At 39.3% G+C, this 72,089-nt stretch overlaps 1 protein-coding gene across 3 annotated transcripts; it reads left to right on the forward strand.

Annotated features, from left to right (window-relative positions):
* On the forward strand, positions 7,747 to 51,090 carry RAB11FIP2 (RAB11 family interacting protein 2). 3 transcript variants are annotated; one of them, XM_018041426.1, is made up of 6 exons: positions 7,747 to 8,731; positions 14,256 to 14,698; positions 15,405 to 15,870; positions 30,263 to 30,376; positions 40,484 to 40,529; positions 46,722 to 51,090. In XM_018041426.1, exons 1-6 carry the CDS (start codon positions 8,379 to 8,381, stop codon positions 46,947 to 46,949), a joined length of 1,650 nt encoding a protein of 549 aa, XP_017896915.1. In that variant the 5' UTR covers positions 7,747 to 8,378; the 3' UTR covers positions 46,950 to 51,090. The 3 variants fall into 3 exon arrangements, with proteins under 3 accessions (XP_017896915.1, XP_005698580.1, XP_005698581.1); XM_005698523.3 differs by lacking the exon at positions 30,263 to 30,376 and having other exon boundaries at positions 8,084 to 8,731; positions 46,722 to 46,949; XM_005698524.3 differs by lacking the exons at positions 30,263 to 30,376; positions 40,484 to 40,529; positions 46,722 to 51,090 and adding an exon at positions 16,852 to 17,806 and having other exon boundaries at positions 8,084 to 8,731.

Genomic DNA, 72,089 nt, shown 5'->3' on the forward strand with positions numbered 1-72,089 from the left:
TCAATGCTACTTTCTCAATAAACGTCCTTAATTTTTATTAAGATCTCAGGTTACAAGAGCATAGTTATCGGTACAAGTTCCATAGTCTAAATACCTTATCCTTCTAGATAAGCCTGATCAACAACCACAGTAAAAGGTTGACGTGAGTCTATTGGGAAGCAGTTCTAGATAATCTGAGATCCAAGTTTGGAAGTAGAAGAAATTTACAGGCTGCTATTTTACTGAAGAAGAATTTAAGTTGCTTAAGGTCATACACACCATTGGTTGACTGAGCCAGGTGGCCCCTCTTCATTCAGTGCCGCTTCCATTATCACCTCACTTTCCGGAAGCAAGTATTGCTTTCAAGTCTACATTGCCAAACTAACCTTGTCCTGTGCTTGGTCGTGTCTGACTCTTTGCGAACCCATGGACTCTCCTCTGTCTATGGGGATTCCCCAGGCAAGAACACTGGAGTGGGTTGCTAAGCCCTCCTCCAGGGGGTCTTGGGGATCCAACTCAATTCTCCTGGATTGCAGGCAGATTCTCCGTCCTGGAGAAGGAAATGGCAACCCACTCCAGTATTCTTGCCTGGAGAATCCCATGGACGGAGGAGCCTGATAGGCTATAATCCATGGGGTCCCAAAGAGTCAGACATGACTGAGCAACTTCACTCACTTACTCTTTTTCATTTATTTATTTATTTATTTTTTTTACTCACTCACTCTTTACCGTCTGAGCCACCAGGGAAGCCCTGCCAAGCTAAGTCTGATGCTTAATTCTGGCTACATAGATCATCAGCGATCACTTCAATGATGAGAACATGATTATAATACAGGGTCAAAATCGTCTGTCCCTGAATCATAAACTGTAAGTGCTTGGAAGGTGACCTAATCCAGACTGTGTAAAAGATAAGCACCCGGTTCTAAGCCCAAACTACCTTTATTATCAGACATTCAGATGGACTAAAATACTGTTCAGGCTGATTGAAAACTGCTTAGCAGAAATAGTTTGAAATCTGACCTTGGGACAAGAAGCGTTGGGTCTGTGCCTCAAAATGCAATACTTTTCACCCGGTTTTATATCAAACACACAAAATATAACACTACTTTTAAAGTCCTCTATTTTGTTTTGTGTGGATTAAATAAGTAGAAAGGGAGAAAGGGCGCTAGGTATTATGCAGGGGGAGAAAATTATCCCACCAAATGCTTTCACCAGCTGCTCACCAGTTTAATGCTCTCCAAAGGAACATATATGTTAGTTTCAGAAATATTGTAATTCTAATCCTTTATTTGCTTTGTAAAATCCTCCATCTTTGATTTTAACTGGTCATGAAAAAATATCATCAGCTGTTTACAAAGTACAAGGATGATAAGTTTATGTTAGTCTGATAAACATTTCTTTCAGCAATAATCAGTATGATCCAGCCCTTGTTAACCTCCACATAAATCCAGAAAAGTAACCATGTTCTGGAAGAGTTCAGCAAGGCTCATGACAATGAGATAATCACAACTTGAAGACAAATACCTGTGTATTTGCAAAATCTTCCCAACTCATGCATCCAACCTGGGTCTCCTATGTTGCAGGCTGATTCTTAACCCTTTGAGCCACCAGGAAAACCTAAAGGTGTCAGTCACTCAGTTGACTTTGTTAAGGGAACAAAAATTGCATAACATAATAGTATGATACTATGAAGGGGAAATTTTTTTTTTAAATCTATATAAAACATTTTTACATACAAATATGTATCCTGGTCCACAAATTCTTACCCTTCTCAACACGTTATGAATAAAAGTTATGTTTATTATTATAAATGAAGAAAAGTTTAAGGCTTTTCAAAATCCCTTACACCTTTATGTAATTTCTTTCAAATCTTGAGTTGTTAGTGTCAATTTCGTCATGCAGGATCTATAAACACAAGTTATATTTACTTCCTTTCTGTAATGATCATTTTCATTTGGAAGAGAGAGATCTTTTTCAGCTGAATTAGAAGATCCTTTATTAATAAATTACATTAAAAAGGGAATCTGCTTTAGTATACCAAGCAAATTCAATTAGACAATGATAATGCAATTTGCTTCTTTGTGTTCTGGATGGACTACTTAGAATTATTAAATGACAGAGACTGCTTTAAGTGGTTCCTGTTAAAGACTCTTACTTTACAAATGAATAAATAGAGGTCCAAAGAAGGAAAATGACTTCCCTACAGATATGAAACTTGTAATAGGCAGCCCAGTTTTCAATCAGGCTGTTGACTAGAGCACTTTCAACTACACACCACACTGCTTCTCCTGCATCACAAACTGTCCTACCCTGCCCAATCCCAGAGACAAATTAATCAGTGATGAAAACAAGACAATCACCAAAAACTCCAATACTAGTTTATAGCAATTATAATTTCAAATCAGTTTTGCAAATTACTTTTCAACTGATTATGTGGAGATTACCTACATACGAATCTCTAACATAAATCTGAGTTTTACTGTATTGTGTGTGTGTACAAGGGTTTCCCAGGTGGCACTCAGTTCAGTTCAGTTCAGTCGCTCAGTCATGTCCAACTCTTCGCAACCCCATGAATTGCAGCATGCCAGGCGCCCCCTGTCCATCACCAACTCCCAGAGTTCACCCAAACTCATGTCCATTGAGTTGGTGATGACATCCAGCCATCCCATCCTCTGTCGTCCCCTTCTCCTCCTGCCCCCAATCCCTCCCAGCATCAGAGTCTTTTCCAATGAGTCAGCTCTGCACATGAAGTGGCCAAAGTACTGGAGTTTCAGCTTCAGCATTCAGCATCAGTTCTTCCAATGAACACCCAGGACTGTTTTCCTTTAGAATGGACTGGTTGGATCTCCTTGCAGTCCAAGGGACTCTCAAGGGTCTTCTCCAACACCACAGTTCAAAAGCATCAATTCTTCGGCACTCAGCTTTCTTCACAGTCCAACTCTCACATCCATACATGACCACTGGAAAAACCACAGCCTTGGCTAGACTTTGTGGGCAAAGTAAAGTCTGGCACTAGTGGTAAAGAACCCGCTCTCCAATGCAGGAGACATGAGAGAAGTGGGTTCAAACCCTGGGTCAGGAAGATCCCTTGGAGAAGGGCATGGCAACCCACTCTAGTGTTCTTGCCTGGAGAATCCCATGGACAGAGGAACCTGGCAGGCTACAGTCCAAAGGGTCACAAAGAGTGGGATACAACTGAAGCGACCTAGCATGCACCTGTATGTGTATAAATTTTATATATATTTGAGTTGAATATATATTTGCAGCATGCGTGTGTGTGCATATATCTGAAGACTATAATGATACATCAGGAAAGCTTCTTGTGGCCCTGTGTCTCTGAACCTCCACATGAAAAACAGTATCTGTTACATAATGTATATGTTATTTAATGTATATGTGGGCTATTTAAAAACTAAGAGCACTATTATTGTCCTACAATAGATATTTAAGTCTCAATTTTAAAGATGTTGATGCTGAAAGAAGGGGTAGGGATTGTTTATGATGAAGTTTAGCATAAGTCTCCTTGAGGGATTTTATTAAAGCTGCAGCATTAGTAAATATTTTCATCTGTGAAATTCTCCACTACTGGAGAGTATTATTTGTACTTTCTGAACAAATAGTTCTTATTCATTGCAGCAGTATTGTTAACAGTTAGAAATTTCAGCATTTTCCTTTTTTATGTTATGTTATTTTCCCAAACCCTTAAGTTTGGAATTTTACCAAACATTTCAGGACATATCATTTGTCACAGGATAACTTTAAAAAGGGACTCTCGTCCATTCGTAAGGTATGTTGTTCTTACAGCATATGCAAACCTTTTTCCCTGTCTAAACTTTGGTTCATGTATATCTTTCAATTAGTAAAAAGAACCTTTAAACTGTAAGACAATAAACATTTTTGTAGAACCACTTTCATCTCAGATCTTGCATAATTACCATTATATTTCACAATGAGCCAACCATATATTTGACCTGACTGACATGTTTTTACTCTTAATACAAATAATCAAAAAGGAAAAAAATCTTTCTTATGGGAAACCACTTTTACAAATGCAATTAAAGACTCTTTTTAGTTCATTTTGATTTGCTTGTTTATTTGCTTCCTCTGGGGCAAAAGTAAACTATTTTCTTATTATGGTTCAGGACATTAAGTCATAATTTGTGAACTTGCCAGACAGTAAAACTGAACAATTTTGGCTCCGGCCAAGTTTTGGGAAAACTCAAAAGAAACTTAGGTGTAACAGGAAGAGATGTTAGTAATTCCAGTTGTTCAGCTGTTGCCTTTAGAGTATTCCCTGAATTGTGTTAGAGTGTGTTACTGCTTTGCTGTGAACCATAACTGCCAACTTCCACCCTAGAGATGGCTATATTTCAGATGAATGAAATGATATTTGTAAACAAGTTTGTAATCATTCATAAAGCTTACCAAACAATTTAAGCTCTTCAGAAACACACATTCACTATTATAATCAGTTGCCTATTGCTTACTTAATTAGAGCTTTTAATAGAGAGGAAGACTTTTTAAAACGCAATTTACAACAATTCTAAATTTAAATTTATTTTTATGATGTTTGTTTTGCTTTTGTAAGTTTCAGGTGTCAATTGATTTCTCCCTGGACAACCTGGTTGAAATTCCACCCTTGATTATTCCAACGCACTCTTTACAAATTCCTCAGAATATTTTTCTTTAACGCTAACAACTGCCCACTCTGGAGTCCAGAGGCAATGTTTACAGTATGATGATTTTCTTCTGCTTCCCACACTTGGCTTTTTCATAGACTGTCTCTCAGAGATGAAAAATTCTGCCTCTTTTTTAGATTTTAACTTTCATCAGAATGACCTGAAACCAAGTCTTTTCATCCTAGATGACTCGAGATGATTCAAGATTTATCTGTAGTTTGGGTCCCTGAATATCTTGGTGGTAAATTAATCTAGGGCTGCTCTGGTGGCTCAGCGGTAAAGAATTCGCGTGCCAGTGCAGGAGACAAGGGTTTGATCCCTAGGTCAGGAAGATCCCCTTGAGAAGGAAATGGCAAGCCAATCAAGTATTCTTGCCTGGAAAATCCCACAGGCAGAGCCTGGCAGCCCACAGGTCATGAGTTTGCAAAGAGTCAGACAAAACTTAGCGACTAAACACCAACAAATTAATCTAATATCTCTTTTTAGATTGCCTACTTCATGGAGAACTCACACCAGTCACTGCACGTAAGCAGTACCAAAAAAACCCCATGGTTTCCAATAAATGAAATCTATAGATGTCAGCAAGTGTCAGTGGGTCCCTGAAAGAATGTGCTGGAACATGAGTAGGTTTTGAGATTTGTGGTGTTCTTTAGGCTCAGGGCTTCCCTGGTGGCTCAGTTGGTAAAGAATCCACCCGCAATGCGGGAGACCTGGGTTCAGTCCCTGGGTTGGGAAGATCCCCTGGAGAAGGGAAAGGCTAACCACTCTAGTATTCTGACCTGGAGAATTCCATGGACTGAAAAGTCCATGGGGTCACCAAGTCGGACATGACTGAGTGACTTTCACTTCACTTTCACTTTCTTTAAGCTCAAGTGAGTACCTTCTTTCTGCAAGATTTAAATAATATATAATGTTATCCCCTCTCCCTGCAAGGTTTTTCAACTGTATGATTGTTCTTCTGACACAAATGTATCAGACTCTCCCAAATCTCCACTCAAAAAGTATTTAATGAAAAGACCTTGTTTCTTAAAGAGTTTTAAGTTCTGCAGCTATTATCCATGGGGTCACTGAGGGGGGAAAAAAAAAACCATGGAGAATACAATGTTCTCAAGTGGGAATGTTTTAAACCTCACCTGAAAATGATAAACATAATACTTTACATTTTTGTAGTCATTTAGAGTTGGAAATATGTATGCACCTCTAGCATACTGTTTTACTCTCCAAATTAGTTTTGTAAATAGAGAAAGGCACTGGATTATTCAACAACTGTCCATTGCCTGCTAAGTGCTCTGAAGGGATGATCCACAATACACAGGGCAATCCAAAGAGATTCGACTTTCCTTGGGAAGATAAGACATAAATAGAAGTAAATACAATAAATTGTAGCCTGCCAGGCTCCTCTGTCCACAGAATTCTCTAGGCAAGAATATTGGAGTGGGTAGCCATTCCTTTCTCCAGAGGCTCTTCTTGACTCAGGGACCAAACCCAGGTCTCTTGCATTGCAGGCAGATTCTTTACTGTTTGAGCCACCAGGGAAGAATACAATAAACGTAGTATATAAATATCTCCTGTAATAGAGAAATAGAGGGACAAAGGCAAGCTGAGAATTATGTTCCATACTATGCCAGGAAATGTCCATGAATTATCTCTTAATACCCTCCTAACTCTATAGTAGCAATCTTCTAGACAATTTATGGACAAGGAAATCCAGGCTCCCAGAATCTAAGTTCTTTGTCTCAGGAAGCTAAGTGCTCATCATGAGCTCTGGACAAGAAACTTCTGGCAGTCAGGACATCAAACAAGGCTCCTGACTCATCAGTCATTACCTGCCCTTCTCCTGCTAGGTCAGAATGGTTTTGGAAAAAATGCAGTATTAGCACATCTCCTTTTTTTTTTTTTTCCTCTTAACACTGTACTGGTGTCCATCAGGCCTTGCCCTCAGGGCAGGTAAGGAACTTGTCATCCCCCCCCTTGGTGAAGGAGGTTGTTTGCTTTTCTTAGCTGACTTCGTTGAATACGAGAATCACCTCTGGGTTTGGCTTCTGAAGTTAGACTACCAGACTGAGTGCCAGGAGGTTCTTGGACGTTGAGTCCACAGAGTCTCAGGGATGATGGAGACGTTTCGCTTGTGAAGAAACCAAGGTTCAGGCAGCGGAAATGACCTGACCAGGGTCATACAGTCTGATGTTGGTAGACACGGTACTAGAACCAGGTCTCCGGACTCCAGCCCAGTGCCTCTCAGGATATAATTAATTAACCCCCGTGTTACTTTGGAATCTTTTATCTGCTTGCCTCTACCGTCATTTGAGTTGGGGATGTCATTCCAATCAACAGCCTTCTCTCTTCAAAAACACAAAAGTGGATAAGGGGAGGGGGGGTGAGAAAAAGTATGTTTTCGGCCTATGAAGGTGACTGATTCATTTCACCATCATTCATCCGATGCCCGCTCGGTGCCAGATACTGGGCATCCAGGGTACAGCAAAGACGGCTTCCAAAGATCGAAAATGGGTCTCTCCCAAGACCGGGCAGGCTCCGGGCCTTGGCTGCCTCCTCTCGGATTGGTCTCCCGGAGGCCCGCCAACCACCCCTCACCGCCCCCCCCCCAGCCTCCCCGCCCCGCAACTGCCAGCTCCTGCAGGTTCCCACGTCCCAGCACCCAGCGCAATGCCAAGCCCCAAGCTGGCGCGAACCAGCAGGACGAACACTCAATATACCGGCTCGGAGCTCTCCCGGGCTCCCGCGAGGCACGCCCCCAGTAACCAAGGCAACCGGGGTGGTGCTGACCCTTGACCCCGGGGCCCCGCCCGGCCCCGCCCGGCCCCGCCCCGTCGCATTCTCGAGACCGACATGGAGAAGGCGAACCCGGAAGTGCCGGTGCCGGCGCCGCCCGCTCGGTGCTAGGAGCCGCCGGCCCGGCGAGGTCGAGCCGCGCGCCCACCGCCCTGCAGCCCGCCGCCCGCCGCCCCGCGGTCCTCTCGCGCCGAGGCAGCCGGGGCCCCCCTCCCCAGGTCTCACTCCACTCCCGCCCCCCCACCACACCCCGCCCCGGGCGATCGGCCCCCGCCCCCACGCCCGCCCGAGAGGAGGAGCCGAGGCGCGGGGGAGGAGGAGGGAGAGGTTTGCTAGAGGGAGCGAGGCCGCGCGAGCCGGCGGCGGTTCGTATTACCGGGGTCGGGAGGAGGAGCCCGGCTGGGCCCGCGCGGACTCGCGCAGGGCGAGCGGGAGGCGCGGAGGAGGCGGGAGGCCGGCGGCCCGGTTGCGAGGAGGCCGGCGGGAGGCCGGGGGCTGAGAATTAGGGCGTGGGGGCGCACTCCTTTCCTCCGCCGCCCTCCGCCGCGGCCTTGGCGGCCGGGCCTCCGGTGCCCGGCAGGCCGGGGAGCCGCCCGCCGCTGCCGAGGGCCCGTCCCGGGGCGAGGCGGCGGGGCGGCGGAGCGTGGAGGTGCGGACGCGAGGCCTGGACGGCGCGGCCGGGTGATGCTGGGCCCCTGTGCTTCTCCAGAGGAAAGGGGACCCCTTCCCACCACCAGCACCGCAGAACAGCCGTGCCCCCGGGCTGCCCCAGCCAGGCGTTTGGACCTCAGCCCTAGAGGGAGTCGGGCAGCTGTGAGTTTGCCTGCCTCCGTTAAGTGCCCTTAGGATGCAGTGATCTAGGCATCAGGCTCTCCCTGCGGGAGGGGCTCTTCCTGCGCTGGTGAACTCGGTGCAGAGAAAAAGGACAGAATGATGCTCTCCGAGCAAGCCCAAAAGTGGTTTCCGACCCATGTGCAGGTCACCGTGCTCCAAGCCAAAGATCTTAAGCCAAAAGGCAAAAGTGGCACCAATGACACATACACTATAATTCAGCTGGGAAAGGAAAAGTACTCCACCTCTGTAGCTGAGAAAACCCTTGAGCCAGTCTGGAAGGAAGAGGCCTCTTTTGAGCTACCTGGGCTGCTAATGCAGGGGAATCCAGAGAAATACATCCTTTTCCTCATAGTTATGCACAGGTCCCTGGTGGGTCTGGATAAGTTTTTAGGGCAGGTGGCCATCAATCTCAATGACATCTTTGAGGACAAACAAAGAAGGAAAACAGAGTAAGTTATGTAATTTATTTTGAATTGGGGGGGGGGAGCTTAGCTATTATCTGAATGGATTTTCTGTTCTTGGAAATTATTTGTCTACTTGGGGCATTGGTTTTTGGACTGAAATATGACCCAGTTTTAAGCACCATATTTGCATAAATTTGAAGTAAAAATAGCCCCTGTGAAGACACATTTTTTTTTTAGGTGGAGTCTTTAATGATCATTACTCTCGTTTGAGGTAAACCTCTTCAATAATTGAATATATTGCGCAGGATTTTAAGTAAATTAACATGGTTTCACTACTTATAAGAGGACTGGGCCGCAGTGTTGTTGATAAATTTAAATTATTACAATCTTTAAATATTACAATTTTCAGAAAATGGAACATCAGAAAAGTAAATCTGCCAATATGCCCTCTTCTATATATATATATATATTTTTTTAATTTATTTTGTAGTTGAACTCTGAAGCTGTCAAGTGGTGAATTACCAAATTTAGAACTCAATATTTTATTTCAGCATTGTAAACAGAGTTGGCTTTTATTTTAGCTCAGATTTCAGGGTCAGTACATCGTGGTGGAGTTTAAAGATATTAAAAGAAAAAAGTTTAAAAGTATGTATAGACATCCTCATTCTTGAACATAGTTACTTCAAAGTTCTGCAAAGCCAGTGTGTTTAGACTGTATTAAATGCTATCAGATTGGAAACTGATTAAATTCTTATGATGAAATGACATATTCAGTAAAAACATGGGCTTTTTAATATGACTTCCAAACTTGGGTTAGATATATTCTAACTTAAAAAAACCATAATATAAGTTAAAACTAGGATATTATTGCTTAAATTGAAAAACAGTATGTTTTCTGAGAGAGTGATACCCCTTTCTTAAACTTATAATTACTCTAGTCTGAAAGAATGTTTGAAGTGGATGGAAGTAATGGTAGAAAAATATAGGTTGAATTTATAAGGGGATGTCACATTTCAAAAATAGCTTTGCTGTTACAACTGATATTTATTTATGCTTTTAAAAAGTTTCTTGAAGATCATGTTATTTTCTTATATTTTAAAACAACCATGTCATGTTTTTTTTGTACCTACCTTCCTGCAAACTTATCTTGATTGAAATTTTTACTTTCATTGAGGAAATGTTTTTTAATCAGGTCTTTACCTAAGGACCTAAAGATTTAATATATGTAAGGTAAAGGGTAGAGAGATAAGTAATACTAGGAATGCCAGAGGAAACTGAAGAGATGAAAATATTTTAGAAGGAGAGAAAATGGTTTAAATAAAGTGTAAAGTTGAATATATATCAGTGATTTTAATAATACTGGTTGATACCTATGAAGTAGCATTCAATTACCTCTGAGGAGTTCTTCATCAAATTTAAACTGAAAAATGGATAATCACTGACTAATTTATTGCAAATTGCCAATTTTGGATGACCTTACTAAATAATATTTAGAAGTGTTTTGAATGTAAACTTTTTAAGTTTATTGCATCTTCAAATTTGATACTGCATTTACAGTACTTTTAACGTTAATGAATGATATACTGCAGGCCTTCTCTGAAATATAAATGTTCCAAATGAAAGTAGGCCCGACTGTGAACCCAGGGATTCTGAAGATGGAATACACTTTTAAAGTTTCTTCTTGTTTTACTCATCTTTGGCAGCATCACAGTTACAATAAATTTGGCTGTAAGCAATACTCTTAATATCGTTGTCTCCCTACAGAAATTCTCTATTGGCTACTAAAAAAAAACGGATTAGGACTTTTGGGGAGGAAAATGCGTTTAAATGTTATCAACAGCGCTTGTGATGTTATTGCATTCAAAGTGATTTTCAGGTTATTAAGTCCCTAATATTTTCTTTGTGGATAAATGGAGACCACATATTTGATGAGATCTCTTTATTTGTAATATTTCTAGTTTTTAATATAGTTAATAGCTTCCTTTTGCAGCACAACTATACATATGGCCCAGTAAGAGACAGACTTGAGCTACCGGTGTATTGCAAGAAAGATATTTAATATTCTGCACATTGCTGAGCCTTGTCAGCAGATTCCCAAGTGCTTTTTAGAAAATGGGTATGGGTGATGAAGGCGACCAGCTGATTTGGAAGTCCCATGGAACTGCTGGGTGTGACACTTTCTGCTCTTGACACTAAAGACAAGGATTTACAGCTTGTCTTCCATGATAAGCAAAGAAGTGTGGTGGCTAAAAGTATCATTTGATTTATTTTTATACCTTGAAATTAAAAGCTTTTTTCCTTCTTTCAAGGAGAGGGATAAAGGGCCTGAGCCAGAACACTTTGATGAGTGGGACCTGGAAAGAGAACTTTTCTGTATCTCCCGTTTTAATGGGCACCTGGGCTGGTTCGGGCACAAGATTTAAGAAAACAGTACAGTACTTAATAATAGAATGGTAAATTGTTTATGCTGTTATGTTGTATTGATTGATTTTTTTTTTTAACAGCAGAAGTGGGCGATGTTGATTTTTTTGTTTGTTTTTAATGCTCATGAACAGTAATAACCATCCGAGCCCCTAAGTTAGGTATGACTCAAACATATGCAGGTTTTAGGACTTGTGTGTGCGGCTGTGTGGTGCACCTGCGTCCTGGCCTTTGGCACCCTTCCTGCCAATCTTGTCCCATTTCTGACCACACAGCACCAATTGCTTGGGAATAGTTCCCACATGTGTGGTGGTTTTTGAACATGGACCTGTGCCCACTCAAAAATTGAACAGAGGCCATATACAGTTTAAATCTAGCACTCCAGAGGTGAAAAAATAAAATCAGCATTAATCCACTAAACCTCAAATGCTGTGTCTTCCTTTTATCTTTTTAGAAGCCAGGGAAAACAAGTGCTCTCTCTGGAATGATTCTTGAAGGTCTCATTAAGACTTCCCTGTTATATCACTTTCCAAACAAAGCAGCTAGAGTTATTTGTCATGCCTATATTTTAAGTTGGTATGTTTGTTAAAGTTCTATGCTGTTGGGTCTTGGGGCTTTTTTTGTGTGTGTTTTACTTTTTTTGGTCAAGAAGGATGGAAAACACTGTAGTTAAGAGTTTATATTCGAACACTGACTTGCTTTTATCCACTAAAGCTTACCTAAATCTTCAGCTTTTCTTAACCAGAGAACGAAACGGTGCAGCATACACACAGACATCCGCAGAGTTGTAGTGGTGTCGCTTTAAGAATATGAAATATGAGATATGTCACTCTAGAAGTGAAAATTCAGTGGGCATTTCTTTAGTGCAGGGAAAATTGCCTTCAAGAAGCTTACACTCCGGCAAGACAAAACCTATGTTGCCCTTGTGATTGAGTCTCCTGATTAAATACAGTGTCCTGTGATGTACAACCTGGTATGCGTTTAACCTTATTAACATAGATGTGGTTCATTGAATACAAAAGAACTACTATTTTCATGCAGCTGTTACTGGTCAGCTTTAGTCTGTTTTCCTTGTTGACTCCAGTCTGACATTAAGAAGCTACTTAGCCTCTGTGCCTGAGTTTCCTGTTTTGTGAAATAAGGATTTTGGACTAAAATTCTGTTATTGATTTTTTTCCCCTCAGATTTGTTATGCTTTGTTACATACACAGATCTGACATACTTGGTGGTGGTGTTTGGTTCTGTTTTGTTTGGGGAGGGGGCACATTTTCTTGCAAAGTGGACTCTCCTATTTTCTGAATAACCTGCAATATTAGCAGAGCATCTCTTATGGGTTGTCCATCAGAAGGATTCGTGACCCACCCCCCACCGCCCTGCCTCCGAAAATGCTCTGTTTTCCAAAACTGTGAGTTAATAATTGGGTATATAACCTTGCTTTGCTTTCAGGCTTTGTGAGTGTTCAACTTTGTGTTGTTGAAGGTTCTCTGTTCCACAGAGTTTATTGCTGTCACTTTTTATTTCTAGTCTCTGAGTCTTCACATTTCACCATTTGCCTCAGATAAAGGGTTTTCTCTATTTAGGGTCTCAGGTTAAGGCTTTCTGTTAAAAGACTTTCTGTTTTTTAAAAGTTGCTTGTTTTGATGCAGCTAGATCTTAACTGATTAAATTGAAAATATTTCACTTGCATGTTACCTTCTAAGATGTAGCTGGTATATACACGCACGCACACACACACACACATACATACATACATACATATTATGTGCCAGTTTTCTTTTGCCTGGAAAGATCTTTGAAACTATAGTGTCTCACTTGATAGTAAATGTAGCTTCTTCTGGTGTCTTCTGTAAAATTAGATCTGAGTTATTTAAGAAAATTTAACACATGCAGAGCTGTATTTAAATAATGACCTGTCTGCAGAAATGGATATTATTCTTCATTGTTTAAGTAATGTGAAAACATTGTAGGGACTCTTATCTCTGCTGGAGTTTGTAGTTTTTTGGCTGTTTGCCCTGTAGAATGACCGTTTATGACACCAACAACTGGAGAAGTTTTCATGGGTAAAAATACTGTAAATAAACCAAAATAAATTTTGCATTTTACACATCATTTGAAAATGGGCAGTGTAATTCACTCAGGTGACTAAAAGCATAACTTTTGGGTCCAGTTAAAATAAGTTTTATTTGGCATAGTCACAGTAGCAAGTTATTGAAACAGAGATTCTAAGAGGAAGCACTTAAGCTTTCTTTTTTTCTTTAAAAATGCTTTACAAGATTTATTACCATTTGTCACTTCTTGCATTTTACTTATTTTGCATATTTTATTCAGGAAGAGGCTTTGACCCATTTTATATAAATCTAAATTACACTTTGGGCTTCCCCGTTGGCTCAGCAGTAAAGAATCCACCTGCCATGCAGAAGCTGCAGGAAACACAGCTTCGATCCCTGAGTGGGGAAGATCCTCTGGAGGAGGGCATGGCAAGCCACTCCAGTATTCTTGCCTGGAGAATTCCGTGGACAGAGGAGCCTGTCGGGCAACAGTCCATGGCGTGGCAGAGTCAGACACGACAGAAGTGACTTAGTGCACACGCACACAATTTACATCGTAAGCAATTTTCATGATGAGCAAACTGTATGGAGTAGTCTCCCATGTTAACAAAATTCTTTTAATAGCTTTTACAGAACTATTTTGGCTCAGAGGCTGAATATTATTTTATTATTTATTTATTATTTTATGGTGCTCAAAAATAGTATGTATTGATGAATTATTTCAGGGTTTCTACCTCAGTGTCTTAATGCTAAAAAATATTCTTCAGCCATGAGCCACATTTGGACTAGAAGGAAACATAATAGCTATTATTGGTAAGAAATTTTGACGCGTGATTTTCAGATCATGAAAGAAAAAGTTGTCTAAATAGCTTTGCAAAAAAGACTGGTTCCTTCTGCATGTGATACATGGCAGAGACCTCCGTGTTTTTTTAAATGAAGCCATGAATCAAACCAGAAACACTCTGGCCGACAGTTTCTCCTTCAGTGCTTGGACTGCCTTGATGTAGAGTAACTTTACCTAAAAAGCAATTTGTGTACAACAGAGCTCGATAATCCTCTCTTCATTACATATTACAACCCAGTTTTTCCTTCTCTTTAAGGTGGTTTAGATTAGAATCCAAACAAGGAAAAAGAGCCAAAAACAGGGGTGAGATAAAGGTCAATATTCAATTTATGAGGAACAATATGACAGCAAGTATGTTTGACTTATCAATGAAGGACAAAACAAGATCTCCTTTTGCAAAATTAAAAGATAAGATGAAAGGTAGAAAAAATGATGGGACATTTTCTGATACATCTTCTGCAATCATTCCAAGTTCTCACATGCCTGATGCCCATACTGAATTTTCAAGTAGTGAAATACAGATGAAATCTAAACCAAAAAAGCCTTTCCTTTTGGGTCCTCAGCGACTCTCTTCAGCACATTCAATGTCTGATTTAACTGGGGCCCACATATGCTCGGAGAAGCTGAAGTCTGGCACCGTTGCTCAAACGCATCTTCTTGGCCGCCAGATAGATTCCTTTGGAGCAGTTCCGGAAAGTGGTAAGTGATGTATGCGTTCTTTCTGGTTGATCCTGTGTGATCGTGATCTGAACTACCTTCCTAATTTTTAAAGTTTGACTTCTAAAATTAGTAAAAAATTGAGGTTTCTTGCTAGCATTTTCTAAATTAGTCATCAGATATTTATTGAGTACCTACTATACTGAAAATTGTTAAGTTTAAAGACAGAGCTGGTCTGAATTCAATACTGTATTTATAGAATTAGATGAGCCTTGGTCTCTTTTCATGGCCTGGTTTGTTTTTTTTTTTTAAACTGTCATTTCTTCTGTCTCAGAAGCCTGAAACATAAATGAATATTCCATTTCATCAGAATTTTCCTAAAAAAGAATCTTATTGTTCAGAAGTAAGAAAGTAAACTTAATACTACTGATGAAAAAACAGTGAGAATTTCTATAGCACTATAATGCTGAGCAGAACCTTTAGTTTTGGCATTATAATTTGTTTATGTGATTGTTTCGTTCTGAGCTGAGTAAGTTACTAATAGTCCAGCAATATACTAATTGTTATTAGCCTACATACTGCTGTACCTTAGCATTTTAAGATTGTTTTCCTTGCTTATTTTAAAAGGTTAATATCTTTAAATAGCTAATTGCTCTCATTCTAAAACCAGCAGTATGCACACAGGATGTGTCAAATAGTGTGATATAATGTGTCACTGATTATGTACTAACTACAAAATTGTTTGCAGGAAGTCTCAAATCTCCACACAGAAGAACATTAAGCTTTGATACTTCTAAAATGAACCAGCCTGACAGCAGTGTGGATGAAGGTGAATCGTCTTTCGGAAGACAAAATGACCCATTTACAAATGTGACTGCTTCATTACCCCAAAAATTTGCAACACTGCCAAGGAAGAAAAATCCATTTGAAGAAAGCAGTGAATCATGGGACAGCAGCGTGAATTTATTTTCAAAATCAATTGAAGTAAGAAAAGAAAACAAGAGAGAAAAAAGGGAGAAAGTCAGCCTCTTTGAAAGAGTGACTGGAAAAAAAGACAGACGATCTGATAAACTTAACAACGGGGGAGCCGATAGCCCTTGTGACTTGAAATCACCTAATGCGTTTAGTGAACATCGGCAGGACTATTTTGATTATGAGTCAACTAATCCGTTTACAACAAAATTCAGGGCTTCAAATATTATGCCATCTTCAAGGTAAGCTTAAATGTGGGGAAGTTGTGCTATTTTGGAAAATATTCTACTTGAAAGTATCAAATATCCTTTTTAAATTCCTTTCACTTCATTTGAGAAAAATGCTAATCTTGTTTTCATAATTAATTTTGGAGCCAGGCGGTGTGTACATCTTTGGAACTGAACTTTTTATCTTAGAAGGATAAAAGATTCTTAATCCCCACCGCATTATATTTCTTTCTACTTAACGCTGGCCAGAAACTCTCAGAAACTTATGGAGAAAACTACGTAGCTTTTGATGAGGTGTGGTGAGAAGGAATCACCAGTGGGTGCTAATTCAAGCCAGAAATCTTAAGTGATGAGTTGGGTTTCTAGATGTTATTTTTCATTGATTGGTTGTGCACCAGTAGCAGCCTATGGACTATTCTTTAAGAAATACTGGCTTAAGTTAAGTATTAATGGTTTTTGTGAAAATGTTAGTTGCTCAATCTTGTCTAACTGTTTGTGACCCCATGGACTTGAAGCCTGTCATGTTTCTGTATCCTCGGAAGCCCGTGGGTTTCTTTGTAGGTGATGACTGTCCTTATTAAGGGCTTCCCAGGGGCAAGGATGTGGTAAAGGATGCTCCTGCCAGTGCAGGAGACTGAAGAGATGTGGGTTCAGTCCCTGGGTCTGGAAGATACCCTGGAGGAGGGCGTGGCAGCCCACTCAACGCTTTTTGGCCTGGAAAATTCTGTGAACAGAGGAGCCTGGCAGGCTACTGCCAGTAGGGTCACAAAGAGTTGAACATGACTGAAGCGACTTAGCATGCACATGCATCCTTCTTAAATGGCTATTTGGAGTAATGTTTATTGGAATCCAGTGAACCTTGGGGGTACTATAAATACATCACAGAGTATCTGTAATGATGACTTATAGAAATAATCTATCATGATAAGGTTTAGACTGTCAGAGTCCTTGAGTTTTTAGTTATGTTAATAGTGCTTTTCTAATTCCTTAGTACAGATTGGAACTGTATGGCTTAAGTAAGATGATGCATTTTGCAGAAGTGAATGGTGGAATAGCTGACTAAGGAAACCTCAAGCAAAAAATAAGATGGATCTATTGGAATCTTGTGCAGCTATCATGGAGGAGCATGGTAGACTGTTTGCCGTAAAACATAGACGTTCCTGAGGCAAGAACATATGGTGGTCAGACTCCAGTGAGAAACCTCTTCAGTGGCTCTGTGACCTCTCTCAACTTCCACATCTCTGTCTTTGAAATAAGGAAAATGAGACGTTCTCAGTAGGATTGGGGGACGATAAATGATAAAGTACGTGGCATAAAGCCAGGCCCCAAATAGGGAACCCATAAACAGTGGTTGCTGTTATGTTTTATATAGTGCCGTGTCATATTTTGTTCAAGAATGTTGCTTTGTTTTGTCCCACTGTAAACAGAAAATAGTGCTAATAATCGCCCTTTTAGGCTTGTGATCTCCTGCCTGTCTTCTGATCTCTTAAAACATGCATTTAGAGTTTTCCAGGGAAAGCTAGTATTTCTTTTGTCTTCTTTTATCAAAATAAATGGGTATTCACTGTAGCTTTGGAAAGTATTGTTCAGTTTTTTCTTTATAGACTATACTTCAAAGAAATATGTTTTTATCATATGGTATTAATATTTTATTGAGAAGTCCATGGTTTTGATATGCTGTTCTCAAACATTTCATTTTTTTATTTTACATGCTGTACTTCACATATTGCGTTAGAAACTACAGAGGTAAATAGAAATGTAGTTCCTTTTTTCTCCCTCAACTGAACTTTTTTTGGACAAAGTTATTGCCAAGAACTATCTGAGATAACTTAGAGACTGGGTAATTTACATAATTTTAGAGTCAAATAAAAGTGAAAACAATGGGACATGGTAGGAAAATGATTTTTAAATTATGGCAGTATGTGGAAAAATAGGTGTCCTCAAATTTTTAATTGCCTTATACTTGTCTATTTACATGAACTTAAAAATCAATGTTTTAAAAGTGAGTGTGGCGTTTTGCTTTGTTTTGGGTTACTTCAGTATTAATGCGGTGTCTATCAAAATTAGAGTTGTAATCCTAAAGGAAATCAACCCTGAATATTCACTGGAAGGACTCGTGCTGAAGCTCCAGTACTTTGGCCACCTGATGTGAAGAGCTGTCTCTTTGGAAAAGACTCAGATGCTGGGAAAGACTGAGGGCAGGAGGAGAAGGGACAGTAGAGGTTGAGATGGTTGAATGGCATCACCGACTCAATGGACAAACTCTTGAGAGATAGTTAAGGACAGGGAAGCCTGTTATGCTGCAGTCCATGGGATTGCAAGAGTCAGACACAACTGGTGACTGAACAACAGCAAGATGATACATGTGTAAAATGATTGCAAGTAGTGAAAAAACAATAGGTTTTTTTCATTTAAAAATTTTCTCTTCTTCATACTCATAAGATGCCAACTATGAAGACAGAAACGTGTAGATTCCTTCAAAGTTACTCTTTTTATGTCACAAACCATCTTTGTGGTAAATGGAAAACATTTGCGGTAAAGGGGTTTGTTGTTGTTTCGTCACTAAGTCATGTCCAATTCTTTGTGACCCCGTGGACTGTAGCCCACCACGTTCCTCTGTCCTCTGCTAACTCCTGTAGCTTCCTCAAATTCATGTCCTTTGGGTCAGTGATGCCATCTACTCATCTCACCCTCTGCCGCCCCCTTCTTTTGCTTCAGTCTTTCTCAGTATCAGGGTCTTTTCCAATGAGTCAGCTCTTTGCATCATGTGGCCAAAGTATTGGAGCTTCAGCTTCAGCATCAATCCTTCCAATGAATATTCAGGACTGATTTCCTTTAGGATGGACTGGTTTGATCTCCTTGCAGTTCAAGGGACTCTAAAGACTCTTCTCCAGCACCATAATTCAAAAGCATCAATTCTTCAGCACTCAGCCATCTTTATGGACCAACTGTCACGTTGTACATGACTACTGGAAAAATCAGTTTTGACTGTACGGACCTTTGTCAGCAAAGTGATGTCTCTTTTTAATACACTGTCTAGGTTTGTCATAGCTTCTCTTCCAAGGAGCAAGCGTCTTTTAGAGGTAAATTAGTAGAAGGATTGACTATAAATAGATCTAGGAAGATAGTGCAGTTCTAATTGTTGGAAAGCAACTTTGTCTCAAGTGGAGTCAGGAAGGATATAGTTAAGATAGTTTGGTCTGTTCATGTTTTTCCTTCCAGTAGCATTCCTCAGTTATATGGGACATTTTCGATTTCTTACCTTAACATCTAAACCAAATGCACTTTTGAAACTATAGACTCGCATCACTACGACACATGCCGTGAATTATTTTTTTCCCAGTAACGCTAAATAGATCTCTTTACAGAGTCTTCGGGATGCCTGTGACTGATGTCTGTGAGAAAGCCAAACAAAGTGAAGATTGAAATACATAGGTGTGGAACTGAATTTTGTTCTTTGAGTAAACTGGTTCCCTGTAATCTCAGATACGTGGGAACCATATTGTTACCCTCTGGCTGGATAATGTGTGTGATCACAACTGGAGAATTTTCCTTATGCCAAAAAAATTGTACTAAGTACTAAGGAACACTTTCTTGAAAGTTAGAGTTTTTATTTGTTTGTAAGTAAAGTCGAGCTGAAGAAATCAGCTGGTAATCACAAAAGTTACTGCATTTTGCTTCTGTTCTTGGAATAGATTCCATAGTCGTAGGTAAAACAGAGAGGAAGTGAGCTAGCTTTGTTGGGTTACTTCAACAAAGAGTAGGGCTCTTTGAAATCCCTTTCCCTGCAATTGCTAATTCTCAGTCTCTTTCCTCTTACCTACGCCCACTTCTCTGAACAGAAGTAACTGTTCTTATGCTGCAGCCTGGTCTTCCCTAGGCCTGCCTTCCTGTGGGCATCCCCCTGTTCACTAATCCGACCACTCTGCCCCTTTCAACTCCATGAACAACATGATGACAGAGCCTCCTTTTCATTCATCTTTTAACCCTTAATCTCCAGCGTAATAGTAGGTGGCAGGTATTGGAAAGCAGGTTTTGAATAAATGAATATGGTATAGCAGATGCATTTCCTAAAATGCTAGTATCATCCCCTCATCCCCTTAGCCCCCTGCTTCCAGCTCAGTGTGGCCTGTGAAGGTCTTTCTGATAGACCAGCAACAGATCCATAAATGGAGATGTGTGTATTTTTATTTACAACTAAACATGATTCCACTCCAGTATTCTTGCTTGGGAAATCCCATGGACATAGCAGCCTGGTGGGCTACAGTCCACGGGGATGCAAAAGAATCAGACAACAACAAGAGATGATTAGAAATCCAAATGAGTCTTAAAGGACTATTAAAATGTAATATTCATATTCTGACTGGCACATTTCTGAAGTTTGTTAAGAATTCTGTATTACAATAGTTAGGATAGATTACCAGCTGCAATAAACAACCTTAGATCTCATTGGCTTGTTCCAGTAAAAGTTTATCCCTCCTTATCGTGACACGTGAATGCTTTGTTCCATCCTGTTTCTTGGCTCCACACGGTTGCTCAGGAACCAGGCTCCTTCCTTTGTAATACTGCTGTTTAATGTGCATCCCCCAAGGCTGTGCAGCAGAGAAAAAGAGTGGAGGATCACGTGGATGTCTTCATGTGCCAGGCCTGGCAGTGGTGCCCATTACTTGTTCCGCTGGTGTTCCATTGGGCAGTGTTCAGTCATGGCCTAGCCTGAGTGCAGCCAGTTAAGAAACATGGCTTAGCTGCAGACCCAGAGAAGAGTACTGGGCTTGAGTGCACGGTGGTGTGTGTGTCCTGGATGCCAGCTCTAGGAAATCTGGATAACAGTCTGATTAACACTTGATGTGCTGTAGAAGTCCTGCTAGACGTGTATGTGAAAATGTAGCTGGAATTCTTATCGCTTCCAGAAGAACGTTTTATCAGTTAACTATTGGTGGTGTTTGTGTTTTAAAATTGCTGCTGCTCCTGTTTTTAATTACAAATCACAGGTGGTTTAGCAGCATCAGTATCAGCTAATGTTACGTGATTAACCCTACAGTTAAATAATTTAAAAAAAAATAGTGATATTTTTGTATCAGCAGTATTTAACTTTACAAAAACCAATATTCCTGAGTGTTTGTTATACCATTTTCAATAATTTGTTCATGACTAATTCTTCAACACTGGGCTATTTTCCCCCTGGAAAGTGGAAATAGGTAGGTATGTTCACCAAAGCAGATTTTGCCTTTTTTTTTTTTTTTTTAAAGAAGAGAGTCACAGCTAGACTGTTCTCTTAGATGGGGACAGGTGACCAAATTCTGGCTTACTGAAGGCTTAGTGGAAAAGAAGAATGGTCTGTCCTCCATATCCCTGGGTTTGCATCCATGGAATCGAGCAATCTCGGGTCAAAAATATTTGGGGGAAAAAATTCTAGAAAGTTCCAGAAAGTAAAACTTGAACTTGCTGCTTGCTGGCAGCCATTTACACAGTATTTACAACTATTCACATAGCACTTAACATTGTGTTGAGTGTTATAAGTAATCTAGAGATAATTTAAACTATACAGGAAGGATGTGTGTAGGTTACATGCAAATACTGGGCATTTTTATATAAGAGGTTTGAACATCTAGAGAGTGGAATAATCTGGAGTCTTAGAACCAATACCCTACAGATACCAGGGGGGTGGTTGTATACCAGTTTTAGGGCTAGTCCATGAAAACCTCCTATACAGCCCTCCATATTCCTTGCTTCCACCATACCCTGGACAGAAGGTTGGCAAACTAGGCTTGTGAGCTAAATCTGGCTTGCTGCCTGTTTTTTGGAAATAAGGTCTTATTGGACTGCAGCTTGCGCATTTGTTTATGGATGCTTTTGTGCTGTAATAGTAGAGTTGAGTAGTTATGACAGAGACTGTATGACCCACAAAGTCAAAAATATTTATTACTTGACCTTTTACACAGATAATCTGCTGAACCTGTACTAACTAGATGGAGGTCTTTGGAGAGCCATAGATAGGGTCCCTGAATGCATGTAGAAGGCCACCTCATAAACAACAACAACTGCTGAACCTCATTGTGAATAATAAATTTTCAGAATATTAAATTACTGTGATGTTTGCATTTATGTATTACAGCAAGTAGCATCATTATTTAGAATTTAGGTCATAATGCTTCTTCTGTTTACTACTGTTACTACTAAGTCGCTTCAGTCGTGTCCGACTCTGTGCGACCCCATAGACGGCAGCCCACCAGGCTCCCCCCGTCCCTGGGATTCTCCAGGCAAGAACACTGGAGTGGGTTGCCATTTCCTTCTCTACTTGTTCTGTTTAAGGAAGCCTAATTCAAAACACTTTCAGCGTCACTGGTTTGCAACACCAGATCCAAACTTCTGTTTCTGATAGTCAAGAATTACTGTGTTTTAGGCTTTTCTTAACTATTGAGCTTTTCTTTTACTGTACTTCACCTTTCTGTTCCAGGTGGGTTCATTTCTTTATTGCACCTCTCTACCCTGAGGTCTCTAAGCCTGCCCGTTCTGTTCCTTGGCTCAGCTGTGGAATGCACTCTTCACTCGTCTCTGAGTGTCCTCAGACTATCCTTGATGTTGAAAACTGTTTAATCCTATCTTGATTGATAACATAGTGTTCCCTTCTGTGGAATTCTGATATAGAATGTAATTGCCGAACACTGTTTATTCTGTCTCGGTTTTAGTTTTCCCGACTAACCTGTGTAAACTACTGAACAGTTGTGCTGTATCTTCTTTTGGGGGTGCCTGCAGCACCCAGGGGCTTTCCAGATGGCTCAGTGGTAAAGAATCCGCCTGCCAGTGCAGGAGAGGCAGGTTAGATCCCTGGATCGGGAAGATGCCCTGGAGAAGGAAATGGTAACCCACTCCAGTATTCTTGCCTGGAAAACCCCAGGGACGGAGAAGCCCGCGGGCAGCAGTCCGTGGGGTCACAGAGAGTCAGACACGACTGAGCACGTGCGCGCAGCACCGAGATCACTGCTCGTCCTCAGTGCTGACCGTCAGGAGCACCTGGGGTGTTTTTGTTTTGTTCTGCTTAAATCTTAGTTGGAGTCCTACTGCAAGGCTAAATTAGAATCTTCAGTGGGTAAGCCCAGAAATAAAAGTCAGTGTTAGAAAAAAAGACTTCCTGCTGATTCTCAGGCTTAAAAATTGTTGATCTGAATTACATCGTCTATTGCATAAAAGTTCAGTAAATACTTACATATGAACAGGAATCAGGAGTTGTGCTGGTGAACTCATAGTTGAAGAGACAGTTTAGTCATGTTAGCTTTGTCTGCAGGGCCCTAAGTAAGTAGAGGGATCAGTGAGGAGATCAGCTTAACTGAAACAGGGATGTGGAGAGGAGTATATATTTGGTTGAATGGCTAAGAAACAACTAAATTGTAGTAGGCATTGAAGAGCAAGCAGAAAGGTCTGACTGTTGAGTATTTATGGCATCTGTGGATGGATTGATTTTTAGGATTCAGGTGACACCTAGGCATCAGTCGTGATGAACAACATTTAAAAAACATGCTTGTGTTTGTACGCTACCTGTAAGAAATTGAAGAGAACCTCGATTTGTGATGTGTATTCTTCTGAGGTTCCAGTTTAGGACTGAAGAATTCCTCCTGGTTAAGGGAAGTCATTCATACAAGGAAAAAATTTGTAGTGTATGTCTTATTCTGAAATTAAAGAAATATATAGTCAAGAACATAAGCCTACTCTGTAGGATGAGCTAGTGCTGTTTGAGGTTAGAGGTAGCTCATTGACGAGCAAGACCTTATGGGAGATATTTTTACCAGAGAATTTTGTTTTGGGAACATCCTCTTTAAGACCTGCACAACGAACCTGCTTTCCCTTCATTATTTTCTGCCTTACTGTAGTTGTGAAAACCATGTAAACAGACTCTTAGTTGTGCTCTGACAACTGAGTGGTGTACTGTATAATGCCATTCCTAGTATCCTTGTGTGTGTGCCTGTTTCCCTTTGCAGTATTTGCTGTGGAAGAATCTGTCCACTTCTTAGCTCTGAACTTAAGCCAGTTATTTTTTAGGGCAGTGCATAATGTCTGAGATCAAGATGTCATATTTATCATACGAACTTTACAGTTTTGCATAATAGTATCAGTTCAGTTCAGTCGCTCAGTCGTGTCCAACTCTTTACGACCCCATGGACTGCAGCACGCCAGGCCTCCTTGTCCATCACCGACTCCTGGAGTTTGCTCAAATTTATGTCCATTGAGTCGATGATGCCATCCACCCATCTCATCCTCTGTCGTCCCCTTCCCCTTCAGTCTTTCCCAGCATCAGGGTCTTCTCCAGTATCTTTGATGATTATAACACGCCTTTCTTAGAAGCTGCAAAAAAAAAAAAAAAAAAGTTACCTAGAGTACATATTTAAATATGTTTCTAATTTTCACAGCAAAAATCACCACAGGCTTTTGAGCATGTAATGATTATTATGAAGTTGTATAATATGCCCATTAAAAAATAGACATGTATTTATTTTTCAAAGTTATAGTAAGCAAATCATCCTAAAGAAAAGACCTTATTCATAGCTTTAAAGCCATCATTTTTATAATTTTCCTTACATTTTTTTTTCCTATTTAAATTTAAAGCACAGTCTTTGGTTTAATAAACCTCACCCCACATAAGGTTTGTTTTAATAGCAGTGTTTACTCTTTGTCCATATTTGTCTAATGTTAAAGATAATCTGCCTGTTATTCATGGCAGCCTATAAATCTTTTTTACACAGCTGACAATTTGTAGCTTCATTTATGAGACAGAAAACAAAAACTTTTGAGATGATTTTTAGAGCCATTAATCCATTAGTGCCCAGGGATTTACAGAATGTAACTAATGAAGGGATGACTGGGAGCCTGAAATATGTGATGTGATTAGTTCCCTTAACACTAACTAGAACTTTTATGCTTAACTCCCCAGATACGACTTGAAACTTTTTTACCCTTTGTCATCCTAATACTCATTATAATAGCTCTCATTAATTGGTACATCTCCCAATGGGTTAATTTGAAGATACCAACCATGCTGTCCTTTTGCTAACTTACTAATGCAAATTGATATTTATAGACTTCAAAATTGAAAACAAAAAAAGCCCTGACAGAAAAGGACAAACTTTGCTAAGTTATTATTATTTTGAGCTGAGAGATTGAGATACACAGAGAATCTGTTGAGAAAAGAAAACAAGCCAAAAGAAAAAAAAAATCCATAAAAACTACTGTAGGCTAATAAACTGATGTGAAAATTTCTCAATTTACAGCACTTGACAGGTGCTAAAAGAAAAGCATCTTTAATTTTAATGTGTTGTTAGGACCTCTTTAGAGAGACTGTGCAAGTTATTAACAAGGTCCTCTGAGACAGGAGACGGGTAATTAACAAGACCTATGGAGATATAGTTTAGGTAATTAACGAGCTCTTAGGCACTGGACACAGGATAACACATAGCGAGTCCAATAGTTAAAGAGAACAGGTTGTTATGATATGATCAAATACAAGATGTAGAATGTAAGTCTTGAAGTTTCTGATAGGAAAATATTAAGATTATATTCTAGTGACCTTAATGCACTAATTTTTATAAATCAATATATAAATATTTTGCTTTAAGATAGAATTTGAGATAATTATTTCTTTGTAAAATCAACAAGCAAGGAAGCTTGTTACATATAGATTAATAATTTCATTAATTGCCGTTAATGAACTTTGAGAACAATACGTTGGAAGGACATAACTTCTATGATTCGTACTTTGCGCTGTGTATAGTCGCTTATACGTGTCCGGCTTTTTGCGATCCCATGGACTGTAGCCCCCCAGGCTCTAAATTTAGACTATATTATGTTTATTTTTCACCTAAGGGCTGTTGACTAAAACTGCCTGTTCCAAATGGGCAGTCCACTTTCTTTGACCACTTTAAAGCAGTCAGGATCTAGGGCAGAGAGGACTGTCCTTCATCAGTTCAGTTTTTACATAATACGCAAGGGTCCATCCCATCATGCTCTTAGGGTACCTTTAAGTCTGAGATTAGATGGTCTCAATTTCAGATACTTGGTCTAATTATTTCCTATGTAAATTTGAAATTGTTGGGGTTTGAGTTGAGATCTGGTTCAGAAAACCCCCAGTCTGTAAGCCTTTATTGAAACATGCTATACTCTAAAGATTAAGAATATGAAGAAAGTCCTTGCAGGTCTTCTGATTCATTCCATTGCTTCCTCTGTGTTGTCTGCTCAAGTCCATCAGGATGACTTTTTCCGAATTTCAGATCTCATAATCAAATGATGTTTTCAGTTTTCATTATATTTGGATGAATAAGCTAGAACTATGTCTCGTCCTGGGATATAGGAGGAGCCTGGTGGGCTACAGTCCATGGGGTTGCAAAGAGTCGGACATGACTGAGCAACTACACTTTCATTTTCATATTTGCTGTATATAAGGATAGCAGAGGTTATTAAGATACAAATCCTGCTCTAAGAGCTCATCAAAACAGGCACGTAAAAATTAGCTCTAAATTCCATGCTAAGGACTGGACATTGTATCAGCATTGGGGTGCTATGAAAGATTTTTAAATTGGGTTGTGATACCATCAGAGTAATATCTTCGGTATTCTGTAGCATGGGGATTTCCTGGGGCCAGGAGTCGCAGCAGGGAGGAGGCCTTGGAGCAAGAGAACAAATTAGGAAGTTACCATGATTGTTGAGGTGAGAGTTTGATAAAGGTCACTGGCAGTGAAGATGGAAAGAAGGGGACATCTCTGAGATACATTTCTGGACTAACATAGATGGGATTTGACCATTCTGCCTGTGTGTGTGTAGGGGAGGAATGTTGGGGAACTGGAACTGGTAAAGGAGAAAAGACGAGGAGGATCATTTCAGTGATGTGTCTTTAATCAATGTCTTAAATTTGATGAATCACAGTACTGTAAAACCTGTATGGTAGCAATGTCAGATCTTTAGTCTTGGAATCAAACTTGGCATTCCAGTCTTGATGAAGAGGTTTGAGTTTTTTGTGTTTTTGATGCGATGCTGTTTATTTTAGAATTTTGGTTTTAGAGAATACGAATTACATATTTTGAGTTATTGGAGACAAGGAAGTTAGTATCAACCTAATAACAGTTCATGAGAGTTTGTTTTTGAAACCTGGAAAATACTTTGGCTTCTTTGAACTCAGGAATGCACATTTCCATAACTGCTTATGGACTCGATGCATTTGAAGTCTGTTCACCTTAACACTGTTATTACTACATGCATTTCTCTCCAGTGGCTTTGGCTGTACCAGTCTTGCCCCCTTGGGATCCCTTTGTCAGTTTCTCACTAAGAGAACAACTTTTCTTTCTTTTATGCTTTTCCCTTCTTTGGGCACCACTTTTGTAGGCCTCCTGCTTCGATGTTTAGAGCATTTCTTTTTGGACTACTGTGTCCACATCACCTGTGGTTACCCTTCATAATAATAAAGCTTTAATTTTTTAAATACAGGTGCTGTTTCTATATATTTAACATGTGGTGGTAGTGTTACTTGTGGCCAGAGTGTTTTAAATAGCTGCTGGTGATAGAAATTAATTAATTTGATTTGGAATTGATAGAAAGCAATTAATTTGATTTGGAAATCATCTTCTTTATATGCATTTAGCTAATTTCTAAGAATATTAGGATTCAGACATTTGACATTTGTCTCCTTGAACTTACATTTTAAAGATAAATTATTTATCTTTGCTTGGATATGCTAAATACAGTTCAGTATTATGTAACAGAGGCTTCCCAGGTGGCTGAGTGGAAAAGACTCTGCCTGACAGTGCAGGAGATGCAGGCGATGCGGGTTCGATCCTGGGTGAGGAAGATCCCCTGGAGGAGGAAATGGCAGCCAACTGCAGTATTCTCGCCTGGACAATTGCATGGACAGAGGAGCTTGGCGGGCTGCAGTCCATGGGATCGCAGACAGTCCAGCTTGACTTAGTGGACTGAGTGTGCACACACACATCATATAACAGATAATAATTATAACGTAAATGTATACAAATCAATAGAAATATTAAAGTACAGTGTTATGTAACTACTTTAAATATAGTATACAGCAAATAAAAATGTTTTATGTATTTTATATATTTATTTTAAGCTTAGATATCTTTCTGACAAAAACGCTAATACTACTTAATAGCAATTACATGGGTCAGTTTACCCAGAATAAAACTTTATTCAAATTGCCAATTTTTAAAGGTCATTTCAAACTCATTTGTAAAACTCTACGGGGGCTGGAGGTGGATAAGTGAAGAAGAGATTCATAGGTTACAAGTAGCCTCCTAAGCTAGGGAGAGGGACGTGTAAGCAGTGACCAGTAATCCAGGCCGAGTGAACTGTGTTGAATACGGTTTGTTGTGAGAAGGGAGAGGAAGAGCTTGCTAGAGATTCGCAAATGCTTCTTCAAGGAAGAGGCCTTTGAACTTTTGTTCTTGACCATTGAACGAGATTTTTCACCTCGGGGAATGAGTAGACAGAGTAGTTTTTAGTACATAGCAAGGAAGCTAATTTTAAAAATTATGAGATGCGTTTTGAAAGAATGTTTGATAACAGTGACCATATACTGTTTTATCTTTAATTATCTGCTAACTACTCAGTAATTTTACCATTGCTTTTCCAGTTGGAGTCGTAGTCTCAGTCTGTCATTCCCTGCCTGGTAGGTTCCTGAGGAAGTGCGTTTGCTCCTTTAGGCTTCCAGGAGCCAATTAGTGAGTGCCCTGCAGCAGCTCTGCGTTAAGGATAACAGCCTCTTTGTTATGGAGACTGGTGTGGGAATGGGGATATTCAGGTTAATCACATGTTTTGTTTACTTGAAGTGTACAATATATTGTTTCATGTAGATTTTTTCACTTTCAAAGAAATTAAATTCCCCAAATAAATTAAAAGTGGAGATCATACCAGATATAACTTCATGTTTGATTCAGAAGATACATTTGATTAACTACTTCTACCAGAGGACTTTTCAGTGTTATGTAAAAGTATAAATATAGTCATAGTAGAATATCCTAAAGCGAGTATAGGATAGGTATCAAGAAGTCAGATTTAGGTCTCGGGTCTGGATTTGAGTCTGTTGAATAGTGTCTGACCGTACTTAGCTTTTCTAAGCCTCATTGTAAAATGGGATAACAGCCTTGGTGGTGTAGAAGAAATTACATGATGTAAGGCACCATAAAGTGCTAAAGGTAGGTTTGCCACATGGTAAAGCTGGAAATGGTAGCTCTTGCTATGGTCTTACTACAAAGCATCTATAGAATCAGTAATAATTGCTCTAAATAAGTTAAATTATTTACAAGTAACTATATTCTCAGCTTTAAAAATCATAAATCATAAATAAAAAAAACTTAGGAGCTCATGTTTTTCACTGACTGATAAAGAACATACATTTGGTAAAAAGAAATAGACATAAAAATTCTTTGCAATGTGTATGTTCAGTAATAATCTTTGATGAAATAAACGGTATACCACATTGAAATTAAGTAAAAGTATTCCCTATTTAAGTAGAAAACTTATGACTTTGAAGGCAGTGTATAATCCTGTGTTCAGAAATTATTACATAACACTAATAACAGTGCAGGATAAATATCTAAGCTGTGGCTTTACCTTAAAGCTTGATGAGTTTTTCTAAACTCACATGACTGAGTTCAAATTAAATTGTTCAAAGCTATCACAGTAAGAAGGATAACTGCTGCTCCTCAAAGTTTGAGTCTGCTTTGGGAAAAGGGTCTCTGCCTTAGGAAATTCACACAGGTAGTATTGTATCCCTTCTAACTAAATAAGTGGGTACTTGTCTTACAAATGTTATTTCCTTTTAAAAGTTCTTGTTTGGAAGAAGAGGCTAGAAAGTGTATTTTTACATGGAACAATAATTTTTTTTTCTGGCAAAATTGCACAATGTTAGAATCCTAGAAAACCACCTCTTAACTTGCCAAGACTCCTTAAGGCTGGGCTTTTCAGTCTAAGGTGTAGCATAGCCAGAAATCTCCCAGTTACCCTAGCAGCTCTGCTTCCAAGGAGGATGCATACACCGAGCCTGGGGTTTGTGTCACCCTGTGGAGGGGCCTCAGGAAGTCTGGTGGCCTCGCGTACCTCGTCTTGAAAGCTCTGCAGAGATGATGGTTTAAGGAAGCAGGTGCTTTCTGGCCACAGCCTCTTTCAGGATGTTCTTGAACTTTGGAGGCCGTCTTTTCAGAACTTGGGCTTTCTGGTGGCTTAGACGGTCAAGAATCTGCCTGTAATGCAGGAGACCCCAGGTTTGATCCCTGGAGAAGGAAATGGCAACCCACTCTTGCCTAAGTGATCCCATAGACAGAGGATCCTGGTGGGCTACAGTCCATAGAGTTGAAGAGTCAGATGCAGCTGAGCAGCTAATACTTTCACTTTGTTTTTGGCTTTGTCCTAGGTGCACGGCCAGCTTGTGGTACTTTTGGCCAAGGGTACTGTGGGCCAACTTGCTTTTGTCCCCTCCTTCATGGAAGAGTTACCTCTGCCTAGATTGTCTTCAGCCTGTCAGAGGGTAAGGCTGATCAAGGCTGGGTTGGTCTTGATCACAGAGAGAGCCTGTGCTGGGTCTGGCCTTGTGAAGGGCCCTGGTGCCTTGTTCCATCACTCCTGCCCAGTTTCACTATTGGGCTTCCAGAGTAAACAGAACTTGCTTCCTACCCGTTCCCCATACCCTCAAAGAGACTCCAGTGAATATATGACTGACAGTGGGCCACAGTCTATTCAGAGCAACAGGATAATCACAACACAACTTCCCAGAATGACAAGGTTCCTAAAAACTTAAGGAGAAAAGATTTTTTTGTATTAAGACAAACATGATTATGGTATGGAATAAAATGTAAAAATCTACCTGAATTTTTAAGTTAAATTTGAGCTGTCAAGGCAATTCTATGCTCGTTGTCAGATTTATTCTCGTGCATCAGGCAGAGTACTAACGAGAAGAAAGTTTGAGAAGCTTAGTTTTAAAGAAATGGCAAACTCTCAGAATTCATAGGGCTTGTGTTTGGAAATTTGTAAATTGATTAACTATTTTTTAATTTTGTTTTCTGCTATTCAGTTTAACTACATTTTATTTATAACTAATTCTTTTTTCACCAGGAAAAAACAGTAAGTTAAACTTGATCAAACATAATATTCTTGATGAAACATACCTTACTTTCATGGATATCCTTCAGTCCTCAATGTTTTAGAACTTCATCAGTAACATAGTGATTACCATATCACGATAGAGAAGCAGCTAGGTCTGAGGTTGCTGTCCATGATCTGTGGTGTCACTGACCACAGTTTCTTAATTATCTTGCCTATGAGATCTCATAAAAGATACCCTGTGAGAATAATAATAAGTAAATTACTGTTAATCCCCACGGACACTTATGTGCTAGGTTCTGTTTTGCCATCCAGGTATCAGTGTGCATGCCCAGTCCCGGAAGAGAGAATGGAGTATGTTAATCTCTAGTAACATTAATTTGATTTGGTACTCACTTCCCCCAACTCCCCCTTCAAAAGAAAGGAAAAAAGCAGTATTGAGTTGCACCTTGACTCTTAAGCCCTGTTTGCATGTGTAATAGACATAATTGAAATGTGCCAAAGGTTTTGTTTTTTAGTGGAACCTCTCTACCAGCACTTCATTTGTAAAGGCTTTTATAAAAGGAATTGTTAACATTTCTTTGAACTGCTTTAACATTGAACCTCTATAAATTGTTTTCAGGATTTTACCAGAGAATTTTCAATTTAATCTGTATTGGGATCAAATACCCAAAGCGGTAGACCTGGTTGGTAAACTGGCTAGTGGAATGGATTTTATTAGAAGTCACCAGTTTGAAACTTATTTCAATTCATATTGGCAGTTTTAAGTATCAGAGTCATTCTGTCTTAAAAAGGATGACCCCCCACGCCCCGATCCCCCCCAGTAATAGGCTGTCAGGTCTAGATCAAAGTGATCTTCATTATTGAGAAAATTGATTTCCTCTTCTCTTTGGGGACTTTATTATTTCCTGTCGAAGCCTTTATTGATCAACTATTTATTCAGTCAATTATTAGCTCAATTTTTATTAAGCACTGGCTGTTAATTAATTCAACATACGTTTGTTAAGCATCTGCCATACCCTAGGTACTGTGTCAGATGTTTGGACTGAAAAGATTGAGATCTTGTTCCTTTCTTCAAGCAGCCTGTAGTAGAAAGGAGTAGAGAGTTCAGGGATTAAGATAGATACCCAAAATGCAGACTTAAAAAACAATTATTTATAGAGCAGCTTGAGATCACAGCAGAATTGAGCATTAGGTACAGAGATTTCCCATATACATCCTACAGATGTATACACAGATGCAGCTTCTTCCTTTTATCAGCATTCCCCACTAGAGTGGTAAACGTTTGTTAAAATTGAGGGACCTACATTGACACATCAGAACTATACATAGTCCATGATTTACATTAGGGTTCATTCTTGGTGTGGTTTATTCTGTGGCTTTTGACAAACGTGTAATGATATGCCTCCATCCTTATAGTATCATATAGAGTGTTATGCGTCCATCTTTATAGTATCATATGGAGTGTTTCCACTGCTGTAAAAATCTTTTGTGCTCTACCTATTGACTGGTCCCTCCTCCCAGACCCCTGGAAACTACTGATCTTTTTGCTGTTTCTGTAGTTTTTGCCTTTTCTATAAGGTCACATAGTCAGAATCATACAGTCTGTAGACTTTCCAAATTGCCTGCTTTGACTTAGTGACATGCATTTAAGGTTTCTCCACCTTCTTTTCCTGACTTGAGAGTTCATTTACTTATTTATTTATTTTAGCACCAAATAATATTCCATTGTCTGGATGCACCAGTTTATCCACTTAGCTACTGGAGGATATCTTGAGTGCCTCCAAGTTTTGGCAATTAGGAATAAAGTTTCTGTAAGCATTTGTGTGCAGGTTTTTGTGTGGGCATGATTTTCAGCTTCTCTGGGTAGACACCGTGGAGCGCAGTGCCTGGACTGTATGGTAAATGTTCCTGTTGCTCCACACCTTTGTCCGCCTTAGGTGGTGTCAGCGTTGCAGATTTTGGCCGTTCCAGTAGGTGTGTGATGGTATCTCATTGTTTTCATTTGTTTTTCCTCAGTAGCATATGTCAAACATCTTTTTATGCCTAATGCCATCTGTATGTCTTCTTTGATGAGATCTGTTGGAATCTTTGGCCTATTTTTAAATTGGATTATTGTTGTTGACTTTTAAGAGTTCTTTGTATATTTTGATAACAGTCCTTTTTCAAATATCTTTTTCATATATCTTCTCTCAGTCTGTGACTTGACTTTTCATTCTATTAACTGTGTTTTGTGGGCTTTTTTTGTACAGCAGAAGTTTTTAATTTTAATTAAGTTCAACTTGTAAAATTTTTCTTTCTTCATGGGTCATGCCTTTGGTGTAGTATCTGAAAAATGATTACCATACCCAAAATCATCTACATTTTCTCTGTGTTATCTTTTAGGAGTTTTGTAATTTTGTGCTTTATATTTGGGTCTGTGATTGATTTTGAGTTAATTTTTATGAAGGATGTAAGGTCTGTGTCTAGGTTCATACACTTTACATTGGATTTAGCACTTTGTCATTAAAAAAAATGTTCCATTTTAAATCTCTTTTAATCCTAATTTTTTGAAATAGGTAGTGAAATTTTTGTTTCCTAATTAAAAATAAAATACAAAATGTAGAGCAATGTAATAGGTTGTACCTGGGTGCTGAGTGGTGGGCAGTAAGTTTGAAAAGATATAATTAAGCACAATAGGCTTTGAAAGCCAGGCTAAGAAATTTTGTTATTGTCCTGGAGGAGGTGGGAGGCCAGTGTTTACAAAGAAGGATGATGAGGTTAGACTTGAGCTTTAGAATATCCTACCCACGCCTGTTGCATAGCTAGATGGGATGGAGGGAAGGTGGTAGAGCCTGAGAGGAGGCTGTTACTGTGGTCCAGGCTGTTTTAGTGTAGGTCGTCATGTGGTCCCATGAGTAACCAGCATTGGAAATGAGTAGCAAGGAAACAATGAGATATCCACGTCCAGAACCTGAGTGGGGAGAAGCTGGCTACTTACTGATGAGGCATGCAAGCTGAAGGCTGGAGTCAAGGGTGCCTCTGAGGCTTCACCTTTTTGTACTAGAAGAGGAAAGTCAGACAGAACTGATAGAAGAGTCAAGGTGATGATTGGCTAGGGACAACTTTGAGGTGCAAGTAATATACCCAGTCTGAGACTGAACAGACTTTTGTAAAGGAGGAGGTATTGTTACAAAGGATAAAGCAGTTGTGGTTGAAGATTAAAGATGTAGCCATCATCAGTCCATATAGTGGTGGCAGCTGAAGTAGTGGGAAGATAAGAAATCACCAGGGTAGAGTGGAAAAAGAAGTTTGAAAGCAGAACCTTTAGAAATAGCTAGTGTCTTCCACCTAGGGCAGAATGAGGAAGATGACAGGTAATCAGAAACATAGAAGTAAATTTACGCAATCACAGATCACAGATCTTAGAAAGAGAGAATACTCTTCATAGAGAACTGAGAGGTTAAAGAGAATGAGGCTCTTGCCGTAAATAAAAATGATTTGTTGTTAACCTTCATAAAAGCGGTGGTGAGGATGGGTGGTGACGATGTGTTTCAGGTTAGTTATAAGGGTGAGTCAGTAAAGTAACAAAGACAGCAGGAGGGGCTTGGGAGGAGTTAGAAATTGGCAAAATAAAAGTGGGGGAACATATGCAGGATGACGGGCTATGAGTATGCTCTGGTGAGGGGGGTAAGTAAATACAGACGGATTAGGAAACAATTGGGATGTTAGTGGGGGTCCACAAAGCAGGTCCGATAGGAGCAAGGGAGTGGGAGAATCCGAAGGTGCGGTGGATCAGACAGGATTTCGACTATGAGATCTTACTGTGGGAGACTGTATTCCAGTGTGTTGATTCCTGTTCCTTGGGAAACATGTTTAAAGGAATTCTGTTTGTGAAAATGTGCTATAAATTGGAAGGCCCCATAATAAAGTATAGTAGTAGTATTCAAATCCCAGTCACTTCAGTTATACCATTTCAGAACTGCAGTTTGGTTTTCTTTCTTTCTCTCCTATTTTAAATTATTGAGTGAACAGTGTATGGCATTTATTGTGTATTCTTACATCAGTTAAATTCCTAGCAGGAAACAGATGACACACTCAAAGTGAATAATTGACAAAAGTTGAATGAGGAGACCACATATGGAGGGCTGGCCGGGGTTAGGACACCAAGGAAGGGGTATTATAGCGCTAGGGACCTGCCGTGTCTGGAAGTGACTGCCACACAGAGGTGTGAAGGAACAGCTGTGGCTGTTTGTACAGAAGCTTCTGGCAAAGCTGTAGTGCCATGGGGCTGAGAAGGTGGTAGGCTGGGACTGGAGCGCTGAAGTAAATACTGTCTCCCCTTCTTTCTGTCCTCCAGTCTCTTGCAAGTATCTCCCAGTGATCAAGCACAACTGGAAACCAGTGGGCAAGGAGGCCCTGGTGATCAGCCATCTTGGGTGCAGAGATGGGCAGGATGGAGCAGGGGAGTTCAGAGGGGACAAAGAAGTTCAGTACCTGTTAATGTTCAGCCTTTGTTCTGTCTGTAAGAATGTCTGGGTCGTGCACTTTTCTCAGTCATTCTGATTGGAAGAATGCTCAGGAATTGTGTTGGCTGCCTTGAGACCCGCCTCTCTGAGCTCCCAGTGGAACCCTGAGTGGGAGGTGCAGTTTGTGACTAAGAGCTTGGATGGTGACCTTTGGCTGTTTTTCTCTGAATCCTGACTTTGCTCCTCAGTAACCGTGTTACCTTGAGCATTGTTGTTACCTTGACTTTGCTGTGCCTGTTTCCTCTTCTGTAATGTTCAGGATTAAGTGCGGTAGCATGTAAAGTGCCCACCAAGATACCTGGTATCGTGGTTAAAGTCCAGTAATATCAGTTGTGGCTTGACCAGTGTCATTACTGCCTGCCCTTGCTTCTCTGTAAAGGGCATATTTTACTTTTCTTCTTTTCACACTCATTCAAGGTTTTGTATTATAATTCTCAGTTTACACCTCTCCCTCAGAACTACATCTCTCCTGCAAATGAAGCTTCAGGTCTGCAGAGCCCCCTCTCTCAACTAGACAAGAAGATCAATATTAGGGTTCCCTCCCTTGAAGAGAATTCATGTCAGGGGTTCTGCAATAGTTAAAGTGGTACTTACTTCCTGTACACCGTAAGGAATTAAATGGTGTTTTTAAGAAGGTTACTCTACTCCTGTTCCTCTCTTTGACCCTGCCTCCCAGACAAGCAGGACACCTCCTGAATTTTGCAGATAACTTGAATTCACTTCTTAAATACAAAATGGGTCAAGTTGTAGGCTAAAATGGACTTAGCTTTATAATTCCAGGATAACAGATCTTGGAAAGATGTATCGTGAAAGATGTAATAATACATGTTTTTTTAAATGCCTTCAAAAGAGCGTCAAGTGTTGTTATATGACTTCTCCTTGAAAGATATAAAATCCTAGAGCCAGGAATTTCCACAGTTTGTATTGTCTTATACTGACAAGGCAGCTAGTTAATCAGTTTTAATAGATCTTTGGTCTTCTGTGGGGTTTTTTTTGTTTTTTTTTTTTTTGTCTTGATAAACTTTTTCACTGTTAACTGTATCTGCCCTTTCTTAGGTATTCTCACTCCAAAAGAGAACAAAAGGAGTTTTAAAAAGACAAAAGGAATGACAAAGAAAAAAACTAGGTCACTGCCAAATGCCTTAGTGATTTCTGTAGTTTCATCACTTTATAAATGTTGGTTTGCTTTTCTGGCTTATCTGTGGGAAGCTAGTCCATAGCAGAAATTGAAGGACAGTTTTAAGTTTCACTAATTTACTTACTCCGTATTTATCCTAACTTCAAAGTAAATTTTTGTGACGTTCTTGAAGAGACACTAATGATCCCTTGAAATATATTTGAGTACTGTTAATTAAAAATTCTTTAAAATTTGGGAATACCACAAGATTAAAAAAAAAAGCTTTTATTAAACTTAAAAACCTCAGAATGTTAACTCAAAGCATTTTATTAGTTTAAAATATTTTTAAAAATATGAATAAAAAAATGTTTTTATCAGTCTAAAGGTACTTTAAAATCTCCTGCTGCCACCTTACTCTTTTAGTCCTGATTTTGAAAAATAATTTTTTTTGAATTGTGAAGTTCAAAGTTGTGTAAGACCTTTTCAGTATGAGCATGTCTGTTTTTTTTACACCTGATTTTCCTTAACCTGTCAACAACTCAGTGGAGCAGTCAGCCTATATTCCTCAGTGTCTTATCTGGCACGAGGACAGCAGTGCAGGGGAAAGGCATCACGAATCAGCGCCACACGTCGATAAATGGAGACATGTTATTTCTCCCCAAGCTAATTCAGTCCAGTTCAGTTAACTCTTTTTCCCCACTTAAGGACAGATCAAAAAAGGCAGCTGTGAATGACTGGGTTGGTCGTGTGTTTGACACGTCAGTTTGTGAATATAAAGCCGACCACAGGGGATGGGTTCTGCCTTTGGATTTCAGACAATGGCCAGTCCCAGAGCTTTGGCCTCAAGTCCCAGAGCTCTGGCCTCGGATGGCTGCCTGGGCTGCGAGTGTGGGCACCCTCAGGTTACACGCAGGTACAGTGGCGAAGACCAGGGCTCTCTGTGCTCCACACCTCCTTCCCTTCCAGTTGTGACCATTCTTGACGATTCACACACCATTTGCAGATTGTCTATGAGTTTCACTTTCAAATGCCAGTGGATTGTACCTACTGTTAGCTTTGTGATTTTGGTAAAATTTTTGTCCTAAATGTCTTGTTCCTTTAAAACTCTTCTTAAAATAAGTATAATATGAGCATTTCTATTTCTTAGTATAATAATGCATTCCTGAGACATGTAATGAGATCTATACAGCTGTAATACTGTTTATTCTGTAAGGATGTGATGGGATCGATGTATTCTGCCAGGCTCCTCTCTCCGTGGAATTCTCCAGGCGAGAATACTGGAGTGGGTTGCCGTTCTCTTCTCCAGGGGATCTTCCTGACCCAGGGATCGAATCCTGGTCTCCTGCATTGTAGGCAGACTGTTTACCATCTTAGCTGCCAGGGAAGCCCCTGTGAAACATCTAGTAGCGTTTATGAAAGATGAAATTAGCAGAAGTGGCCTACTGCTCTGTGGATCGGCTCCAGGGGCCTCATGACTACCCTTCAAGGGCTCCCTCCCACCCTGCTGCCTGTGCGCCGGTCTCCTTGATGTCTTGCAGTAGCAGACGATATAGGGCCTCCCTGTGCTCGTTCTCTGGCCTGCCAAGCCTATCTTTCATGCAGTGTTAAGTCCTACTTCTTCCTGGACTTGGACTCTCCTTGGCTAATTTGCTGCGCTAGAATGCCTCCTTCCTGTAGGTGGTCTAAGAATTTAACTCGGGAGTGCTCTCTTCCGCCTGCAAGGGCACATCTCCTGAGTGCTTCCTCAGAACCTTGTGTGTCTCATGCCTCATGCCCTGTGTGTTCAGGGCTCAGCGGTGTAGCCGGTGCTCACTAAGTGGATCCATGAGCAGAAAACAGGGCTAGGCCTGTGTCGCTTCCACCACTCACCTCCTGTACCACCTCCCAGAAGCTGCCTAACCTCTCTGTGACTCATTTCCTTCTTTGGAAAATGAAGATCATGCCTACCTTAAGGGTTATGAAGATGAAATGAGTTAATTTTGGTTAAAGGGCTTATTAGCACAGTGTCTGGCACAGTATAAGCGATATGCAAATATTCATTCAATAAATTAATTTACTGAACATGTGCTGTCTGCTAGCCACAGTGCTGTTTTACCTGGGATCATCTCATTTGATCTTCCCAGGAGTCCTACATGGGACTGTTAGCATTCCTCCTGTTAGCATTCCCGTTTCACAGATGAGGGAACCCAGACACACTCAAAGGCAGGTGTGTAGAGGGAAGAAGCAGGATTTGAGTTCACACCACCACCTCTCTGCCTGCAACCACTGCGGTGTGCTGTCAGCCCATCAGTTATGTCCTCGAGAGTATCACAGTCGAATGGAGAAAGCCACCGTAGAATGTGTTTCTTGACCTGTTAGAGAACAGCACACTGAGATAATGGGCAAGGAGGAAGAGTCCTATAGTCCCTGATGTTGACCTCCTTGGACCAAAAGCCAGGAGGATGGGAATCGCGCATGGTATCAGCTGCTCCCGAGGCACTGTAGGCCTAGGGGTACCCCATGATGATGCATTTTGGATTTGTTTTTGTTTTCTTCTAAGCCACTTTTTTGTCAGACTTTTGCGGCTTTGCCAGTACAGTGACTAGTCTGGGACCACACAGAACACCATAAAGACAGTGAGGTACCGGGAATGAGAAAATGTGTCAGCCAAACTGGCCTGTAGATGGTGCATCGTTGGTATTTAAAATATGTCTCAATCTTTCCTACCATGTCACCAGGCTCTACTGAGATGCCAGATTTATCCACAGGAGTTCTAGGCGGAATAGTTCAACAACCAGTTCTGGTAGCTACTACCACAAACCTTTAGTCATAACAAATGAAACCTTGGATGTATGAGAAACTCTCTCAAGGTGGTCATACGTGCACACATGCCCTGTGGATTTACAGCTTGGGACATACACTTGTGAAAATAGGTATTTTTCAGCGTCCAGACTTTTCATGCATGCAGTCAAAAGTTTTCAAAGTGAATTTCTTCAAAGGATTCCAGTTACTTGCACAGATAACAAAAAAAATATATATATATATATATATATATATATATATCTTTTACAGTGAAGTCTTTTTGAGGGGGCTGTGGGGATTAAAAAGGTTCCTAGGACATTAATGCTTTGTAGAGGTTCTGATGGCTAATAGTCGTTAAGTGCTGGGTAAAAATTAAACTTGAATAGCAACGATGAAATATTTACTCAGCAGATGGCTTTGAAGTTTAGCTTCTTTTTGGTTGCAGTCCGTTTCCTAATGGACATGTGTTAAAGAGGAAAATGATTATAACATTCAGCTGTGATGTTTTTGTCCTCTGCATGGAAGAAATCCATTTTGTTTTGGTCCATTTGGGTATTTAAATTTTGAAGACCAGCTACTTAGAAATCCATTAATGACAGAAATGGTTCACACAGCTCTGAATTCATTCTCCTTGATAGGAAAATGTTTAAAGGTTAATTTTTCTAACACCTATAGGAATAATTGTTTTACAAGATGGCTTCAACTCTTTCATTCTACACACTTCCCACCCTAAATTTATTTAATCCTCCTTAGTTTTATCTCAGAAGGCCTAAGGGGTGTGTGTGTGTGTGTGTGTTAAATGAACAATAATATTACAAACTTTAATTTTATAAAGTAGCTGACTAGGTAAATTTGCTTATATTTAAACATATTTAGAAACTACGTATTTAAAGATACAATTCTTTAATTCTAGTATTAACTGAAGGGTTTTCCCTCAGAGTTTAAAAGTATAGAATGTTGCATAAATCTTGTTTTTCTTTTACATCCTGGATTAAATGTCAGTCAGCCAGGTGGTGTAGGAGTTTAGAAATTGTTGTTGCGGTGCTGGTTGAAATGTTCTGCTTTTATGTTTCCTCCCACGTGGACTGTGATAAGCTTTTAACATTTATGCTTGTCTTTTATTGCTCAGTTTTCATGTGAATCCGACAAGTCATGAGGACCTCAGGAAGATTCCGGTAAGTTGTATCGACAGTTCGAGAATTACCAAAAACCAAGCCGCACGCTGTCTGTCTGCGGCACATTCTTAAAAAGGCCTCCATCTCCGTGAATCCCTCCGTTCCCTACAGGTTATGGTCTAGTGTAGTAATCTGCAGAGAAAGAAGAAATACAAAATACACCATAGGGTATGACTTAAGTATGATCTATGGAAGTATAAGCAAACAGTTTTAGTTAGAATTGAAGTTCATTTAGAATATACAGATTTTGTTTGCAGGTTCTTTAAATATGAATAAGAAAGCTGTATGTCAAAGTCAACATTATAATAGGAAATAAGAGCATGTGGAGAAAACTAGCATTTTGTTGTTGTTGTTGTTGTTGTTGTGACGAAGATTGAAGGAAAAATAAAACTGCTTGTTAATATTTAACAATAGGAAACACTTCCTGGCAAGAGATCCATTTAACCAGGAAAGTGTGTTTGAAAGAATCTGTAGGACATTTACCTTCTAAGTCAGAATGAAACCAAATATGTTAACAAACTTGGTAGCAACCTGCTAAATTAACTCGCATATTTTGCAAGGATTATTCAGATATTTTAACTTCATTTCATTGTTATTTCAAGTTCAGTTTTCTGTCTCTGTTCAGAGGTTCAGTAACATCTTCAATCAATTCTAAATACCATATTAAACCTAGAGAATAAGTTACTTTATAAAATATGAGCACATGTCTTGGTAGGAAACTACATTCTCACTGAGTAACAGAAATAGAGCCTTTATTCCTAGAGGCTGGTGGTTGCTGTTTGAACCATCTGTCCTTAATGTGTGTGATCCAGATGTATAATAAGAATTTTTCAAAGCAGTAACGTATCACAATTTTCTGTGATGTGATAGGCCTAGAAGAAACCATGGTGTTGTGTAAACCACTCTAAACAGAGTTGTCTTTAAAATGGTAGGAAACATTATAGAAGCAGAGGACTTTGTACTGTGTTTTCACTGTTTTATGTAAATGATTTGTACGTTTTGATGTTTCATAAATACTCAAGTCTTTATATTATGGCACTCTGGCAAGAAACGTCAGAATATGTGAAGTCAGCCTTTGATCAGATAGTAAAATGAATTCTATCAGGCAGTTACTTAATCTCAAACAAAATGCAACATCAAAAAATCGATTTAATGTGCAGCTATTGTTTATTAAGTAACCTTAATTACAACTTCTGTGTGCTTGTAAATGTACTTTTCCAAATCTTGTAATTTATTGCTGCAAAAGCATCCTTAGAATTCTTTAAAGAAATAAAATGTGAAAATTGTTTTAGTTAAGGGATTTAAAGGTGATAAAAGAATCCTTGATGTGTGATTATTTTTCTCTGGAATACTAACTATTCTAAATGACAGTTAAAGGATTACTATGTGTTGTTAATTTACTGCAAGATACAATTAAGAGGAGAAAGCTCATCCTCCTACTGATCGTTATTGAAAAAAAGTATTTGAACAAGTTTTATGTTGAAGATTATAAGATGTTTGAAGTAATTTACATTAAGTTCTCCAATAATAGCCAAGCACTAAGTTATTTTCTCCCCCTTCTGGACGTAGTATTTTGTAATTAAGTTTGTATGTCTTATATGCTAGTGCCAACACCTGTCTGTGAAAGCACAGTGTTTAAACAGGAGCAGTAGCCAGTTGAAAGGGCAGTGTGAGCTCTTTAAGGCCTAATTAAGAACTGAAAGGGAGATGAAGAGAGTAGGACAAAAGATGTGAAAGTAGCTGAGATGATATTCCCAGAGCAAAGTTGCTCATTAGAACAATAATGAGATGATCAGAGAATGCCAAGCCTTCATCTTATCTCTCTCTCTCTCCTCTGGTTGCTTTGGATGTCAGTTAGTACCCCACCAATATTTGGTTACCAGGACAACCTTTCTTTAAATCTTCAGTTATTTTGAGTCTTGATAATTTGCTTTTGTTGAAATTTAAATATTGTAAAAAATATACATTTCCTAGTTTAAAAGGCTAGACTATGAGTAAAGTAAAAATAAATCACTAGTAATTCTCAAAGTCGTTTGCACAACAGTTATTTAAAATTCCAGTTAGAAAGCTTCGTGTAGTGATTCTTTTCTCTCACCCAATACTTATTTTCTTATCTCTGTGTATGGAAATTTTTAACAGAGGTCGGGTAGTAATAAAAAAGATTGGTTATGAAAGAGGAATAGAGGAGAAAAATTTACATTAAATTTCAATAAGAAGACATCTTAAAAACATATGTGGCATCTATATGGAGTGCTAGAGGAAAAATATTGAGTACTTAGGAGGTCTGTGTTTAGTTATTTGACTCTTTACCAGTTTGGAGATTTCTCAATTTTAGCTTTTCCAAAAATAGTATTGAAAATGTCTTTTGAAAAAATAATTCATTTTTATATTTGCCTGAGAGTTATTAAGCAAAATAATTTTTGAAACTAGAAAATATTTTTTATTTCCTGTCGTATGTATTAATCTTTAATTTGGAATTGTATAAAAAACATAGTTGTATTTATTAAGTATAGTCAGTTAAGAATCTTACGCTTAAAATTAGGTTTACATGATTTTCAAATACGAGATAAATCAGGAGCTAGGCATAAGACTGTTTTTAATTATTTTTTATTATTTTCCAGAACATAGTTTATAGTATGTGTGTTTCTAAGATTTTTCTTTTTTTGGCATAGAAACTTGATAAAGAAATTTGGGGTAACATTTTCACATAAAAGGACAAATGGAAAATTTATTGAAAAGCTCAGAAGTGTATTTCCAAGAAATCTATTTCCCCATAATTATTAGATGATTGTGAAGAGAAAAATATGCCAGTTAGTGGATTTGTATATTCTAGATTATGGCTATAAAGTATTGAACAATATTGTGGGATAATAATTGATTATTTTGAGAGGTTAAATTTTAGATTGACTTGTATCGTGGCATGATTTAAGCTACTTATGTCAAAATAAAAGAATTTTCTGATATTTTTAATCCCCATTTTAGAGAAATGTTAAAAATTAAGCTACATTCTCTGGTAGTGCTGGTATAGTGTTAAATGTAACAATATAAATGATTTTCTAAGTGTATATTATCACTTAATTAATTCGGAGAAATCAGTTCATAAATGTATAATTTCATTAAGAGAGTCTCAATCTAACACTATTATTATGTTAAATTAAGAAAAAAAGTAAAACAATCAATTGATAATGAATCTCATTTAGTTTAATTTCATTAATCCCTGCAGTTCTCAGAAGAACTGCTATTTTTCAGTAAATGTTGTATTAGAAAAATGAAATCACATTAGTTGAACATTATTATTTTTTTTTAATGCAGTTTAGAAAAATCACTTTGTAGACCAGGAGATATTAGAGTTGAAAGGGAAGTTGGAGAACATCTCATTTATGAGAGAAGCAAAAGTGAGACCTATGTGGGTTTCTGTCTCAAATTTGTACAGAGTTATTTTGGTTAAAGTAAGAGAGTAGCTTATTTTCAATTAATGTTTTAAATATACTTACCTATACGGTAGGTAATAAATGTCAATAAGAATGTGTTTAGAAAATTATAACTTTTATATCTCTAGACTACTTACGAGCAATTAGATAAACTTATAAGTATGTGTGTGTACTTACTCTAACAAAAGGTTAATTGCTCTGAAAGAGAGGAAACTGCAAAGTAGACCAGCATATCTCCAGAATTGTCCTTTAGTTGTAGTAAAACAGTATTTTGAAATGTTTGTGGGACAAAGATAGCACAGCTCATAAAGTTGTATCTGTGCCAGATTCTAATGGCAAAATACATTATTTTTAATATGTCTAACAATTTAAATTTACTTCCTCTTAGCATCCTTTCTATTCTGTTAACCTAGTAGAGGCTCTTATTAACTTTGTCTGTACTATTAAGTGGGGGCTTCTTAGGTGGCGCAGTGTTATCCACCTGACAATGCAGGAGACTCGAGTTCGATCCCTGGCTTGGGAAGATCCCCTAGGTTAGGAAAATGGCAACCCACTCCAGTATTCTTGCCTGGAATATTCCGTGGACAGAGGAGCCTGGCGGGCTACAATCCATGGGGTCACAAAGAATCAGACACAACTGAGGATGTGGGTACCACATACTATTAAATAACTTTGTAACTAATATTGGTTCCTCCAAATGGTCTTACCCACTGCTATACCATTTTGCTAGAACTTAGCTTTACTTACCTTTCCTCTCTTCCAAAACCTTCAGTAGGCTCTGTTTCCCATAGCACTAAGTCTGATAGCATTAGACATCCTTGATGGCCTGTTTGGAACCCACCGTTTCAGCCTCTCTCTCTCTGTGCCCTGTCCTGAACCTTCTTTCCCAGCCGTACTCTGTTGATCACCTTTATTGACCACTGGGCCTTGAACTTTGTTTCCTCCTTTGAATAAGTAGAGCCCACTGCTTGAGATTCCCGTATGCATTTGTACCTTCCAGAATCTTTGAAGGTCTAGTGCAAGCTATGTCTTCTCTAAAACACCTTAGGGATTTTGTGGCTTGGAGAAGTTTTCAGCCCAGAAAATGTTTTTGCCTTTATCCTAGCTAGAGAAGGGAGTGTGCTTGGCTAACACAAACATACTGGTATCTGTTCTTGCTTATACCTTTGATGCTGCACAGTCACAGGGTCTGGGGGAGAAGGGGATGAAAAGTTACACTTTGACTTTACTGATGAAAACTCCTGGATGCATAGCAAATTAAAATAGATCCTAAAAAATGAATACAAATTTAATTTCTATGACAAGAAAAAAAAAAGACCTATCTATATTTATCAGTCCTGGTTCTCAGTCCTCTACTGAATACATTAGGTAGTTAGTCCTTAAGAGCAAGGTCCGTTTCCTCAGGATTTTAGTGTATTTTCTTTAAAGCCCAAAGGAAATGTTTGGAAAGAAAGTGATGAACACCAATTCCAGTTGTTGAATGTAGTGATAGAAGTATATATAAAATGCCATTAAGATTGCTACTTTACATTTTGCATAATGAAAAATCTCAGTATTACACACTTTAAATAGATGATGATACAGTGCTTTTTTGATGAAATTCCTGAGAAATATTTTCTATTAGGATGCTTTATAATAAACATTAATCATTGCCTTTTTGGCTTATGTTTTGCCTTTGTGTTAAAATAATTTTCACCAACAGAATAAGATTAAACAAAATAAATGAAGTGGGAGACAATGCAGATATACTAATCTTGTTAGCATGATAGTAGTGGAACTCTTGAGTTTCCTGACAACCAGGGCAAAAAGGGAAATAAATTATACAGGTATTAGCACTAGGAGGAGAAAAATAGACTCATTTCCCAGAGGAGGAAAAGGTCTATTTGCCTATAAGTTAAAATAGTAGTTATTCCCATGGAGCTTCTTGCAAGATTATTACATAATAATATTATTATATAATAGTATATAGTAGTTCTGAATGCCAGCAACATTTCATAACAAATATCTGAAGCAGACTTGATAATGCTGTTTCTTATAACCATCTTCAATAAAGGGGCAAACGTATAACATGAAACTCTAGTTTGATGGAAGCAGTTCCATGAGAACTAAATTAATGTCCAAAGGTCTAGTTTTCAATAGCTTCTTACATTTCCTACAGTTGATTCCTACAGATCTTTTGGTTTTGTCATCTTAAATTATATTTATTATAGAAGATTTTATCTGTTAATCTAATCTTAAATTATATGGTCAATTTCTTAACACTAGGATATTTGCACACAGTGTAAAAAGTGGTTTTAGAAGAATTTAGAGTTGTAATCAAGGCATCTGCTCTAGTCCTTTCCTGAGAACTGGCTGCTGCTAAGTCACTTCAGTCGTGTCCGACTCTGCAACCCCACAGATGGCAGCCCACCAGGCTCCCCCGTCCCTGGGATTCTCCAGGCAAGAACACTGGAGTGGGTTGCCATTTCCTTCTCCAATGCATGAAAGTGAAAAGTCAAAGTGAAGTCGCCCAGTTGTGTCCGACTCTTCAAGACCCCGTGGACTGCAGCCTACCAGGCTCCTCCGTCCATGGGATTTCTCAGTCAAGAGTACTGGAGTGGGGTGTCATTGCCTTCTCTGGAGAACTGGCTAGCCACGCTGTGAACTGTCGCATGGGTTCTCGCCAAGGATAGGGACGAGGGTTGAAAAAAGTTGAAGTTCAAGATAGTTCATCATCTGCCCCTGATACTCTGTTAAAGTGACCGTCTTCATCCTATTCTAGGAGAGCAACCCCTTTGACGCCACTGCAGGCTACCGCAGTCTGACCTACGAGGAGGTACTGCAGGAGCTGGTGAAGCACAAGGAGCTCCTGAGGAGGAAGGACTCGCACATCCGGGAGCTGGAGGACTACATAGACAACCTCCTGGTCAGGGTGATGGAGGAGACGCCCAGTATTCTCAGAGTGCCCTACGAGCCGTCCAGGAAAGCTGGCAAATTCTCCAATACTTAACAAGCCGGTGGTACTGCATTTATAATCAGGGGCGGGGCGGGGGTAGGGAGGGAAGGAGAAAGAAAGGACGAAAGGACGAGAAATAGAAGAAAAGCTTGGTACTGAAAAAGAGGCCACGCTATCAGGTTTCATTACGTACTCTCCTTCATTGTGAAAAATCGTTTCACCTGTAAATATTAGCAGAGACTATCAAGAGTGACCTTTGAAGTGAGCTCAATAATTTAAACCTTTAAAAAATAATAATAATTTAAACCTTTAAAGTGAAAATGGGCCAGATTCTCGTGAATAAGCCGTTCCTTAGGATTCACTTAGGTGCTGGTGCTGGCCCACTAATCTCCCTTAGGCCTAGAAGTATCTTCAGAAGTACATGACGTATTCCTCAGGAACAGGTTTCTCGTAAAGCAAAATTGAAACTGTGGTTGGTTTCTCAGAAGTCAATTTGTAGACATTTAGCTGCAGGAATACTGATCATTATAAACACTACTAAAAAAAAAAGGTTCATATTTTATATATATATATGTGTACATGAATATCTAGATGTTCATGTATCTTTGTATGTAAAATATGTGCATATACCTCATATATACGTGTGTTTTTAGAACATTTAAAAACAACTGATTGCCTCTAAAATGATAGGATACCAATTAGGGTTTCTTAATCTGGAAATATATGTGTGCTCTATCGATGCAAAACAAATCAGCGTTGCTATTAATACTCTAAATGGTTTGTTATAGAGAAGCTGCTTCAAATCACTCTTGACTATATGAACCTTCGTTTCAAAATAAGCTGCTACTATATATTATTCTACCATCAGATCCTTTCTCTTTTTCCAAAGTAATGACCCAAAGTCCCTTTTTAAAGAATGATGTGTTTTAGGAAACTTCATTAACTTCACAACAGCATGAGTTTTTTAAATTAGTTTTTTGTCTTAATATCTGAGCTTTGTTTAAGCTTTAAGCAGAAGATAAGCAAATATGATTTGTTTTGTTGAGATTTTGAATGTCTTTAAAATACTAGCAAAGAAAATACTAGGAAGTTATTTCCGAAGATAATTTAGTGGGGAGTAGGTGATCATTCTGATGCCTGGTAACCCAGAGCAATGAGCAAATTCTAGGAATGATGAATTAGGCTTGGTTTCAAGTTACATAAATAATGGAACAGATGGTTGCATTTGGGTTCTGAACCACAATAAGATTTACTAAAGGAGGGGTGAGTTCTTAGAACAGATCTTGACTAGGATGACAATTTATACTGTTCTGCATACTCAAAACCCTTTAAAAATAAATCAGTATCACAAAACTGTATGTTAACTTTTTTTAAAGTCTGCTCCCCCAAAATGTTGACTGCTTTCATGAATTTTCTTTATATATTTGTACAAAATTAGTCTTTAAAGTGGAAAAATAGTGATATTTTATATTACTAATTGTCTGCTGCTCATTTTTTAACTTTAAAAGTCTGAAATACATACTGTGTAATACTGAAATCTGTTTCTTCTAAAGGAAATTTACAATGAAAAGTTCACCTGTATACAGAGACATATATTCCCCAATCTTTTACCAAATACATTTTTGTCTTAATATTTGTCTCTACTAAGACTTCATTGAGAGTTAAATAACAAAGCACATATAATTGCTCAGTTTAATATTTTGAGTCAGATAATATTTGGCCAAGTTTATATTCATAAGCTAAAATTCCTTATTATTTGTATTTTTCTGAGTTGCGTTGTTTTCCTATGAGAGCACAAATTTTGAAATTCTGAAAAAAAATCCCAAATGTTAATACAAAAAATTTTTAATATGAGGAAATAGAGAAGGAAAAATAGCTCTTGCCAACTTTTTCCTTCACTTCTAAATTTCTGTAGTAAATGTCACTCACAGTCTGGTGTAAAATTTTATTTTCTCATTTGAGGTCTTAGTAGTTCTTATTTTTTAACATCGTGCCATTTTTAGTTAACATTTGTTAAATGTTGCACAATTCTTAGTTTTTCTATTGGTATAATTGAGGCTCTTCTCACACTTTTAAAAGTATTAGAATCCATGTGTTTTCAGTATTATGACATTATCTGCAGATATTTTAATATGCTTTGGCCAAATTTACTATCTATAGAATGACCCACAATACCAGTGTTGTACTTGGGGATATGTTTTATATAAACAAAGCTCATGAAAAAGTATGATTCAGGGACTACTATTTTTTTAATGAGGAAATTCATTTTTAAGGAGAGAATCTTGGCCTGTGTGAAAACTGTTAAGGATTAGACTTAGCCTTGGTGAATGATTTGGCTATAACTGCATCAATATTTTTATCTTTTATTCTGAGACAAGAACTGTATTGAAAACTGAATCTGCGTTTATCACTGCCTGAAATGTTCTTTTCTGATGTTTATGAACTTTCTTTCATTCATGACCTAGAGTCAGACTTACTCTGTATTTTCATAATCAATTCGTCAATATAATGAACTAAAAATGCAAAGTAAAAATGAGTTCCTAAGTAAACAATACCAGTGTTTCCTGTGTTTGTGAGTGGAAGTGCAAGTGGAGTAGTATTCATTTCTAGCATTGTAGAAAAAAGGCCAAAGGATCACATTGGTTTATTTTTCCAAACTGTAACTTTTAAGTATTATAATGGTATGTTTTTTTAGTAAGTTAGACATGGAAATAAAACATATATACTCATTAATGCACAGCACAATAGACTTACAGAGATTACTTCTGCTTTTATGCTTTAAAAAGGCATGCTCAAAAATATTTCCACAAAAAAGAGGATTTTTTAAAATTGGTTTGTGATAGTCTCAAACCTGTCTTAAGCTAACACAGTTCTGTTATGTAATTAAAAATGCCTCTGCTAATATTTTTTAAATAGTGTAGTTATACAGCCAGCTCCCCTCCAAATTCTAAAATTCAGCTTCAAAGTATTGAACATACACTCCTACCACTTAGGCTTCAGGTTCAGTTATTGAATACCAGGGAGTAAATGTTAGAATTGTATATAAAATAACCTGTCACCCATTCACAACTCTTTTAAGTATTGCTTTTTGCTGCTGTATTCTGCATTGAGCCTAGTTCTGCCATCCTCCCATGAATGTAGTATTATCCATAGATTATACATAACTATGTCTGTTGCTTTTAACAGCAAATGAAGATTTTGTTATAATTTTCCAGCTGTGAAAATGTTGCCCTGTATTTAAAGGGGTTTCATGAATGGAAACCTAAAGTAAAACTCAGCTCGTTAGTGACAGACTTGCTTTCTTCTCATCCTTCACCAACTCCTCCACCCTCGTAAGAGTGCTTATTCTTCAGCAAAGAGAGCTCAAAAAAAGAAAAAAAAAATTGCTGCCTTTAATATATCTGTTGTTAACACTAGAGCTTTTATTTTCCTCTGTTGCTTTTTAGAAAAAGCAGCCTACCCTGGATTTGCAAAACAAGGTGAAACTTTCTGATGTCTGTGTGCTCATATGTCTTATAGATACGGTTGGTGTCATTCGTGTGTGTAAGTGAAATACGAAGCATGCTCATTTCCTCACTCTCTTTGAAGTAAAAGGAAAAGTATCGCAGTGCTGCTGGCTCATGATTATAGTTGGAAGGGTCTGTCAGCCCACACCGAAAGCCCCCATTTTCACAGATTCATAACTTTAATAACCCAGATGCACTCATTGGAAGTACTTAATATGCAATAGGTAGCACCTTAACTAATTAATCTGCATATGAAGGGTTTTCTGATGTATTTAACAAGAAGTGTAGAAGCTCTTCAAGCATTAAACTAGAGTTGACATTTTATTTATTTTCCATGTCAAAAAATCCACTCTTATAATGGAACTGAAGTCTGTAACAAATGATACATTGGGCTTATAATCTTAAGTCTTCTAGGTGGTTTTATTTTGAGGTACAAAAAAATGCTGCAGATCTAGAACTGTATTTAGCAGGTATTTGAAAGATACAAGCATTATTTATAACTGAGGAGTATTACAATTACTAAGGAAAATGCTCTAGTAACTTGTATACATTTTTGCAGGTACAAACTTAAAAGTATGTAAGCATTACATAATGTGACCGTTGTGTAATTTATGTAATCTGATGCATGAATCAGAATTTTTATATATGATTATTGGTTTATTGTAGTTGATTAAAGTGTTTAATCTTGATCTGGTTGTCATAATTTCTTATTGTAGATAGCACAGCATGAATATGCATTTGTCCATGAGCCCTCCTTGTCTTCTGAAAATGTAGTACTTGGATGCCCTATCATTTGATGTGTCGCAGCAAGGATTCTATAATACCTGCAGACTCATTTCACTATGAAAATAGTTTTGAAAAATCATTGAGAGAGTGGCTTATACCTCAGCATGGACACTGTTTAGCAGCCCTTCATATATAAATACATCATCCCCTCACAGGGACAGAAGCTAACAATTTGGTGGAAAATTACATCTTAAGTGTTTGTACAGAATCTGAGACCTGTACTGAGTGCCTTCTCTTTATGCATTATCTCATTCTTCACAACAGCCTTCTAAGGTAAGGACTGTACAAGCTTTCAGAGGAAATTGAAGACGATTAACAGAATATCTACTTCTGGAACTCAGCAGTAGACCCCGTCCCATAGCACTTCTCACCACTGTTTCTGGTCTAGGTCTTGGCAAAGACCACTAACTCCTGCCCACTTCCAGCCCTCTCAGCCTGCAGTGCAGGTATACGACTCCCGTCCATCCCAGATGCCGTCCGGGGGCAACAGGAATCGAAGGGCGTGGGATGATGGGGGTGGGGGTGGCAGTATGTTCAGTGGTTGTATTCTAGATAAGACGTGATCCACACGTCGTCGTCGTGAAGGTAAGGAGTATGCACTTGGAACAAGGGAGTTCTCTGCAGACAGAATACCTTCCTCACCCCTAGTTGTCCTCAGTTTTAGAGGTCCACTTAATGTATCTCATCACCTCCTCTAGTATTTCTCTAGGTTGTTCCCCTTTCTGCCTGTCCCTAGCACTCACATTTATTTTCCTTAGTCTACTGAGACAAAGATATTTGGGGTAATTTGGGAGTAGAGAGTTGTGATTCTGTTAAAGTGGCTATTTTCCATGTAGGTTTGCTCTATGGCAGTGCCTCTCAGAAATGTTTTTGTTCAGCTTTTCAAGTAATAAGCTTGTAGAATGCCCAGCATTCTACATTTCCCCCTAAATGATTTTACATGATAACACAAAGGTCATATTTTCACATTTTTATGATTGTACAAATGTTTATAAGCCACATTCTTATATACCTATAATTACATGAACTAGAAGTGCTTGATTCTGTTCTTATACCCCTAAAATTTGATTCTTGAAATTTCAAAGGTTTCATCATCTGTTAGACATACTCAAAAGTTGGAATGTATGCTAGGAAGCATGAAATCTAATTTCTCTCTCAGAGGTATTGAAGGGTGTGTTGTCAAGTGTGAGAAATGGTCCACTTTTTTAATAATATTAGAACTAAAGTTTGAAAGTGATTAAAAAACTGGAGGAGAGTAAAGATGGTCACTGTTGCAATGTCACATTCTCTTGTGCTCTGGTGAATGACAGGAAAGTGCATGAGACAGATTATGGTTATTTACAGTTCCCAGCAAACTTTTTCATTTATACCACAAGCTTGGGGCAGGGCTTGTAAACTGAAATGTTTATAGAGCCGGATAGGTGCGGTGGAGGAAAAGGCAGGCCAGGGGCAGGAGAGGAGGGGTTACTGGGGACAGTGGCAATGTGGGAGAGCTGAACTGCTCAGCCCCAGCTCATGGTGGCCAGATAGAAATGAACATGAGGCCAGAGTTGCTAAACCTCATCTCAGTGACTGACAATACACATTTTTATGTGAAATGTGATGTCCAAATGTTAGTAACTAGTTCTTAAAAAACTGCAGGCCACTAGTACACAGTCTCTTCCTAAGTGAATCTCTTATTTATTTTTTTTATTTACTGCACCAGCATGAGCGAAATCTCAGTTCCCCTACCTGGAATTGACTTGGTGCCCCCTGCATTAGAAGCATAGAGTCTTAACCACTGGATCTCCGGGGAAGTCCAGTGTGTCCCTGTTTCTGATGGACCACTATCATCATTATCATCAGAACAGTGCAGAGTGTACCTGTTTACTTCACGCACAGATGATTTGGTGTTTAATCAAAACCTGACTTGGCCAAGGAGCATGCTGGGCCTGTGTGATGTGGAACCACAGCTCAAGACTCTTGGGCGGGAGGCGGGAGGTAACTTCCAATGACTGTAAAGTTTCAGTTACATAAGATCAGTCAGTTCTAGAGATATGCCGTGGAGCATGGTACCTACAGTTAACAATACTGTGCACGTAGAATCTGTTAGGGTAGAGCTCATGTGAGATGTTCTTACAGCAATAAAGCCTTTCTCGGGTACACCTGCCCCTGAGCCTGGCCGTGCATACAGCTAATTGGACTGACAGTCCACGGACTGCTGCTCAGGAGATTAGAGCCTTCCAGAATGTTACCTAGGAGCTGACACACACCCCTTTGTGGTAACTATGACTTTTCAGTGTCATGTATGATGGTCTTGCCTTTTGGTAAAAACAGTAAGTATCCCAACGGTCAGTTTAGCACATAATACTGTGCTGTGTTAAGGTCATGTCGCATATGATATGTGACAGCTTCCAGTCATCTAAAGTCAGTGTGGTTGTGTGTGGTGTGTTTTGGGGATGTAACGTACATTTTTCTGTTGAAATACAGTGGTCCTTGATTCCATAGTCTCTTTGATTTTGTACACCAGCCGTTTAAAGTTCTGCTCTACTTTTAAAGGAGTTGGCCAACCAGATCTGGAAGGCTGGTTGGTGAGATCACTAGTTCTCAAAGTAGTGTCCCCAGAGCAGCAATGGTAGTAGCACCTGGGAACTTGGAAGAATGCAGAGCCTCAGGCCCAATTCCACACCCACTTCATTAGAAACTCCGGGGACAGGACCCAGAAAGCTCTATTAATAAGAACTGCAGGTGGTTCGAACGCATATTCAAATCTGAGTACCACTGACATAGAGACCTACTCCCTTTCTTCTTAGTTTAATGTATTTTAGAGAATTGTTTTTTTGAAACTTTAAGCAACTTTTCTTGCCAGTCCTGACTTTATTTATGAACGTTTTGGTTGGTTATCTTTTTTTTTTTTTCCCCTAGTTTTTTGATGATGTGAATATTTTGTGTTTTAAAGAAACTTTTCTGACTAAACTTCATATAGATAGCTTGCTTATAAGATATGCACAATACATTATGCAGAATACATAGTTCATACTGCTGATGCTTCTAAATGATTGTTGTGCAGTAAGATTTGCTCTTGTGATGGGGAAGGCAAAAATGCGCACAGGCCTTAATGTGAAACTGCCAGAGTGCCTGCCTTTGTTCTGATGTGGTGGCCAAGCTTGATTCAGGAGGGCATCCTCAGCCTCACAGAGGTCTGGCAAAGTGAGGTACAAGATATTAGCGTAGAAAGGAAACAATGCAGCCACATATGGAATGCAGTAGAATAAAGTTTTTGAAGTTAGGTATGAAATTGTGCAGTGAACCTTGATACCAGTGAAGCCAACTTGTGACCTGAAGGTGGGAGGTTTTATTTAACAGGCACTTTGTAACTTTGCCAGTTATAATCGTTTTGTCAATCGTTCATAAAAAGCTTACATTATTTTCACAATCAAAACTGAGTCGAGTTCTCATTCCTGGGGAAATCGAGAATGAAATGTAAGAGTCTTATTAGATCTTGCATCAGATTCTGGAAACGCTGGATGATTAGGAAAAGACCATTACGTACTAGGTTGAAAATAACAATTTAAAATAAGGGTAGTGTGAGAGAGGAGGACTTCCCAGGTGGCTCAGTGGTAAATCTGCCTGCAATTTGGAGCTGTTGCTGCTGCTACTGCTGCTGTTAAGTTGCCTCAGCAATGCTGGAGACCCAGGTTCATCCCTGGGTCAGGCAGATCCCCTGAAGAAGGGAATGGCTACCCACTCCAGTATTCCTGCCTGGAGAATTCCATGGAGAGAGGAGCCTGGGGGGAGCTACAGTTCACTGGGTCGCAAAAGTCGGGTAAGACTGAGCGACTAACGCTTTCTTTCACACATGAGAGAGAAACATTCAGTAGCAGAATATTTCATTGGTTTTATCCCTCGGTGGAATAATGGCTAGAAAGTTAACAGTGTAAAATGGATTCAAAGACATCTGTACACTGGCAAAAGTTACCTGGTTTTTGGTCTTTGTTTCAATCATCACACAAACCCTCAGTGGAAACTCTAGTGCCAACCACTAGATGAGTCTCTTGCAGAAAAGGAACTAGAGGGCATAGGTCATTAAAATCACAGCTGATTATTCTGAATTCTCAACTTGAACCTGCACTTTCAACTTCTTTCAGCAAAATTTTGCTAAACTCGGGCAAATGGTAACAAATTGACTTATGAATTTCCTTTCCTTTCCTAGTTAGGAAGGAGGCATTAATGAGGGGGAAATAACAGAGAAGCCTGGGGAATTGGATGGAGAAAGCAGGAGCAGGCCAGGCTCATAGGAAAACTAGTTGCCAACCTCAGATTAATTTAGGTTATAATCTGAGACCGTATAGGACTAGCACTTCTTTTAAGAAATAATTCGTCATAAACAGTTGACCGATCCAATAGCAGTATTGAATGTTTTATGTTTACATTTAAAGATTTTTTATTAGTATACTGTTATTGAACATCTTTCATGACTTGTAAGCTGTAAAATATTTTAATCCTTGACTCGTTTGTTTACCAAGCTCTTCACTTAATGCTATATAATATGTAGCACTTGAAGCCATCTGTTAGGAATACTTAAAAATAGTATGCACACTGTGAAGATATGCACAGCAAATAAAGCAGAAAACACATGAAATATTCAGGAAGAGTTTGTGAGGACAATCCTTGTATTTTAATTTAAAAAGTGTCGGAAATTTAGCAGGATGTCTATCCAAAAATGAAGCTCTTTTCTTATTCTGGGCAAACTACTTTGCTGAGTGGCATTCTCAATTCTCAGTTCAGTCGCTCAGTTGTGTCTGACTCTTTGTGACCCCATGGACTGCAGGATGCCAGGCTTTCCTGTCCATCAGCAACTCCCGGAGCTTGCTCAAACTCATGTCCATCGAGTCAGTAATGCTATCCAACCATCTCATCCTCTGTCATCCCCTTCTCCTGCCTTCAATCTTTCCTAGCATTACGGTCTTTTTCAATGAGTCAGTTCTCTTCAGGTGGCCAACGTATTGGAGCTTCAGCTTCAGCGTCAGTCCTTCTAATGAATATTCAGGACTGATTTCCTTTAGGATTGACTGGTTGAATCTCCTTGCAGTCCAAGGCACTCTCAAGAGTGTTCTCCAGCACCACAGTTCAAAAACATCAATTCTTCAGTGCTCAGCATTCTTCACAGTCCAACTCTCACATCCATACATGACCACTGGAACAACCATAGCTTTAACTAGATGGACCTTTGTCAGCCATGTCTCTGCTTTTTAATATGCTGTCTAGCCTGGTCATAGCTTTTCTTCCAAGGAGCAAGCATCTTTTAATTTCACGGCTGCAGTCACCATCTGCAGTGATTTTGAAGCCCAAGAAAATAAAGTCTGTCTCTGTTTCCATTGTTTCCCATCTATTTGCCATGAAATTATGGGACTAGATGGCATGATCTTAGTTTTCTGAATGTTGAGTTTTAAGCCAGCTTTTTCACTCTCATCTTTCACTTTCATCAAGTGAATCAATGCTGAGTGGCATTTTCATCAGTGCTGTGAATGGCATTAAGATGTCACTTTGACTTTAAGTGAATAGATTTTAAATGAAAATATTGGCATTAGTACTGATTGGAATTGTGCTTCTGTGCTTCCTTCACTAAGTGTGAGAAGCTACTGCAGAGTCCCAGTGGCAGCTGTGTGGGAACCAGGACAAGCAGGCTGCTTTGTGAAGTGGACCAGAGAGGGTAACAATGACTAGGACAACCTGGGTGTCTTGGGGTCATCCCTGGAGGACAGGTTTGGGAGGAGCATCAGGTTAAGTTTGGTAGTCTTGGAAACAATGAGCTGGGTACTGGAGGAAACTCTAATCCTTTTGAAGCTATTTGTTTCTTTCCTCTGAATTGGTGGAGGATGAGGGCAGGTTGGCACCATGGGTGGGTCTCCCCAGAGCAAGGGAGCTTATGAAGGATTGAAAGCTTTTCTCAGCCACTCAGCTGCCTGTAGATAACCTGGATTCTTAGTCAACCCACCTGTTAGCCAGGAGTGGTTCTAAGGAGGTTCACCCACTCCAGGAGGCTTCTTGTTATTTAAGGGTCACACCACCTGATGAACTATCTAGCCTAGACACCTGTCGTGATGCTGCTTGCCTCTAAAATGTGCTAGAATGATATCTATATGGGACAAAATTTAGTCCCCCACCCCAGGCCACAGGATGCCTTGCCAATGGTAAATCTTAATCCTGGTGCTCACCCTTCAGCCCTGCCTTCTCTGCTTTCAGCTCTTGTGTTCTAATGTCTAAAGCAGATGTCCTCAAAATTAACCCTTCTCTTTGTTTAGTGACTGTTATCTTCTGGTGTCACAATAGTAGGAGTGACCTCACTCATGGGTGTCCCCCAAACACAATTGTCAAAGCCTTAATAAGACCACAGCAATCGACCACATCTTAATTTCTGAAAACAGTGGAAACAGTGTCAGACTTTATTTTTTTGGGCTCCAAAATCACTGCAGATGGTGACTGCAGCCATGAAATTAAAAGATGCTTATTCCTGGGAAGGAAAGTTATGACCAACCTAGATAGCATATTAAAATGCAGAGACATTACTTTGCCAACAAAGGTCCATCTAGTCAAGGCTATGGTTTTTCCAGTGGTCATGTATGGATGTGAGAGTTGGACTGTGAAGAAAGCTGAGCGCCAAAGAATTGATGCTTTGGAACTGTGGTGTTGGAGAAGACTCTTGAGAGTCCCTTGGACTGCAAGGAGATCCAACCAGTCCATTCTGAAGGAGATCAGTCCTGGGTGTTCTTTGGAAGGAATGATGCTAAAGCTGAAACTCCAGTACTTTGGTCACCTCTTGAGAAGAGTTGACTCATTGGAAAAGACTCTGATACTGGGAGGGATTGGAGGCAGGAGGAGAAGGGGACAACAGAGGATGAGATGGCTGGATGGCATCACTGACTCGATGGATGTGAGTTTGCGTGAACTCCAGGAGTTGGTGATGGACAGGGAGGCCTGGTGTGCTGTAATTCATGGGGTCGCAAAGTGTCGGACACGACTGAGTGACTGAACTAAACTGAACTGATGGCATAGAACTCACTATTTTTAGATACTAGCTTAGTTCCACCTTTTGTCTGATCCTTACTCTTTTCAACATGATTTCAGACACCTAGGTATTTATTATTATCCACCTAAAGTAGGTTGGGACTATCCCTTCTGTTGATTTCCACAGACTGGCTAATCATTTTATTCATTTTTTTTAGTTTGATGCGTGCTTTAATTAAAAAGCATGTTGTCATTTCCTGCAGTAGAAAATACATCTGTTCACACATAAAAGAATGTTTCTTTAAAAAAGCATAATTTTCAGTTCTTTCAATAACAATACCTTTTCCATGTGTTCTTGCTGAGCATGACCATTATGTAGTAGTCAATCATCTTACAAATGCCTTTTATTTGTGCATTAAATTCTTCCTATTTGCAGAAGAAATAGTGTTAAATAGGCTTCACCTACATTTCTCTTCCATTTGGCAATCACTCTTGCCTGGAAAATCCCATGGACAGAGGAGCCTGGTAGGCTGCAGTCCATGGGGTTGCTAAGAGTCAGGCACGACTGAGCAACTTCCCTTTCACTTTTCACTTTTCATGCATTGGAGAAGGAAATGGCAACCCGCTCCAGTATTCTTGCCTGGAGAATCCCAGGGACAGAGGAGCCTAGTGGGCTGCTGTCTATGGGGTCGCACAGAGTCAGACACAACTGAAGCGACTTAGCAGCAGCAGCAGCAGCAGTGGTTGGCTTCCTGAGTAACTAAATGAATTTCAGAAGCATATCTAAATGGTAAATTTATTCCCACATTTATTATATGAATATCCATATTTCTTTGTACTGACTCATTTATTTCATCATTTTGAATTGTGTGTATCTTTGTGCTGTTCTGTGCTTAGTTGCTCAGTCGTGTCCAACTCTTAACCCTGTGGACTGCAGCCCACCAGGCTGCTCTGTCCATGGGGATTCTCCAGGCAAGAATACTGAAGTGGGTTGCCATGCCTTCCTCCAGGAGATCTTCTCAACCAAGAGATTGAACCCAGGTCTCCCACAATGCAGGTGGATTCTTTACTGCCTGAACCACCAGGGAAGCCCAAGAATACTAGAATGAGTAGTCTACCCCTTCTCCAGGGGATCTTCCCGACTGAGGACTCGAACTGGGGTCTTTTGCATTGCAGGTGGATTCTTTACCAGCTGAGCTGCCAGGGAAGCTCATATATCTTTGTAAATCACCTCAAACCTCTTGTGGGATGAGACATCATATGAATGATTTTTTTTTTCTGGCATTTCTTCTACTGCATGCAAACTGCTCTATCTGAGCTTTGCTGACCTCCAGCAATCTGCAGTCTTGTGCATTTATTTGTCTATGTTTTTAAGTCTACTAGTAATTTTAAAAATATATACAAAGAATTCCTGGCAAAGAGTTTGAGCCTCTAGCCATTGTAGCCCTGACATCGATGTAGCCCAGTGCCTGGTGTTTAGTTGGTACTCAATAAATATTTTTTGAGTGAGTGATCAGATGATTTTTTAAGGTCCATATGGTTGTTATGAATATCTGTTATAAACAGTGATGTTATCTCCTAAGGAAGCCAACTCCTTTGAAATGAATAAAAGCAAGGGTTTTTAACAAGCAGTGGAAGTTGAATCTAGAGGAGAAATGATTACTACCAAAAGCTTGACAGTGTAAACTGGGAACAGGCAGAAATAAATGTTCATTTTAAATTACAGGCAGTCTACCAAAATGTAAGAAGCAGCTTCTTCAGTCCGTCCCTGACTTTAGTAAGAGCTTGTCGTCAGCCACGCTCGCTGTCTGTTTGCTTGTGTACACTCCCTGTCATCTGTATGCAAGTCCAACAGAACCAAATGGCTGCTCACCTTTGGTGCTGGCTCCCACTTACTGGTCATGTGTCACATTCCAGGTCCCGAGTAAGAAGAGCCTGTTAGAGAAGGAAGGGGAGGAAGGAGCCAAGTAGCTGTTGCTTTGAAATATGGTGTAAGAAGATTTTACTTTTTTGTTGTATATGATTTGGATGGCAGCATGCTGAGATTTTAATTATCTGTACTTTAAAATACTGCAACCATGGCTATTATAAAAACACTTTCCATTGTCCTTGATGAAAGGAGGAGCTCCCATTCTCATTTGGCTTATATCTGTAATTAATGAGAAAGAAAGAAACCTTGAGTGGTTCCTAATTGAAACAGGGAGTACATCGATCCACTTCTGTTTAGGAGACTTATGGAAACTAAAGATATAAAAAGTTTTCTTAATTATATCATGATGCAAAAATGAGCATGATGCATTTCAGTGAGAACACCAAGCAAGGTAGGCTTTTCTGAGAAGTGCTTTCTTTAATGTCTTTCATTGAATAGTCAGGAAAAATGAGTCAAGAATAAAACCTCAATGTAGTACGGAAAATAGATTTCATCTTGAGTGTTTAATTGCTCCATCAACAGTTGCTGCTGTGTCGAGGAAGTTGGTGAGTCCTACATCTGGACTCTCCCATCCACCCATTGATCCATTCTTCCTTCCATCCTTCCACTCAACCAACTGAATATCTGCTACGTGCAAAGGACTGTTCTAAATGGTAACACAGAGGTGAACGAGATGGACAAGTGGAAATAGGATTCTGTTCCATCAGTGATGTGTACCTAGGGCTCATGAAGTCCATAGGCCCTCCCAACCCCCATTTTTTAAGGAGCAATTTTTTAATCTTTTTAAGGACTAGTCAAGCTGAAGCAGCCTGCAAAGTATTCTCAAGTTTATTTTAGCAGTACCAACTGATTGCACTTGAATATTACCTTCTTGTGAGGGTAGAATTCAAGTCATCTGACAAATACAGATCCTAGAAGTGAGTTAACAGTAGAAGTATCGGTAACATAAAGAACTAATGATGAGCTCATGTGCAGTTTTTCCATGACACTCTTTTTTAACCCATGAGATTAACTTTTTTTAATGTAGTTGAAACCTGGACGGTATCCCAAGCAAGACTGGAACAAACAAAAAAACACAGCATAATCTTCAGTAACGGACCAATTATTGGGTAATTAAAGGTAATGATGCAAATAGTCTCTGTTATCCTTTTCTGCATTGCAGAGAATTCATTTTCCTTCTCCACTTGGACTGCAGCCTTATTGCTAAGAAATGAAAGATGAATGGGAGTAAATTTCATTTAAGAAAACTTCATCAACATTTATGACACATGAATTTTTGGCTTGGAGAAAAAATAAGTACCATCTGCCGAATGGATTTAGAATTGTATATAAAAGGAATATTTTTGCCAGTAGCTTCTAAATTGAATAAACTAACTGAAAAATTTTCATACCCAGGATCTAATGAGTCTGATCTAGCCTTTTAATTGAGAATAATTACCTTCAAAAGATGAAAAACAAACATCAAAGTAATGGGAAAGAGGTGGGTCAGTCAGTAAATAGACTTAAGGCAACTGAATTCCATTTGGGAAAAAAATGCAAGCTCAAATCCATACCTCATTCTTTATACCAAAATTAATTCTATATAGATTAACATTTTAAACATAAAATATGAGATGTATCAAAACTGTGAGAATTTTTTTCTGTCTTGTTTGGTTTACAGTGGAGATGGCCTCTGTATTCACGTCACAATATCTAAAACTATAAAGGAAAAGATAGATATATTTGACCACAGACGACTTTTAAAACATTTGAACAACACCAAAAAATCCAACAAACAAAATCAGAAGGCAAAAAGAGGGGAATACATCGCAGCACAAATGACAGACAAGTTTTGATTTTTCTATAATATAAAAAGCCTTCATATAGCCATAAGAAGAAGACCATTCGGAAAATACTCAGAAGGCAGGCGGAAGAAAAATCCAAATAGCCTTATGAACATCTGCAAATTAGAAAAGAGAAGGAAGATGCCATGTTTCACCTGTCAGGTAACTCAGCTGTGTTAAAGCACAGGCTTGCCAAGAGAAGGGGTTATTTGAGGTGTAACTTGAAACAAACTCTTTGAAGGCCAATTTTTTCGTATCTATGAGTATCTTAAATGCACATCCCTTTTGATGTCCAGCAACTTTATTCCAGGAATTTATCTTACGAATATCCTGGAAAGTATATACCAACATGAATTTTTCAGGATGTTGACTGCAGCACTCTTGATAATGACAAAATACTAGAAATTGGCTGCTAGTCAAACATGATGGTGTCTAATGGAATACTATGCAGCAAGTAAAAAGCATGAGATCCTTGCATAAGCTGGTGTGCCAAAATACCCAATTACTTTGCGAAGTGGTAAGAAAAAAGGAACAGAAAATTATAGAGAGCACTAGTAATCTGCATTTTAAAATATGTATGGGTAGGTACGCATATGTAGGAACATTTCTGGAAGAATATTGAGATGGTGGTTACTTCTGAAGAATACAATTGGGTTTGCATAGGAGACAGATTAGTCTCTCACAAATCCTTTTTGCCTTTAGTTTTCTATGCACGTGCCATTTTCAGAATTAAATAAGATACATCTTTTGATTAATTTAGGAATATTTGACTATTTAGCCTGGTTATAGACTTTAGCCACCCTTATATAATTTGGGGGTCTGTATCAGAGCCCCAGATAAACCACTGCCCTGCTGAAGTGAGTGGTTCACCATCTGGTCAAGAAGAGGAGTCAGACTCCTCCAGTTGCAGAGCCACCAGCTTTCTCACTCACATCTGGCATCCAGAACACATGGGGCCCTTCCTGTCAAAGCACAGAATCCCTGTGACCCAGGCTCTCCGTGAAGATTGATGCTGCTTCTGCTGGAGAACCACAGGAAGATGCTGCTCATCATGTTTCTTATGATACATTTCTGGTAGAATTCAGTTCAGGAATCTCTTTTTTAATTTTCTATAGGAGATGGACTGTGAAGTTCTAGAATTGCCTTTCTTTACCACGTTGCTTTCTTTGCCTGGAATTTTAGCATCAAAATCAGTGTTCCATTCCTAGCTGGTTTTGTAACAGGCTTAATGCTACTCTGACTAGAATCTTTTCTGTCCTGTAGGTGAGTTGAAACTTTTAAGGTGTGTTTTCCTTCAAGGAAAGACAGTATCTCCTGCATAGAATTCTTGCCAAAGATAATTTAATTTTAATCTGATCATGATAAAGCAATCAGACAAATCCACAACATAGCTTATTATAGTCAGTTATCTTTTAAAACCTCAGTGTTATGAAAAACAATAGACAACAACAACAAACTTACTCCAAATTAAAATTTGCTCTTGAAATAAAACCAAATGTATTGGACAATATTACTGCCCAAATATTAGATTCTGGATTAGGAAAGAATGGCCAAAAAAAGATATTTGAGGGACAATTGAGAAAATTAAATATGAACTATATATTAAATAAAATTAATGTTAATTTTCCCAGGGATATTGATAGCTATGGCCTATTATTAGGAGATGCATGTTAAAAAATTTAAAGCATTTTGGTGTTTGCAACTTATTTTCAAATGACAGGGAAAAGGTTAGTTAGACAGCTAAAAGTAAATGTAGTAAGATGCTGACAATTGTAAATCTAGGTGAAGGATATATGAGTAAAAAGTGCATTTTTCTTTCAATTCTTCTGAGAGAGTTTGAAATTTTTCAATGAAAAAAAAATGGAGACAAAAAAATCTAATTTGACTTTCATAAAATTATACTGTATGAGAAACATTCACAGAAAGAACAGACTAGTGTTTGTCAAGGCGGAGGGTGGGAGGAGGGGATAGAATGTGAATTTGGGGTTAGCAGATGCAAACTATTATATAGAGAGAATGGATAAACAGCAAAGTCCTGCTGTATAGTACAGGGAACCATGTTCAGTCTATCCCTAGATAAGTCATAATGGAAAAGAACAGAAAAGAATGTATATGTATATACTTATACAAAACTAAATCATTTTGCTGTGCAGTGGAAATGTAAGCATTGTAAATCAACAATACCTCAATTTTTAAAAAATCATACTGTTTGTAAACAGATAGTTATAGCCAAAAAAAAAGAGAGAGAGAGAGAAAAAAAAAAAGACATTTTTAGGTTAGACTCCTGTACTTTGTGCCATCTCCTGACCTGACGTTTATCCCTTCTTATTCCCAGTTAAGGACATTCTCTTAGTAACATCCCTGTCCTTCCTAGTTCCTTTGACCTCTCTTGGCTGATGGCAGGCTGCCTGATGGGCAGTGCCCACCCCTCCGTGGCCTCCATTTCTGCCCTCCGGTTTCTGCCAGCCTCCTTGACCTGCCTCCTTTACACCTCATCCTGCTAGAGAGTGTTTCCATCAGGGTCCCAGGTGGCTTGTTTTTCTCAACCTTTGCCCCGTCCCCCCTTGGCTCCCCAGGTGTCTTTGCTTTCAGACCCCTCCCTCTCCCCCCTCCCTTTGTTTAATTAAACTGAAGCGGTGCCACCTGGTCAAGCCTTCCTTCCTGGGCCTCTTTGGGTGAGTTTTTCCTTTTTCCCCCTCGGGGGCTGTCATGAATTTCTTGTCAGCATCCTTGGCCTTTCCCACCCTCCTTTCCCCTGAGTTGGCTCTGTGGCTGCCCCAAGGTGTCCAGTTCTTAGCTGTGATGGAACATGCTGATGGCCTTTTCAGAAATCAGAAGGACCCAATTGGGCCAGCCCTGTGCCTTTCCAGACAGAGATTCCAAACAGGAGTGCCCGGCGGATGTTTGTAATCAGTCTGATCCCTGGAGCTGGGTGTGTGGGTGTGGGTGTGGGTGTCTTTGCCTCTTCTTCCCTGGGTGTGTGTGTGTGTGTGTGTGTGTGTGTGTAAATGGTGTCTTTGCCTCTTCTTCCCTGGGGTGTGTGTGTGTGTGTGTGTAAATGGTGTCTTTGCCTCTTCTTCCCTGGGTGTGTGTGTGTGTGTGTGTGTGTAAATGGTGTCTTTGCCTCTTCTTCCCTGGGGGCCCTCCTGCCCTTTCTCACCTTGGTGTTGACCTTATCACTTTCACACTTTGAAATTTAATACCAAAACTTTTCTGTCATTCTGCTGGAATCCCCAGGATCCCCCAAACAATACCCCAAACAAATAAATATTAAATAGTCAAGGCTAATTTAATGACTTACATTCTGGGTCCATTAAAGCAAGGAAGCACACTTAGGGATCACCTCTTACCTGTATTTCACAAATTTGAGTTCTGATCTGGCCAGTGGGGTTGGCTGCTGTTAGGTTGCTTCAGTCGTGTCCGACTCTATGCGACCCCATAGACGGCAGCCCACCAGGCTCCCCCTTTGCTGGGATTCTCCAGGAAAGAACACTGGAGTGGGTTGCCATTTCCTTCTCCAATGCATGAAAGTGAAGTCGCTCAGTCGTGTCCGACTCTTCGAGACCCCATAGACTGCAGCCAACCAGGCTCCTGCATCCATGGGATTTTCCAGGCAAGAGTACTGGAGTGGGGTGCCATAGCTTTCTCTGAGGGGGGTTGGATTTTAGTATAAAGTGTATTGTGAAGAGAAATAAAAGCTGAAAAATGTGAGAACCAAGAGACAGCCATGCTTTGGACCAGAATGTGCAATCTACAACTTACTGCTGACCTTGGTGAAATACTTTAGCACTAAACACAGAATACAGGTAACAAGGTAGCAGTCACTGCCTTCTTCTCTTGACTCTTGGCCTATTCTTCCTGGAAGTTCCCTACAGTTGAGAAGCAGAGATGATGAAAGATGGACAGAGGATCTGAAAAACTGAGTTCTAACTCTGACCTGGTCACTGATGAGCTTTGTAATTTTGTTCAAGTTCCTAACCTTGATTGCTTCTGTCTCCCCATTTCATAAATCAAGGATGTGGGTTGGAGGGCTAGTAGGTTTGATGATCCTCCAGCTCTAAAATGGCAAATCTAAAGTTTTACATTCTTCGCCTCTATTTTTCACAAAATGCCTTCTAAACATCCAGAGGAGTAGCTGGATGTAATTCGAGTAGCTCAGTTTTGAGCCATCAATCCTGATCCGAACCCAGGGCTAAGATGATACAAAAAGAACTGTGTGAAAATTAAAGACCACAGTGTTGGGGAGACACCTGCAGAGCACTGACACCCAGGTGTCTTCCGTACTGATCTGAACCTCCAGGGAGCCACTCTGCAAAAAATGCCCTTGGATGCCCATGCCTGCCTGTCTGCATTCTATACCACAGAGCCCTCCCCGGTGTCATCACCTCTCCTTAAGTGTTTGACAATGGTGACTTTGATCTGAGCCGGAAATCCCAAATCAAAGTGATTGTTTGTTTAATATTTGTCACAATCCGGAAATTCTAAAACCCCAAACAGAATAGAAAACACTATAACAAGGATTCTTCTCCCTAGCCAATTAAGGTCATTAAGAACATTGTCCTGATTCAAGTAGCTATGCTTAGAGGTCCCGAGTTTCCCTAGCAACAGCTTAGAGAAAGAGTAGACCAAGTCATAATACAGAACCGAAGGAAAATGAAAACATATAAATGAAAGGTGACCAAGAAGTTCCTGTGACGATAACAGGATTCAATCTCAATAGAAGGCAGATTTTAAAAATGGATCTAAAGAATGAGATGAATTTTAAATTTGGAGGGGTATTTGCTAATACATATTCCAGTTACCACAAGAAGAACAGAGTTGAGTAGTGAAGCCCATATAGTTTTAAAGCCACAAATCCCCGTGGCTGCGGTCCGGTCCGTGGGGTCTTAAAAAGAGCTGGTCTTTAGCTACTAAACAACAACGAGGCATTCACTTCCACAGTGTATGTCTCTATTTGTTGTTTAGTCACCAAGTAGTGTTTGACTCTTTTTGAGACCCCATGGATTGCAGCCCTCCAGGCCTCTCTGTCCATGAGATTTCCCAGGCAAGAATAATGGAGTGGGTTGCTGTTTTCTTCTCCAGGGGATCTTCCTGACCCAGGGATCAAACCTGAGTCACCTGCATTAGCGGGTGCATTCCTTACCACTGAGCCACCAGGAAAGTCTATATGTCTCTGTAGAGGGGTAACAATTCCCACTCTGCTTCCAGAACGATAAAGGCCTTTGGAAAACTTCCAGCTTCTCTCCACCCCATCCCCCACCAAAAAATGGGCGTGGCTTACCTGACTGAGGGTTTGGGAAAGGAGCCGCACCTCCTGTGCTCCAGTGAGTTTCTGGGGGGCAGTGAACTTACAGGCTTCCAGTTGTAGGGGGGACCTCCAGTTGGCAGGAGCTGACTGGCCAACTCCATCTAATTCAGGGTGAAGGATTCAGAAGTCCACTCTGTATTCACGATGCTGCCATGCCCTCTAATTTAGCTTTATCTTGAACAAAGCTGGTATTTTTGTCTCCAGCTGTCTGACTCTTCTATGCATCTCAGGTAAGGAGGAAGAAGATGTTATTTATTGTGGTGGCTGCAATTTCAGTAAGTTACCTCCTGGCAGACAGGCTCATTTCCAGGAACTGAGTCTAAAAAGAAGGCTAAGTCTTGGTCTCTGTCCTGAGAAATCTAGAGTCTAGGATTACCAAAGTCAATTTCACTAGTTTTAACTGTGGCCAGGGTCTTTCCTCATTCTTTTTTTTAAACTATTATCTCTTTGGGTATTATCATTCTGTCCTATAAATAAGTAAATGGCAGTTGTGTTTCTAATGTGAATTATGATTCAGCTATTTTGGTCCTTTTTGTATTACTGTTGGGTTTTAACAGCTCACATAGAACAAATTTGATTGTGTTTATATTTAAACCTTCTTAACAAGGAAAACAGAAGGATTAGATTTAATAAAAACAGGAGCAGCATTCTGAATGTGTTTAAACAAGTTTTCCCCACTGATAAATAGAACTATTGAGTATCATTTTCAACTAGGCTGACAAGGAAAAAGTCATCAGTTCTCCTGAAGAATTTGTACAATGCTTCAGGCAAGTTACAGCTGGATCCTCTTAAAGAAATCAATCTTTCCTAGAAAATGACTCATAAGACCATTTAAATCTATGAAGCTTTTCAGTAAATTTATTCAATTAAAAGGACTTTCAATATTTTAGAAAATATTAAATTACCCATAATATTCTCACAACGGCAGAATGGAAAACAAAACACAGCATACACCCGAAAGCCCAGCTTCGGAACTGACAGCCTGTGTGTCAGCAACGCCTGCCAGCCTTCAGACAAGTCTCGCGTTGACTGATGAAAGTTACTTTGCTGTGCTAATGCTGACAAATTTACTTATCATTCATGATAATCACTCCTGCTGCTTTAGGGAAAAATGTTTTTAAGTACCAAACTATTGGGGGATATATTATGCCACCCAAAAAGGAGGGGAAAAAAAGCAACTTCTATAATGACAAGACAGCATCAGTCAAGACTCTGGACTAGATAATAATAATATGCTCTTATTAGAGTAACTTTTCTGTGACCATAGTGCATTTCTTCTCAAATTGGGACTGACTTTTTTTTAAGTCCCTTGAAAAAGTTCATTTTAGAGACTATGCTTTTTACTTCTACTTATGTAACTTTCATTATTCTTTTTTTTTTTTTTTTTACTTTATTTTACAATACTGTATTGGTTTTGCCATACATTGACATGAATCCACCAAGGGTGTACATGCGTTCCCAAATATGAACCCCCCTCCCACCTCCCTCCCCATAACATCTCTCTGGGTCATCACTGTGCACCAGCCCCAAGCATGCTGTATCCTGCATCGGACATAGACTGGCGATTCGATTCTTACATGATAGTATACATGTTACAATACCATTCTCCCAAATCATCTCACCCTCTCCCTCTCCCTCTGAGTTCAAAAGTCCGTTATACACATCTGTGTCTTTTTTGCTGTCTTGCATACAGGGTCATCATTGCCATCTTTCTAAATTCCATATATATGTGTTAGTATACTGTATTGGTGTTTTTCTTTCTGGCTTACTTCACCCTGTATAATCGGCTCTAGTTTCATCCATCTCATCAGAACTGATTCAAATGTATTCTTTTTAATGGCTGAGTAATACTCCATTGTGTTTATGTACCACAGCTTTCTTATCCATTAATCTGCTGATGGACATCTAGGTTGTTTCCATGTCCTGGCTATTATAAACAGTGCTGCGATGAACATTGGGGTACATGTGTCTCTTTCAATTCTGGTTTCCTCGGTGTGTATGCCCAGAAGTGGGATTGCTGGGTCATAAGGTAGTTCTATTTGCAATTTTTTAAGGAATCTCCACACTGTTCTCCAAGTGGCTGTACTAGTTTGCATTCCCACCAACAGTGTAGGAGGGTTCCCTTTTCTGCACACCCTCTCCAGCATTTGTTGCTTGCAGATTTTTGGATCGCAGACATTCAGACTGGTGTGAAGTGGTACCTCATTGTGGTTTTGATTTGCATTTCTCTAATAATGAGTGATGTAGAGCATCTTTTCATGTGTTTGTTAGCCATCCGTATGTCTTCTTTGGAGAAATGTCTATTTAGTTCTTTGGCCCATTTTTTGATTGGGTCGTTTATTTTTCTGGAATTGAGCTGCATAAATTGCTTGTATATTTTTGAGATTAGTTGTTTGTCAGTTGCTTCATTTGCTATTATTTTCTCCCATTCAGAAGGCTGTCTTTTCACCTTGCTTTTATTTTCCTTTGTTGTGCAGAAGCTTTTAATTTTAATTAGATCCCATTTGTTTATTTTTGCTTTTATTTCCAGTATTCTGGGAGGTGGATCATAGAGGATCCTGCTGTGATTTATGTCGGAGAGTGTTTTGCCTATATTCTCCTCTAGGAGTTTTATAGTTTCTGGTCTTACATTTAGATCTTTAATCCATTTTGAGTTTATTTTTGTGTGCGGTGTTAGAAAGTGATCTAGTTTCATTCTTTTACAAGTGGTTGACCAGTTTTCCCAGCACCACTTGTTAAAGAGATTGTCTTTACTCCATTGTATATTCTTGCCTCCTTTGTCAAAGATAAGGTGACCATATGTGTGTGGATTTATCTCTGGGCTTTCTATTTTGTTCCATTGATCTATATTTCTGTCTTTGTGCCAGTACCATACTGTCTTGATGACTGTGGCTTTGTAGTAGAGCCTGAAGTCAGGCAAGTTGATTCCTCCAGTTCCATTCTTCTTTCTCAAGATTGCTTTGGCTATTCGAGGTTTTTTGTATTTCCATACAAATCTTGAAATGATTTGTTCTAGTTCTGTGAAAAATATGGCTGGTAGCTTGATAGGGATTGCATTGAATTTGTAAATTGCTTTGGGTAGTATACTCATTTTCACTATATTGATTCTTCCGATCCATGAACATGGTATATTTCTCCATCTATTAGTGTCCTCTTTGATTTCTTTCATCAGTGTTTTATAGTTTTCTATATATAGGTCTTTAGTTTCTTTAGGTAGATGTATTCCTAAGTATTTTATTCTTTTCATTGCAATGGTGAATGGAATTGTTTCCTTAATTTCTTTTTCTACTTTCTCATTATTAGTGTATAGGAATGCAAGGGATTTCTGTGTGTTGATTTTATATCCTGCAACTTTACTATATTCATTGATGAGCTCTAGTAATTTTCTGGTGGAGTCTTTAGGGTTTTCTATGTAGAGGATCATGTCTTTGACAAAACATTATAGTAGCAAGTATGTCTTATTATTCCCACCCAAGAAGTACATTGTAGTTATTAGAATACAGAACTAAATAGATGGGGGAATACAATGGCTAGAAAGGCAGTTCTCATCCATCCCTCCTTGGCAGTAGGTGGAATTCACAATTTCAGAGGTACAGTCAGATTCTGACTTTGCCTTTTGTTGTGTAGTGAGTCAACTATAAAGTTGGGGAGAATCACTTACCTTTGGGGTCTGAGGATGAACACAGGAGTTTTAAAGTCTGTTGAGGTTCCCAAGATAAACTGTGTTAATTCTGGAAATACCCACTGGACTCAGAGCAATGAAGTTTCATTTTCCATTAGGCTGGAAAGAAGAAAGTTGGATGATGCCAAGTGTTGGTGAGGATGTAGGAATATATGCACCTTCCTACCCTGCCTGTGAGCCTGGAAGGCAGGACAGTGCATAGTAAGCCTGCACACCTTGCTCTTTTTCAGTCACTAAATCGTGTCCAACTCTGCGACCCCATAGACTGCAACACATCAGGCTTCCCTGTCATTCACTGTCTCCTGGAGTTTGCTCAGATTCATGTCCACTGAGTTGGTGATGCTATCTAATCATCTTATCTTCTGCCACCCTCTTCTCCTTTTGCCTTCAATCTTTCCCAGCATCAGAGTCTTTTCCAATGAGTCGGCTCTTCACATCAGGTGGCCAAAGTATTGCAATTTCAGCTTCAGCATCAGTCCTTCCAATGAATATTTAGGGTTGATATCCTTTAGGATTGACTGATTTGATCTCCTTGCTGTCCAAGGGATTCTCAAGAGTCTTCTCCAGCACCACAATTTGAAAGCATCAATTCTTCAGCTCTCAGCCTTCTTAAGAGTCCATCTCTCACATCCATACATGACTACTGGGAAACCATAGCTTTGACTATACAGACCCTGTCGGCATGGTGATGTCTTTGCTTTTTAATACACTGTCTAGGTTTGTCATAACTTTCCTTCCAAGGAGCACACATCTTTTAATTTCACGGCTGCAAGCACTGTCTGCAGTGATTTTGGAGCCCAAGAAAATAAAATCTGTCACTGCTTCCACTTTGTCCCTTTCTATTTGCCATGAAATAATGGGACCAGATGCCATGATCTTAGCTTTTGGAATGTTGAGTTTTAAGCCAGCTTTTCCACTCTCTTCTTTCACCCTCAACAAGAGGTTTTTTAGTTATGACTCAGCAGTTCTGCCTTTCAGGGTGTATTCCAAGCAGATGCTCACACAGGTTTCTCATGAGACTGGTACAAGGACATTTACTGCAGCATTGTTTCTCATCGTGGAACTATGAAGCAACTGGGGAAAGGGGGTATGGGGGTGGGAGGACCACAGATGCTATGCAGTGGTTGGGAATAACAGAATAGATGTTGGCACTGTACCATGGATCGACTTGA

The sequence above is a fragment of the Capra hircus genome, chromosome 26 (genome assembly GCF_001704415.2).
Source record: "Capra hircus breed San Clemente chromosome 26, ASM170441v1, whole genome shotgun sequence".
NCBI lineage: Eukaryota > Metazoa > Chordata > Mammalia > Artiodactyla > Bovidae > Capra > Capra hircus.

Bases quoted from the DNA above. Each gene is read 5' to 3' on its own strand.
- RAB11FIP2 (XM_018041426.1), top strand. From the start codon at position 8,379: ATGATGCTCTCCGAGCAAGCCCAAAAGTGGTTTCCGACCCATGTGCAG. The intron at 15,871-30,262 runs GTAAGCTTAAAT...GCTTTGTCCTAG, and splicing joins AATATTATGCCATCTTCAAG to GTGCACGGCCAGCTTGTGGT. The intron at 40,530-46,721 runs GTAAGTTGTATC...ATCCTATTCTAG, and splicing joins AGGACCTCAGGAAGATTCCG to GAGAGCAACCCCTTTGACGC.